The sequence below is a fragment of the Medicago sativa genome, chromosome 8 (genome assembly GCF_051527215.1).
Source record: "Medicago sativa cultivar Bolivia chromosome 8, Bolivia_mono, whole genome shotgun sequence".
Taxonomy (NCBI): Eukaryota; Viridiplantae; Streptophyta; class Magnoliopsida; order Fabales; family Fabaceae; genus Medicago; species Medicago sativa.
The window spans coordinates 21227686-21299774 of record NC_140756.1 but is presented as its reverse complement, the minus strand read 5'-3'; the positions used below and the strand labels follow the sequence as shown (position 1 = coordinate 21299774).

The following is a 72089-nucleotide window of genomic DNA, read 5'->3' as shown; positions in this document are numbered from 1 at the left end:
TCCATGGAAACTAATTAATTATATTATTCTCACACTTTTTTATGTGTTTTATTCATGATGTGATATATGTTATTATATGTTATTACTTTGATATATATATATATATATATATATATATATATATATATATATATATTTATATTTATATTTCAATCACTTTCTTCCCATTCAATTGATTTTTCTCTCTCATATGCATGAGCCACAAAACAAACCCATGACCACATGTTTAAAGGGACCCAAAACTCTTACCACTTGGACTAATTCATTATTGATTTTGTTACACGTTTAATTCTTGCATTGGACATTCATCTGATCATTTATATTTATTTTTATGATATTATTATAATTTTAAATTTAAATAAATTCAATCTAATATACTGACACGTGTATTCGTGTACACAAACTTATAAAACTTATTTAATATCTAACCGGGCAACGCCGGGTCTCTAAACTAGTAGTGTATATATAAACAAAGTTTTTTTATGCCACGTGTTATTTCCACATTCATTCTCAATATTTTTATTATTTTTTCTATTTTTAAAAACCAATATTTTAGATTTAATTTTTAATATTTTATGTAGCAAAAATATCTCAACAAACTATATATAATACTTTCAATACTATCCATTAAATACTATCCTTCAAAAAATATTATCCATTAAATCTTTTTTTTTCTTATTTTTTGGAAATGAAGTTTTAATTAGTTACTATCTAATCTTTTAGCACCATATTATTCAATTAGTTTTTTTCATTGTGGAAAAAAGGCTTCGGTTTGTTTTTTTTTTCAACTATAAATGAGATTTTGTTAATCACCATAATCACATATTTTGAGCAGAAACCTAAACTCAAACCTGTTTTTGATCTAAGCTTTTTCTTTCTTCAGGTTTGACAAACACCTATACTATTTTTTCTTCTACTTATACTTAGATTTTTATCTTTATATATATATATATATAAGATGAAACTAACACCTACGAGTGAGTTTACTGATTGTTTTTCTTTTTCTTCAGGTCCTTAACTATATATTGTTTCTAGCATCCATTACAAACACATACGAGTTTCAGGTCCTTGAACTAACACCGATACTATTGTTTCTGTTTCAGGTCCTTGAACTAACACCTATACTATTGTTTTTTTTTCTTCGATTCATCAGGACCGCTCTTCTCTCCATTCTTATTCATAATTGAGTTTGTGGCATCCATTCTTATTTTGTTTTATTATTATTATTATTATTATTATTATTATTATTATTATTATTATTATTATTATTATTATTATTATTATTATTATTATTATTATTATTATTTCACCAGTTCCGTAGTTTAGCAATAGGTATTTTTTGCTTATGTTGATCTTTTATGTTGTTTTGTGCGTGAACCCAGTATAGCAGACAATCATAATTGGTGTGTGCTATTATAGCAATAGGTATTGGCATCCATTCATAATTGGTGCATGCCATTATAGCGGACACCGTGAACCCAATAATCTATAGGAACACATAGTCGTTTCTAAATAACAAACCAATCACAGTCGTCTAAATAACAAACCAATCACAGTCGTTTGTATTTCTAAATAATTATCAATCAATCAATCAATCAATCAATCAATCAATAGTATATATATAAAATAAGGTTTTTTATGCCACATGTCGTTTCCACGTTTATTCTCAATATTTTTTTATTTTTTTATTTTTTAAAACTAATATTTTATCTGGCATAAATATCTCAACAAACTTCATATATTACCTTGATCTTATCAACTAAATATTTTATTTAAGTTTTTAATTTATTTTTATATGTCGCATAAATATCTCAATAAACTTCTCACTATATTTTAAAATTGTCTAACGATCAATAACATCAATCAATAGTCTATCTTTTTTCTCTATTTTTTTGTTTTATGCTCAATTTTTTTTATTCTCTATTTATGTTTATGAAAGTTAATGACCAACAAAAAAACACAATTTTGTCTCATCCTAACCATTTGAGACATATTTTTTAATTTGTTCTAATCCAAATTAAACTTGGATTTGTTATTGTTTTTTGGGAAATTAGAGGGTTTTGATTTCTAAGATATGATTGAATAAATTTGGTTTGTGGATGATCTGTAATTGAATGTTGTATCCAAATTTATTATTGATTATTGTTCCTTCAATTTACATTTTTTGTTGGAGATGATGGAGATTTCGTTGATGACTCCAACAAAAGTTAAGGTTAGCAAATATATACCCGATGATATTGCCTTCCATGTTCTGTCAAAACTTCCCATCAAATCTTTGAAACAATTTGGATGCGCACGTAAGTCATGGTCTCTCTTATTTGACAACCATCATTTCATGACTATGCACCACAATAATTTCTTATCAAAGGACCATTCTTATTATCATGATATGTCTCTTCTCCTAAATCTGACAAGACGTCAAGAACATGTTTTGTATTTACTTTTTGGTGAAAGGTTTGAGAATAGAGTTAAATTAGATTGGCCGAAAGTGGATGGGAATGACAAACAACCTGTTCAAGAGGACAATGATGACCCACCATATGACTTCGACGAGGATGCCTCTAGTTTTGAAATTTTGGGTTCAACGAGTGTTAATGGCACTCTTTGTCTGCATTCTTACTACTATGGAATTGAGATACTTACCTTATGGAATCCAACTACCAACGAACTGAAGACAATTCCTTCCAGTCCTGTTTTCTCTGTAGATCATCGGTCGTATGTTAATGACATTCAATATCTTGTTGGTTATGACGGCGTTAAAGATGACTTTAAGGTGATTCGATTCACAACTTGTAGACCATTTGATGATCCTAACTCAAGTGTTTCATTCTAGGTTATATATAGCCTACGCAAAAACTCTTGGAGAAAAATTGATATGGATCATATGCCTCCAACTTATACAGGGACTGAAGAAGTGTACATGGATGGGATGTCTCATTGGTTGGATCAAAGAAGTCCACATATAATTTTGTTGTCATTTGACTTCAGCAATGAATCTTTCATTACAACAGCCATACCCTCATACATAGATGATGGTTCTTATAATTTTTTGGTATGGAGAAACTTAATGATATTGAATGGGTCTATTGCTTTCATCTCAAATTATGAAGAGACATCTACGTATCACATTTCAATTTTGGGTGAACCCGGTGTAATAGAATCATGGACTAAACTCTTTATTGTTGAAACCTTCACTTGCCTCGAGTATCCTATTGGAGCGGGGAAGAATGGCGATATACTATTTAGAAAAAAAGACGGCGAACTATGTTGGTTTAACTTAAGTACCAGGATGATTGAGGAGATTGGTGTTAGAGCATAGAGTTGTTCAATACTATTCCATATAGAAAGTATTCTTCCAATTGGATGAAGATATTGTTAATTTCTTTTCATCCATTTCTCCCAAGAGATATATGACATGACTTTTAGGATTCTACTTTGTACTTAAAGTGGCTTGTCAAATGCTCATGCTGAAATAAAAAACTGTTTGATCATATGAATTTTGCTTTCTCAATTTCATTTATTTTGATGGTTCTTCCTATCTATAAACCAATCTATTTATGTGGTCATAAATTTTTCATATAGTGTAACTGTTCTGTTGTTGATTTTATGCTTATTATAAGTTATAACCATTTATTTCAGAACTCAGAAAACAACGTTTTTACCCTCGAATTTGCTCCTAACTTGGCTATAAACCTCCGTTCTTGACCTCGTTTGATCCTAAATTGATAGGGAACATTACCTAGGGTTACCCTAACAACTAAACACTAACTTTTCCATTACCTCACCGGATTACCTACTCTTTCAAGATTAAAATCTTCAATTCAAAAACCCTAAATTGTTCTCATAAATTCCATTCATTCAACAACATCATTACCTTTGTTCATCACCATAATTCCATCATAAATCGCATTACAATAACACATCATACTAAATAGATCATCATAGATTAAACAACCTAAAGTGGTAGGAATCTCCCCCTTACCTCGAATCTTCGAAGTCACAGCTTTTTCAGCTTTCTTCTCCAGAACTAGGGTTTCTCTGCCTCCGCTCCTCTCTTCTATTCTTCTTCACGTTCAGCAAAAAATGAGACCTCTGATTGTTAATTCTCTATTTATACTTGGGCTAGCCTCCTACTATTATTCTTTCTATTTTATTTTCCATTATTTTTACTTCTCCCTCCCCCACTTAATTGAAATTTCTATTCTACACCTCCCGCCTCTATACTACTTTATTTATTTTTCGCTTTCATCATAATAATCCTCCTAGCACGTCATTAATCATCATAAAATTTCATATAGTGTAACTGTTCTGTTGTTGATTTTATGCTTATTATAAGTTAGCTTATTTTAAACAAATGAATAATAGAATATATTTATTTTTTAAAATTTTGGTTGTTACAACTAATTTTAATATATTTAGTATTATTTAGTTATGAAAAAAAAAATTTAGCCCCACTGATATTTTATGTCCAGATCCGCCCCTATATATATATATATATATATATATATATATATATATATATATATATATATATATATATATATATATATATTATTGAGTCAGCATATGAATCAGCCGAGTCAAACTATATGCAGTTCAAGTTTAGCTCATTTATTTAACAAACTTAATTTTCAGCTCGAGTTCAGCTCACTTGATTCACGAACCAAGTTCAACGAGTTAATTGTTGAATCAAATTCCAAACTATTATCGAATTGGTTCGGTTCATTGTCAGCGGTAAATGTTACCGAGGTTCATATTTTATTGGTGGCACTATTTAATGTGGAATAGGTGACAAATAGGTGACACATATCTCATGTATATATTTCAACATACATATCATATTTTTCATGACAAATTTTGCTTCAATAGCAATATCAGATTTATTTAACACTCAAACCCAAAATAATGGTTTGATTTTAACATACTTCTATGTAATATAGTTGTGTGAATGACTTTCACACGTCTTCAAATTATGGATCTTTTATCTTCCTTACTTCAACACTTGTCTTCAAATTATTCATCTACATTGTTTTTAAGTATAACAAAATTTCAAAAATTAAAATTCTAAGATGTTCTCTCTTTTCCTATGATCAACTTGTTTATTTCTGTTTTACTTTGTGGAAAATTCCCTTTTACTGCTATTAATTTATTTGTGAAAACATTTTCTATTTCACTCAAATGTCTGTTTAGTTTGAGAAAATGTTTCATGTTTTCCTTTTCTATTTTCACTTTGACTTGCAAAATTGCCACGTTATATTTACACATGTTTTCTGTTTGTATAGGAAATAGTGGCAACATTTTGTGTTTTCACTTTTACTGCACAAACATATGACATATTTTAAGTTGCCAATCAATTAGAATATGTAAGATCATCAAAACATTTGATTTTAATAGTAAGTTACACATGATTGGTTGTGATTTGTGGACAATATAAAACTTTTTACACTAATATATTATGAAAAGTAAACACCGTTGCAAAACCCTAGTTCTATAACTCCACTGCAAAACCCTAGTTTTATTTGGATTGCTAAATTTGATTGGTCGTGACTATCAGGTGATAATCGGGAGCTTTATGTGGGGTGGACCAAAAACCAAGAACAAGAAGAATGAAAATTCAGAAGATCAAGAAGTTGGTGTGGAGGAAAATCATCATCATGGAGTTCATAATCCAGTTGCAATGAATAGCATTTCACCAAATCAATATCTGACTCCAACATCTCTCAATTCATGGCCTGCATCACGTCCATTGGATATGCGTAATTCCCATATGGACATGATTTAATGCGCGGGTGAAAATTTATTTTATTACCATACACCAGTATTGGGTATACATATATTTAAGATTCATGGTCACTCATCTAATTTTCGCGTAGTAATGACTCAATGTGAAGTTCAAACTATAGAGTAGAATTCTTTCTTGACTTTTGGAATTTGATTAATGTCAGCTGTGGTTGATTGACTTTAGAGGTTGTACTCATATTTTTGTAGCTGTGGGGAATTTTCATTTTAAGATTTTGCCTTGTGGTTCAAGGGTATGTTGCGACTCGTAATAAAATGCCGTAGTTTTAATCAATGAGATTAGCAGAAGGGGCTGATCTTCGACAACATGGTGACTCAGGGCTTGAAGTTCTTGGAGAGGTTCCCTCTTACAAGATTATTTACATTAGGAGATCTTGTGATTTTTGTCATTAGATTGTTTCATGGAATGCAATGATATGATGCAAATTATGATTTATTTCTGATTCTAGGGAAAACCTAGGCCGGGTTTTGTTTCAAATTTGTTTTTTGCGTCTGTAAATAAAATGATAAATACCACCATAAACTCATACACACAAAGTGGAATATCCTGAGTTTGAGCGCAGAACGCCACAAAAAGTTTCCAGACTAACATTGTTAGCATTGCCAATTGAGCTAGACTATAATTTTTTTTTTTAATGAGGAATCAAACGATGTACTTCAAATTTATAACATTCGCACACTCAGTGTGTCGACTACTTGAGCTAGACTCAGGTGGTAAAATGAATTGCAGTTACATATTAGAAAGTTTGTTATTTATTTTTTTTTGAAGAGATTAAAATGTAATATACTACTACCAACTGCAAGTCAACCCAACACAGATGTGCCAGAGAAGCTAGCCAAAAATACAACAGAAGTTCAAAAGTTTGTAGCTCTAACTAGTCGATACCCAAGCACATACTACCAATTATGAATACTATAATGCAAAACATTAAATTTTGCTTTAATCCACCAACTACAAAGAAGTTTAATATCCTCCACCAGCTGAAGAGGATATTTTTCTTTACCATTAAAGAACCTGTCATTTTTTTCATTCCAAGTGATCCAAACACTGGCAAACCATATCAGATGCATGAAAGAAACCCATGATTTAGCATAACCTGAAGAAGTACCAAACTGAAAAAAAATGATCCAATAAATTGGATGGATCTGCCATGTACACATAAAGCCAATTCCTAAGGAGCTGCCAAATCTATCCAAAGAGATTGCAAGTTAGAAATAAATTGGATGGAACCGACAACTCTACCACGCTTCAGGCGCGCAGTTGAGATTCATTTGCAATATTAGATTATCCAACATGGACATCTATTTTGATATGAACAATAATAACTGACATTTTGTTTGCTTAACTTTGCAAATAAAATTATATATTGAACTTCTGGTTCACACTGATTTATATGAGGATCAATATGATATAATATTAAGATATTTAAAATGATTCATTTGAACTTCTGGTTCATATATTCAGTTGCTCTCTCCCTAGTATTAGAAAAAATGGTTTAACTATTTATTCAAGATAATTTATAATAGATGGAGATTATATCAATTATAGTTTCTCAATATTCTTTTACGACTCATCTAAGTGCATTATATTGGAGCAATTGAAACATTAATGTCTAATGAGTCGATGTCTCAAAAATATATTGGTAACTTGTTCTCTTGATGTGAATCGATGTCTCAAAATTAAAGATTTCATTTTCCCAAGTAGAAAATTGGAAGATCTAATCACATAAATATTGATCGTACATTCAACATTAGACGTCTAATGAATGGATCTTCAAGTTCATTTTTATATGAGCATATGCTACTTGAATGTTCAATATCAATTCTCATGTACGTTTAATCCTTATTAAATTAGGAAAATGAGATGTTAGTCGGATACTCTCTTAAACATCTTTTGGTTGAGTTAACAATAAACATACATGTCACCATAATTGATGAATCAATTGAAGTTATAATATATATACCTGGTCCACATGATCATTACATGTGTATTGATTCACAAATATCTCCAAATATGAAACTTATTTCTTCAAATTATCAACTTTCTTTGGGAATTAGTAATGTACTAAAGTTATTAGATTTGAAGAAACTTTTACTCTTCAATAATACACAAAAGTGATTAATGGAAGTAAATTTAGTACTGACTTTTTTCTTGAAATTCAAAGCAGAAAGTGTTATTTACAACTTAAAATTTGAAGTTGTAAATAACACTATAAATCATCCAATTAAAATTTGCCAACTGTGTCTTGAAAAATTCTTGAAGCTATTTTTCTTGAGAAGTAGCATTTTCCTTAGCTAAATTTATTAGCAATCAATATTTTGTAATTTAACCAATGAATAATTACCAGCGAATTTGACCACATTTAGCCCTCAAATTGAATTAAGTGAGTATTATACATGGTCACTAATCACTAGCGCTAACAAAATTCAACATATATATAAACTGCATTAGTGATAAAGTTAAACTCCCAAGATAGAATTGTAGATGTTCTCTCTTTTCCTATGATCAACTTGTTTAAACTAATTAACTAACCGTTATTTTGGTTAAACTAACTAACCGTTATTTTGTTACAAACGGTTACACAGATGTGTGTGTATATATATATTCAAACACACCCTATACACATTGCATGCACCCTCAAATTAGTTTCATTATTCCATTACTTCCAAACACATTCTATAATCTCTTTTCTTTTCTCTCTTCTCTACTCTCTCTTCTCTTTTCTCTCTTGTCCACAGTATGGATTCATTCATTCCCTCTTACCAGAATGATCAATCTAAGAATCAAGAACTGCATAACAATAATGATAGCAACGATCCCTCTTACCATAGTGACCAGTCAAAGTTGAAACAAGAAGAGCTGCAAATTAACAATGGTAGCAATGAGGAACTCAGTAGTGATGGCAGGACACCAAATTTGTATGACAATAAAGGAGTTCAAGAAAAGAATGGAGACGACGAAAAAGAAGAAGATGATGATGTCGTCTTGGTGCAGGACAAAGATGCTGACTGCAAGAATGGAATGAAACAGAAGTCTTGTGAAGACAAAGAAGATGAAGATGATGCAGTTAAGCCATTTTGGGAATTTCAATGGGACTGGGATGAAGGCTCGGACCTGGAGGAGTACTCACCCAAAGAGCTGTACGATGACGAGGCTTTCGATGAAGAATCCAAAGAGGTGGACTATGGTGAAGAACCACCTGACACAGAGGAAGACGACTCTGATGATGAAGAGATGGTGAAACCAAAGAGCTTCAAACGGAGGAAGATCACTTGGTGGAAAAAGAAATATGAGTGATCGATCATGTTTTCATTGTTGGAGAAATAATCTTTGCTACTGGTTCTTTGTTTCCTTAATTTGCAATAGGTTGTTAGTTTTATTCTTTATGGAAGTTTCTTTTTTGACAATTAATCTTTCTCACAGTTATCGATGTTTTATTATTTTCGTCTAACTTGATTACGCATTGCATTCTTTATCAATTTTTCATTTCCTCTTTCTCTAGGGTTTTTTATTAGGCGATTAGTTTTCAAATTCTTATCATGATTTTTCTGTGTTGATTTGTGAGGTTGTTATTTGAATCCTGCTTATGTTGAGAAATCATAAGATGTGAACGAACTTTAGAGATAATGATCCAGATTTTGCGTAGTTTAGGATTCTACTGAGCATTCAAATCGGTAAGGCAGAGCAAAATCGTAGAATTTTAGGATTCTAATCGGGATTTGGTGATATTTATAGTCTTGAATATTTCACTTATGATGATGGTATATATGGAAACTGGTAGTTCGTTTGATTAGGTTTGTTTATATCTTTTAGTTTTCATTTCCTCTTTCTCTAATATGTCTCGCTCATTCTCACATTATTCTGAAGATGCAAACAACTTGGTAGAGCTAGATGAAAATAACATATGACATCTTTCAATTTCTTTTTACGGATGACGTAGAATGATGAAGATGAAAATATATGGGTTTGGGAAAAATAATAAGGGGATGCACATGTGTTGTTTTTTAATCACAGTCATCTTCCAATTTCTCATTTTCTTTTTGTTAATGCATCTTACAATACGTATCTCAATTTGACACCATGCATACAAGAGTATTGTTACACCAAAAGTTTTATAAGACATATGGCTGCACTTAGCCATCAAGGCAACACAACAATTTTTTCCAAAGGGAAGATTTAAGATATAGGTCACACTAAATTCACCACGTGCATTAGGATCATAGCAAGATTTGGACATTAAAAGATTGAGAATTAACTCCGCTATATTTCTATTCAAATAAGGTAGACACCCAACAATTTTAGTCTTATGATTATTTTTATTTTTTTTTGAGGGAAGTCTTATGATTATTTATGATTATTGTGGATAGACTACTTGTATTCATAATATGTATTTGATAAATCAATATGGTGTAAATTATAAATTATTGAAATGTTTATACTAACATGAGAAAATAGGCATTGTGCGATAAGCATTATTATAATGGCTTAATTGCTATTTTCGTCGTTTAAGTTTTTATTTAGTATGACTTGGTCTCTTGAGTAAAAAAAAAGTTTGTTTGAGTACTTTAATTTCATTTTTGTTACACCTTTTGGTCTCTTCCGTTAAGCTTCCGTCAAGGGATTAACCGCAAATGTCTTAGATGGACTAACATTATAGATGATCTACCGTAAACCTCATTAATTTTTTAATCTTAACCGTTTAATCTATTTGTTAAAACATAAACCATTGGAATTTGCAGGTCTATTGTAAGTAATAGTACACTGTCACCACCTGATTTATTTTTCCCTTTCTTCATCTTCTTTTCTCCTCACCTTCACCATCTTCATCACTATTTATTAAAAATTCCAGAAAAATTCATCATCTCCATTTATCACCTTCAACATTAAATCCAGAAAAATAAAACAAAAAGCTCAACAAACCCAAAAATCTATATCAAACTCAATATTCAATTTTCCTCAAATTCAAAACCCTAAAACCAATGATCCAATTTCAAAATAAATCTTCATCTCTTATTCTCTCGAAATCAAACCAGAAGAAGAAATAATGAGTTTTATTTGTTGATAGTAATTTTGTTTAACTTTACACGTGACACTAGAGATAGGAAGTTGCGAGTTATGACTTATGGATAAACGTTCTCACCATGCTTCTAAAGTTATTCAATCGGTTTAAGAGATTAAAAGGTTATAACTTAGGAAAGGATTTTGAGTCAAGAGATTGATCAAAACCACTTAGTTAATCCGTCGTAAAGCTAGGTTAATTTCTTTGAGAGAGAAGAGAGCCAAATTACTCATAGTGAGCAATAGAGGATTTGAAAGGCTTGATCATCTATTTTAATCCAATTATCAAACCATTTTATTTACTTTGTATTAAGTTTTATGCATCCAAATCCAACTGCCTAGGGCAACCCATAAGTTTACTACATCCTTTACTTTAACGAACTTGTTTAGTAGAAATTTACAACGGTCCTCGTGGATTCGATCTTTATTATTACTTCGATGCATTTTTAGTACACTTGCTAAAAGTCTATCAAACAATGTGAGCTTGAAAAAGAATTTTCACTTTAAACTTCACATCTTTAGTTGGTTTGACATCGCCGGTTGGTACGCCGAAAGCTTCAATTTTGGCTGGTTTCAGTTCAACGCCATCATCTGCCACATTTTGAACCATATCCCTCTATGTCTATTGAATAAAAAAATAACAAGGAAAAAATAAATAAATAACTTGTGCAGCAACCAAAGCAAGGAAAAAAAGTGGCACAAAATTTCAAATTATGAGCATCACAGTAGCGTGACTTAAGTCACGCTAGTGTTAACTTCCTGCGTGACTTAACTCACGCAACCCATACAACTAGCGTGACTTAACTCACGCTAAGCCCTATCACCTAGTTCGAAAAATGACGAACCACCCAAAATAACCAACAAAAACGAATGAGTTTTAAGGATACATTACCTGTTCTTTGATGCTTGATGAGCGTAGAGACTTGCTTCCTGACGATTTGCAATAACTTGAAATGAAGATTTTGACCCAAAAATTCGCACTTTTCGGGTTTTTGGAGGTGGAGGGAAAGAAAAAATGGAGCTGTGTGGTTGTCTGCTGGGTTTTGTTCGAAAATAGTACTCAGCATGACTTAACTCACACAGCTTGATTTAACTCACGCAGGGGAAAAACGGTCAATTCAGTTGGGAGCGAGCAATTTATGTTGGGTAAAGAGCAGAATTCCTAAGATTTTTGCTCCGATCTGTTTATGAATCTTAACAAACCCATTCACTTTCTCTATATATTTTCCCTTTCAATGTGTTTTTTTTTTTTTGGATCCGTAAATGTGTTTATTATATTGGATATGATGGGTTTAAATACGAAAATGAGTTTTTGTGAAGGATTGGTGATGATGATAATGATAAAAGGTTTAGATTGGATTTGAAAATGAGTTTTTTTTTTTTCCAGAAAATAGTGATGGAAGAGATGATGATGAAGGTTCCTAAGTTTATTTGTTGTTCATGATGAACATCAAGAAAAAGATAAATCAAGAAGAAAGATGATGAAGAATCAAAATTAAAGTCAATGCCAAAATGACATGTGTACTTACTTTAACGTTTTTTATTTAATTTAATAGAAAGGACCAAAACATGTCACGGAGATAAAAACAAAGTACTCAAACAGACTTTTTTTTTACTTAAGGACCAAAGTGATACTAAATAAAAGCTTAAGGGACGAAAAGAGCAATTAAGCCTAATATAATTAATTTCAATAGTGTTTGACCTAATCCAGGTGGGTCAAAAACGAGATTTTGTTTCAGATCAAAAGAGGATAGCAAGATTGCAAAACCTAAAATCGCAACCAAAATCAAATGATTCTACTTAATTGATTTTGAAGAATCGAAAGGTGATAGAAGATCGCAAAATCAAACTTTACAACCAAAATAACCGAAATTGAAGGATTCTACTCAACTAATATTAAAATATATACTATAAATGGCATAAAGTATTTAAAAGTTTGAAATCAAAGCAAACAAAAAACAATCAAATCTTAAACATAAGCAACTCAATGTCTCAAATAAACATAAAACAAACTAGTGAAAAAGCTTAAACCTAAACTGACTCAAAGTCTCAAATCTTAAATAAAAAACAACCAAGTCCGCAAAATACTCAAGCAGCAGATTTTGCGTAGTTTAGGATTCTAATGAGTATTCAAATCGATAAGGCAGAGCAAAATCGTATAATTTTAGGATTCTAATCGGGATTTTAACAACAATGAACCTAATACTTTTTAACAAACATATTAATTCCAACTGAACTTTCTGTGCACGTTAAAAAGAAAGAATCCAACATCTATATCACGGTTTTATCAATTGTATCACACAATTGGTCGATACCAAAACTGGTTACAGGTTCAATAGCCGCTGAGAGGGCGAGTTTGGCCATTTCTTCGGGAAAGACTCTCTTAACGGCAGCCTTCATCTCCTTGGCAGTCATCATTGTTAACTTCTTACTTGAAGTAACGTTGGAGGATTCGTGAATAAGCTTCATCATCACATTACTTATCATAATATTCATCATATCCATGGCCCCGGCGGAGATAGCAATGTCCGGGTGCACCTGCTTCAGAACTTTGTAGATGTATTCATTGAATATGAATATCTTCTTCTCAGCTGCCACGGTCGAATTGTTATTTTTCTTGGTTGCCATTAGGAATTGATGAATCGGTAGATGCAGGCGAGAGGAATAGGGTTTCAGACTGAGCTTCAACTCAAACTGCCCTATTTATATATGTTGGTTTCTATAAAAAAAAAAACAATAAAAAGTTTGTTTTAGGTCATGATCTTTTACGTGGATCGATAAGGTGGAGAAATACAACAAAAAGGACGATATATACGCAGTTTTTCCGTTCACTAGTTCAACTTCAGGGAAATTTTATTGAGGTACACTTGAAAACTTGTGTGTACGGTGCATCAAATCTTTAAAGTAATAATTAAATAAATTCATTTTTGAAAAAAAAAAACAAATATTTTCTATCATTTATAATTATCTATAAATACTATGTATACTATATATAAAATGGGAAATGCTAACCGGCCGGTGCCTCCAGGGCACTGATTAAGGATACTAAAAAAGGAAATTATATAGTAATTATTGCATTCAAAATTGTGTAATTAATCAATAAATAAGTCAACAAAGTTTCCTTTTATGGTAATAAATTCTTTCTTTTGTATGCTTAACCGGTGCCCTAGAGGCACCGATTAGCATGACCCAATATATAAAGAAAACTACATCTTTCAACTCTTTGGGGTTGTATTTTTCTTTTCAAAAATGCCCTCAATTATATATATATATATATATATATATATATATATATATATATATAAAGAAAATTATCTCTTTCAACACTTTTAGGTTGAATTTTTCCTTCCAAAAATTCCCTTAATTTTCAATATCAATAACAAATGTAACAAATAGATAAAATTAAAATTAAATATTAAAATAACAAATAGAAAGACGGACACGTAGTATATATAAAGTTTTTTATACTACTTGCCACTTACACGTTTATTCTCAACATTTTTATTACTCCCTCTGTTCCTTTTTAAGTGTCTTTTAAGAAAATTAACACCAAATAAACGATGTGTATTTTTGCACATTTTCTTTCTATTATACCCTTAATTTAATCCACCAATAATTTTTTTTACACACACTTTATATTTTCAATAAATTTAATATGTTATATTTCTCTCGTAACAAACAATTGTCAATTATTATTTTTTTTCTCCAACAAACTCTGATTTTTTTTACACACTTTCTCATATCTTTTTTTTTCAAGAAGAGGAGAAAGAGCTACCCTTAATATATTAAAAAGGAAAAGGTAATGGAAAGACAAAAGGATGGGGGACTAGACCAAAACTCACCAAGTGACAAATCTAAAGCAAGGAAGCCCAAGTTTGTTTATAGCAAAATTCTCTCTAATACTATGATGAATATCATTATGCCATACCAAATTTACCAAAGAAAGCCCTAGGTTTGCTAGCTTATCTGCACAATAATTACCTTATGTGTGTGTGTGACACAAAGAAATCCATATTTTGAGTGAGGAAGAGATAGTGATTCCATCGTTGTCTTAGTTGCCAAGGCACAATGTAATTGGATTGAAAGGCTAAAACCACCAGTTTGGAGTCAGTTTCCAACCAAAGTTTCCTCCTGTTATTCCTTGAAGCTATCTCTATAGTTGTCATTGCTCCCACTAGTTCAACTTTGAGAGCATTCCCATTTTCCACCTTCAAAGCAAAACTACCCAAATGGTCAGCATTGCATGTTGGATTAACTATTTAATTAATCAATTATGGATTGACAATAATGTGTGATTGGGCTACTCTTTCGAAATGGACCATAATGGGTTGAACCATTTAGCTAAGTCCAATGAGAGGTCTCTGCCTTCAGCCGTTTAGCTATTTAAACGTCATCCCATCAGACGGTTAAACTATTCTGATGAGGGTAGTCATCCCTCTCATCCTTCTGACAGCCATCTTTGGTGAATCCTAAATCTTAAAGGTACACAATCTTATTCCTTCTTTCTTGTCTTGATATGCTGTAATTTTGTATCTAATGATCCATAACTAAATTCTAAAACATTTATCAATTGGTATCAGAGCCAACTAGATACAATTTATGGCTATTGTTTTGATTTAATATTGAGTTGCTGTCAATCTATCATCGAACGAAATTTTGGTTGAATCGTATGAACCTATTCTTTTATATCTGGGTATCAGAGCCAACTAGATACAATTTATGGCTATTGTTTTGATTTAATATTGAGTTGCTGTCAATCTATCATCGAACGAAATTTTGGTTGAATCGTATGAACCTATTCTTTTATATCTGATTAGTGGTTCATTATAATCATTCTTTGATAGCTATTCCTTGAACCAATAGAAACATGAATTATTCTCTGTTAGAAATACATGACATTAAACGTTATTCTTAAGTGCGTGCTTCTAATTATTTTGAATCCTCTCAAGTCTAAAGAAAGCATGTTGCCGGATTCGTAGAAATCTAACCTTTTATGTTTTTCGAGTTCTCAAAGCCACAATTTTTAAAATAAAAAGTTTTCTCACTGTTGGCTTAAATATTTCATGAAATTAAATGACGGTTTCTCTTAATAGATCGATTCTAAACCAAACCCATGTACTATCGTTGTGTTTCGATGCCTGTAACGAGAGAATGAATCGGGTTTCATTCCGGGTCCCGTTTTCCTTTTTTCCGAGGGAAGAAGAAATAAAAAAATAAAAAAAAGTATTGTTGAATTTTTTTTTCTTTCTAAAATTCTAAATGTTTTGTACGCCTCTTTGTTGTTTATCCGTTAAATAATACCAAAAACAACTTATTGAAAATTGAGGGAATTTTAAAACAATTATCATCCTTACAACTGAATACTTATATAAATCATATTGATTTATAATCAAAATCTCATATATGTTTATTTATAATGACTTATTCTCTATTCATGATTACTTTGAGATGACTATATTATAAGATATTCCTGTTAAGTCATCAAAAGTCATTGGCTCCAAGTATAAGGATGAATGTCACACACTGCGAGGTAAGTCGTGATTTAATTATTTTATCCTCTTGTGACTTATCGTATATTTTTGCACATATAAAAACATTTATTCATTCTTCTCTTTTGCTGTGCAATCATGATATCCTATATAGAAGTGAAATCCTTTTTCTAGAATATTCTAAATAGAACTCTATAATTCTTATATATTTTCTATAATGCTTCATTTTGTATTTATGTTTTTTCTAATGTATATTGGGAGTATTGAAAAAAAAATTATTCTAAGAGTTCTATTCTGGATAAATTAGAAAACTATTTGACACACTTGTATTCCAAATAATAACTTTTGTTATTATACTACTTCATATAAAAGAAATTCTAAAGTCATATTTATGATGTGTTAGTTTAAAATATTGTTAAGCATGTCTTTCTATTATTTGAATTTGAATATGACTGAAGTTGAGTAAATTAAGTACAATTGTTTATGCATGATATTATTTTATCATATTCTCTTAAGCATAAACTTTATTGATTTGTGTAATTGTAATCTCACCTATCGTGGATACAATTATGCAAATTTTGTTAAATAGATTAGCATTATATTGGTGACAGTCATACCCTATCGGTGTGTTGTTATTAATATAATTGCTATTATTCAATGTACCTTAATTTCTATACTTATGTCAAATATAACTAGAGTACCCTATCAATATTTTTTTGAGACATAAGAATAGTACATTGTGATGATATAGTTCTTACTTATTATCCTTAAGATCCTTGAAGGGGATTAAAATAAGTAAGTTACTTTGTTAAAAGTCATGTAGAAAATTGTATAAATTTGCAATCCAATATTATTATATTTTGAATTAAATTTCTACCTAAATGTGTTTTTTTATATATATAAATATAAATATTTTGGATTGCTACTTTCCCTTTGTTATGTGAGTGACGGACATACCCTATCGGTGGACGTTACTTAACATATCGTTTTGTGATAGAGAAATAGTTGAATATTTTATTTAAAATATATTTTAAACTTTTTAATTCAACTATCATTGTCTATTCTCTATCAAGTGGGAGAATCCTTGCTATGTATTGTGTAACGTGATGGACATATCCTATCGGTATGACATTACTTAACATAATCATGATTTCATAGGTAAGAAAAATACATTATTAGTTTAACTACCATTCTCCACCAAGTGGAGAAAATATAATTCTTCAACAAGCAAGGAAAATTATACATGTCAATTAACTATATCTCATAAACAAATATATTTATTTGTTTCATAACTTTAGATATAAAATTGTAGAGACTTATACTGAGGATATTAATTATAGTCTTTTCTCATAAATTATTATTCTCATAAATTATTACACACTTCCATATCCTTTTATATTATTGTAAACTCATTTTGTAAAAGCAATATGTCAAAATCCTAAAATTCTTAACTTTGTTAAGAAAAATTTATTTATACCACTATTCTAAATAATTATAAATGGTATATTTAGACATATCTTATATTATTGCTATTCTTTAATACTTATGGAAGTTTATGACTATTTTCTCTTATATCCTCAATAATAATAAAGTATAAGTCTTGTGTATTTCCGCTGCGTGTAACCTAATCTTTTCTCAAATGTATGTAAGTATAATTGTAGCATTTGAGTTTTAAGTGAGCTACTAAAATTGAGAATAGAGTCTCATATCCTTTTTTATAATACTAGAGACTTATCTCACTCATATGATGATAAACCTTTTATACAATCATCATACTCTGTCATATAAAGGCTACTATATTTATAAAATTCTTTGAAATTTTAATTGTGAAAAGGATATCTTGTGTTATAAAATTCTTAAATGAAAATTTACATTCTCCTTAATTCTAAATGCAGAATATGTGATTAACTACGAAACCCAATTCTTAATAATATTTGCCATTAATAAATTATATATACATAGGGCTTCATACTATCATTGAGTTACCACTTGTGTTAATAATTCTGCTATACTCATGTGCAAAATATGTGGTTGAGTTTATGAAAGTTTATCATTTAAAATTATATAACCACTTATTCTGATAATCTTGCACTCAAGTATCCCACTGTTAAATATTACATTATTATAATATTTTATATCAGTGATCACTAATGAGAATCCAACTTACTCTTGTTTATATATATGTGGGATTAGTGGGAGTGTGTACACAACACTATATATTATGAGCTCAAATGAGAAATCTCACTCTTGTTTATATATATATGAGATCAAGAGAAATGTGTACACAATATTATTCTCGTCATTGCCATATACTCTAGTGCACACTATAAATATGGCATAGTTTAAGAGACTTTAAACTTTAGTCTCATTCTATTATATTGAGATATATATTAAAATTCTTTTAATCTCAATAAGCATCATAATTGAATGCTTAAGTCAATTTTGTTGGAATATGCACAATAACCTCTTAGCATGCAAATATATATTGTGCTTATCTTTTACCAACATTCCACATTTTATGAGGTCATAAATAATAAGTACAATGTATAATATCAATACTCGTATCGAGTATGATATTGTGTTCTTGTAGTACTTATAATCTGAGATAATCATAAATGTTTGTTCACTATTGACATCTTAGTGGCCACATTAATCCACATTTTATTTTCTTTAAACTAAGTGTCTATGTTAATCCATTTTTGGAGATTCTTGAATTTCCTATTTCTTTATGGATTTTCATTGTCACATTTTTTCTAAAACTTGGATTAATTGAATGTCAAAGAACATTTATCGATTTTGATTAAATGTAATTACACTCTCTTAATAGGCTATCCCTATAAGTAATTACTATTCTTATACCTATGTGGATATATGACTTTTATAAAATTGAAAACTAATTGGCAGAACCACTAACCACAGACTTATATATACGAGTATTGTAACTCATAATGATTTAAATAAGTCTATGATATTTTTGGTTAGTGAGAATTTGTTATAGCATTTTTAAAATGCTTGGGCCATTCTTTAATGGCACATTCTTTTTATTCAAATGTGTCATATAAATTCATCATTTGTTAGAAAAGTGAGTCTCTGATCTGTATGTTTTGTTTTCCCTATCGGATTCAATTTCTGCAACATTAAAGTTTACGTCTCTTCTGAATAATTATTGCTTTGACCATTTATATAATTTTAAGATTTAAATTCTCTATGACAAGTGAAACTTTATATTCTTTTAGTAATTGAATATTGTCATCCAAGTGGGAGATTGTTGGATTAACTATTTAATTAATCATATGGATTGACAATAATCAATTATTATAAGTTAATGTCATAATATAAATTATGATCTATTGTGTTAAGCACTAATTAGTTGATGAATATGTGTGATTGGGCTACTCTTTCTAAATTAACCGTGATGGGTTGGACCATTTAGCTAAGCCCAATGAGAGGTCTCTACCCTCAGCCGTTTAGCTATTTAAACGTCATCCCATCAGATGGTTAAACTATTCTGAACATTCTGGTGCTAACGGAATGAGGGTAGTCATCCCTCTCATCCTTCTGACAGCCATCTTTCGTGAATCCTAAATCTTAAAGGTACACAATCTCTTATTTCTTCTTTCTTGTCTTGATATGCTGTAATTTTGTATCTAATGATCCATGGCTAAATTCTAAAACTTTTATCATTGCAATCTCTAAAAATTTCCCAACTTCCAACCAAGCCATTGATGCTAGATGCAGCACCATCCGTATTACATTTGACCCAATCAAAAGTTGGTGGCAGCCAGATCACCTCTATAATGTTTGGTGCCCTTGGAGGATGGATATCAACATTAAAAATTTTCAAGAAAACAAAGTCAGATATATAGGGAGATGAGACTTTGCTAGTGAAGTTACCAGAAAGATTCACATCTGCCATAATTCCAGCAATTAAGGATCTCTAGTGAATTTTAGGGTTATTGAATCTAATGTGGTTTCTTACAAACCAAATTGCATTCACTATTTGAATAACAATTGAAAATAATACCACCTTGCATTGTGGAGAACATTGCTTGTTCATTAAGTCAATTTAGTCATCAGACGAGGATATGCTCACATTGAAACTTGTCACAGAAATGAACCATCACCAAATACAAGAAGCAATCAAAGAACAAGTGTTGAGATGTCTCAGATTCCTTGAAGCACAAGTTACAGACAGATGGTAAGCAAAGACCACTAGAGATCAAATTCTCATCAACTCCCTGCAAAAACAGCAACAAATCATAATCGCCCTTTCAAGCTAAACTAGATCCAATTGAACACGACGTCGCAACCCAATCTGAATCAACACACGCCGGAACATGGAACTTCATTACAACCACCAAGTAAGACTTTTCCCTTATCTCTAACGCAATTGATGCAAATGTGTATACTTTGAATCCTACAAATCTCAACATATTTGGGTTAGAATCAGGAATCCAAGGCAAGATGAGCACAACACCGGTCAGAAACCGAGAAAATGTCATGAAACGAAATTGTTAGGATTATTTTTTGCAATTTTGAATGGACTTCGATTTTGTAGTTCAAATATTTATCTTGCATTTTTATATGTAGTAGTGACAAATATTTATCTTGTGTTTTTATTTTATATTTTCATGTGCTTTTATTATGTATCATGACAAATATTTGTTCCTTTTTGTATAATTATCATTGACAAATATTTCTACCGTGAATTTTTGTATAAGCTTATTTATACCTTTAGTCCCTTCAAATAGGAGTCATTTGAATTTTAGTCCCTAAATTTATTAATCCTTTCAAACTTTTCCTGAAAATATCAGTCGCTTGACTTATAGTCCCTGAAGCCATTTAATGACAACCATGTCACTTATTAGAAGACTTGGCAGAGCTGATTCGTTAAGTGGATTGTTGACTCATCAAAAAATAGTGTGAACGGACCAAAATGCCTCTAAGGGCCTAGATAAAACATGAAGTGACTATTATTTAATATGTTTTTAAATGTTGCGTGCATCACTCGTACAATGTATGTACTAACATCGTTATTATTTGTTTGTCTTGCCTAGATGATGGATGTGGTGGTGATGGAAGAGATCGATGATGTTGGTGGTGGTGGAAGAGTAGAAAGAAAAAGGAAAGGGTATAATAGTCATTTCACATTTGTTTACGCCCTCAGGGGCGAGGGCATTTTGGTCCGTTCACACCATCTTTTGATGAGTCAGCAAGCCACTTAACCAATCAGCTCTGCCAGGTCAGCTAATACGTGAATGTCATTAAATGGTTTTAGGGACTAAAAGTCAAGTGATTAATATTTACACGACAACTTTGGAAGAAATAGTGAATTCATGGACCAAAATTCAAATGACCCATATTTGTAGGGACTAAAGGTACAAATAAATCTTTTTCATATTTGTTATGTATTGAATTTTATAGGCGTAACAAAACCAAATGATTTTTTTTTAGCAAAGGCAAAGTTAATTCATTTCATTAGAAATTAACGAATACAAAGTAGTTGTTACATGATGAAAGATATGGGGGCTAGGGTGAGATAGTGATGCTCTAGCAATACTATGAGCAACTCTATTTGCTTGCCTCTTAACATACGACATTACAAAGTCGGGTCTATTAAGTAGTAAACTTCTACATTGAGTTACAAGATCACCGAACTCGTTGATGGGAATAGTGGTGGTGGCAATAACATCAGATAAGATTTTTGAATCGGTCTCAAACATGACGTCACGCATTCCATGTGAGATAGCCACTTTGATAGCATCTAAAGACTCGACCTCTAAAACAGTGGCTGATGAGTAGTAGAAGTCTGATTTCCCAAGTAAAAATACACCCATAGAGTCACGGAAACACATACCATACCCCATAACAGAATTATCGTTGAAAGCGGCTGCATCTACATTACATTTGATCATGCCAACCGGTGGTTTGATCCAAGCATGCTCTGAATTTGTGTTGTGGATCGGTGCCTTTGCCGTTGCATACAACTCCATTCATTTAGCGTGTCCTTTGCGCGAGTGACTATATATAAGGGAGAGGTATCCGTAGACTCCCATAGCTTGGCATTATGACTTTTCCACATGCTCCAAAGGGTCATTGCAACAAGAGCTTGTTGCTGTGTGGATAACCTGTCAATTAAATCAAATAACATAGATGCAAAGTTGTTAGCATTAAGGAGCAGATCTTGGATGATGTGGCGGACACCAATCAACGTCCAACAGCTGATCGCTTTCGGACATACAAAGAAAACATGCATCTGTGCTTCTGCCTAATGACACTAGGTCATATAGCATATTTTGTTATTGATTTCTATGTAATTTTAGTAGAGTTCAGGTGATTATGCATGAGTTTTTGAGCTACAGATGGTGTATTTCACATGTACAAGCAAAGGAGACATCGTACTACGATTTATGGGCATCATACTACGATTTTGGATGTTTTGGAGTCATTTTGTTACTGGAAAAATCGTACTACGATGTAAAAAGTCAATGAGCCAACGTATTACGACGCTTTTCATCGTACTGTGATGTAAAAAGTCATCGTACTACGATGCTTTCCATCGTACTGCGATGTTAAAAGTCACTGAGCCATCGTATTACGACGCTTTTCATCGTACTGCGATGTAAAAAGTCATCATACTATGATGCTTTCCATCGTACTACGATGTAAAAAGTCACAGCATTATTTACATAAAAGCCCAGCTGCACATCAGAAAACGAGGAAGCGAAATTTTGGGGAAAGAAACTGACTTTTGGAGCAGGAACCATGGAGAGAAGGTTGGAGACCATCAAAACTCACATCCGGTAACCAATTTCATGTAATGAATCCTTCTTTCATATTAGTTATTTATGCTTTAGCCATGAATAGCTAGATCCTTTGTGATTAGGTCAAGAGATGATTATGTTCTAGCTCATGTTTATATAACCTGTAAATCTTAATTGTTATGAATGTTATTCTAGTTTATTAAGTATAAATTGTTCTTAATGCTTTTATGATTCTGACCCAATATAATTGATTCTAGAGTTTATATGACTACTGACACTAGCGTGTAACTCTGACATATTTATACTGTTCAATCTAACGGACAATCTAGGGATGGAGCGTTGTTAGGTTGTGATAATTGAATTAACGGACTTAAAACCTTTGATGATTATAGGTTCACCTAAGGGATTAGGGAATTATAATTATAAAAGAGGGCTTAGGATCAAGGGATTGACCTAAGCTATTTTGTTAATTTGTCTTGAACTGAATATTATTCGTAAAATTAAGAAACAGGTTGCTAAAATGAGTGATGAACAGATGAATTGATTGGCCTAGTCATCTCTCCATATTATTTCTTAAACCAATTTTTCCTTAACCATTTTATTTACATTTGCAAACCAAATCTATTGCCTCAGTGCACCCCCCATTTTACATACATCCTTAATAATAACGTTACTACCGAGTAGAAGTTTTTCTCTGTGGATACGAATCTTATAAATTTTATTACTTCGATGCATTTTTAGTACACTTGCTAAAAGTCTATCACTGCCAATTGATCGCAGGATAAACATGAGTCATCACAAAAAATTCCATGGGAAATGAGGTTTGCTCGAGTAGGCAAGCATTGTTGTGCTGAACGCCATAAAAAGGCACGAACACGCGGTGGAATTTGCATTTTCCAAATAGAATTCCAGCGGTTTTCACTTCTAGTAGGAAAGGATGCAGTGATAAGGTCAGAATAGATGCGATAAGCTGATTTAACGGTGTATGTACCATCAGCAGTAGCCTTCCATATACGTCTGTCAGTATAATCTCGAGTGAAGAGAGGCATGGAAAGGATTGATGCAGCATCCAAAGGGTTGAACAGCGACTGTACCAAAGGAATGTTCCAAGAATTCCAACCCGGATTCAACAAGTAATTAACTGTAATATCCTCATGGTGCACCAACGGCGGAGTGGTCGGTTTGAGATTAGGAAGGGTGCGAATCCAAGGCATACGCCACAAATTAATTTGAGAACCATCACCTATCTTCCATCTATGACCCAAGGTAAGTAAAGATTGTGTACTCCATAGACTCCTCCATGTATAACTTGGATTATGGCCTAGGCTGGCATCCAAAAAATCCATTCTCAGGAAGTATTTAGCTTTGAGGATCCTTGAAAGTAAAGAGGTTGAGTCGGATAAGAGTTTCCAACTTTGCTTACCAAGCATAGAGAGATTAAAAGCTTCTAGGTTCCGGAAGCCTAGGCCCCCTAAGCTTTTGTGACGAGTAACCTTTTCCCATCGCAACCAGTTAATGCCTCGCCGCCCATTCTTTTTCGATCCCCAATAGAAAGAGTTCATCATCCTTTCTAACCAAATGATTATTGCTTTTGTAAACGGGCAATGCATTTTTAAGTTGATTAATCATTGATTTAGATAAATACAATTGTGTATGATTTGTACGTTTCAAAGGATTCGTAAGTGATTTTTTTCTAGAAAAACAATTTGAGTAAAATTGAAATGCAAAAAAATTAATTAGTGCATTATAATTGTTCTCATTTTTTTTCCTCAAAAAACTAATTGTTCTCATTTTTATAAGATATTAAAAAACACTAATTTTAACTAATTATTTCATCACAAAAAAATTTCCCGTGTATAATTTTTATGATAAACTTAAATTAGTATGATATATATAGAGAGAGAGAGTCAGGATCCGTTGACACTGGTGTCAACGAATTCGTTGACATCAAATCCTAACCATTTATTTATTTTAATCCAATGATCCAAATTTATTCACTTATAATCTCACGTGACTGAATCCACTTGCATCTTCTCCTTGATTCAAACATCTTCTCTTTGCATCTTACGGAATCCAATTGTTCTTCTCGCTCTCCATTGTCACGGATTCATGGTTAATTCTTTTGTCCCGTCCAAATAAAATCAAACGGTGCTAATTAATTAATTAATTAAGCTTTTGATTGACAACCCCCTTTGGCTCTTTTATTTTTTTCTATTTCTCCATTACCCTTTTCGATAATGCTTTTGAGCATGAATATTTTTCTATTAATGTAAGATGGAAAGAAAATAGTTGCCGCATATTGAATGTTAAATTAAATATTCACACATCTCAATAATAATTTTATAAGCAGAAATAATGCAGTGCCCTGATTTTGAATGAGGATCGTCATCATCATGATTGATTACAAAAAGTGAAAAACCTTCTTATCCTTATAGAGATCTCATGGGTTACACAAATAAAAGAAAGCAAGGTGCATCAAGAGTGCTGAGACCGTGCAGAAGAGAGCGAGAACGATAAATTGGGGAAAATGCAGTGACCTAGATGGTGTGATCAAACTCACGTGATGTTTTTAAGTAAATAAATCTGGATCATTAGATGAAAATAAATAAATGGTTAAGATTTGGTGTCAACGAATCCGTTGACACCTGGTGTCAACGGATCCTGACTCATCTCTATTATATATATTTGCCTTATTTTTTTTTTTGAAAAGTACACTTGGCACTCCTTCTTGCTTCATCTCATTAATTGCTTGATCAAAGATTCAAATCACCATATATTTACTCACATTCTATTTATGTCATTTGCATCACTCACACAAATTTAATTTATTAAAAAGCAAAATGGAAATTATAAACATTTTAATAGCCTTATCATGAATATGTTTTGTATTATCAACCAATAAAAATTGACCATGATTCATGATTTAAATTATCAGCCAATCATGATTCATGATTAAAATTACCAATCAATCAAATTTGAGCATACATGTCATCCTTTTAACTTTTACTTAGGTTTTTTCCCCCTCTATATAGTTAATATATCTGTCATCATTTTCATCTTCATCGTAGCACACACCTTCTCTCTCTCTCTCTCTCTCTCTCTCTCTCTCTCTCTCTCTCTCTCTCTCTCTCTCTCTCTCTCTCATATGTTTATAATTTTATTTGTTTTCGTCTCCTTTATTTTTCGTTTTTTTTATTACAACAATTCTTTTTAAATACGAAGAGACAACTCTCTAAATTTTTGTAACGTCTTCCATAGTTTATGCAGCATGAAAGGAATGATATGGTACATAATATGTTTATACACATTTTTAGTTTTTTTTTTGTTACACATTAAAATTAAATAAAAATATATTTGGTCAAAAAATAGTGCGCGTACGTAGATGTCAAATATATGGTTATCAATAAAATAAAATTGTCAAAAAAAAAAGTTATCAATAAAATAAAATCATTTGGTTTGAATTACTACGATTTTGTTTCTAAGATCAAATGCACCAATTGATGATTACTAATGTACAATTTTTTTTTCCGTTACAGTATGCATGAATCAAGCACTTGATTATTTTGGTTACTTTATGTCTTTGGCTATAAATATCCGTTTTGACTCTCACACTTTTCACACCACTCTCTATTCACAATTCATATTATTGAAAGTTTTCTATGAACCTCTATTTTCTCTCTTTGTTACAATGTCAATTTTTTACATATTTCTCTTATTAATGGACATGACCCATGTATTGTAACAACTTATTTGATTTCTTTGATATATGTAAGAGAAACACGAGTTTTGGTAATTCATATTATTGAAAGTCTTTTCTGATTATGTTTTTCTTTTTTTTTAACAAATACAATGTAGTTTTTTTTCTTCGGTATAAAGTTGTGTTGTTGAATATTTTATAACTTTTTTTTGTTTGTTTTGACTTTTTAACTTGCAGAAATTATTCATGAATAGACAATATTCATGAAGATTGAATTGTGGAAAGGAAAAAAAAAGTATAGTTGAGATCCAAAGAGAACAAAAGACATACGTGCTTCTTTATTCTTTTAATTGAAACTTTTTCTTTGGCATTGAAAGAGATAATTATGATAGTAGCTATACTACCATTTCAGTTGTAAGATAGATGTCAATTATAATTATAATAGGTGATGACGTTATAAATTGAAGCAATGTTCTATATTTTTAGGAAATTGTCTTAAGGATGTATCTAGCAAGGGCAGGAACAAGACGATAGAAGACAATACTACTATTGTAATTGATCACACATTAATATGACAATTGATTCTTGCACTTAAATTCATGATCAGAATAAAACCTACTTACTACGTTGACTACCTTGCCTTAACTATATTAGAGTAAATAATTGTAATTACTGTTTATTAGGGTATTAAATTATTTTGATATTGATTGATTTACATTTATTAATGTATATCTTTTCATTAATGTGCACTATTTTTTGTAGAGACGGAAATTTGAATTAATGATGTAATTGTATTATTATTTTTTTTAAGCAAAGAAAATATATTAAATAAAAGCAAGTATAAAAGCTGAGAGTATATAAACTTGACTTAGCAACCACGAAAACAACCTTAAAAGGATATTAAAACATATGATAAACAACAAATTGTATTGCTATCAATATTGATTAAACTCATAAAAATAAGTAATGTAGAATAAATTGATTTTGATATATCATGAACTAAATTAAAAACTAATTATTAACATGATCGTAAAATAAATCAAAATTAATCAATTTAAGAGTAGTACTCATCACTTTGAAAAAAATGTAGCACAATTGCCAAAAACAAATGTAACACTCATCTGGCATTTTGGAGTATCCTCTTTGATGGATAATTTTGAAGTATTTGTATAAACGATTTTTGAATCATGAGACATGTTATGATCCCGGTGAGCAATTGAGAACCAAACTCATCTACATTTTTTATCTTTAAAGAAAATGTATTGTTTAAATTTAAAAATTTAAATTTCAATATTGGTCATTGAAAAGCCTAAATTTTTTTATCCAAAATGAAAGCCTTAATTTTGATATTCTAAAAAAAAAAAGATTACTCAAGAACATAGAAAAGTCATATAATTATAGAAATGTAATAACAACAAGAGTATAAGGAAGAGTTGAATGATACCCAAAATTAAATTTAAGCAATAAATCCATTAATTTTTCAAATTCCAATTTTAGTTTTTTTTTCTAAAAAATTGTCTTAAAAAAAATTAAAGTACATCGTGTCTTTTAGTAGGATTTGGATTCTCTACATTGAAAATTCTCTCAAATTTTCTCCAGTGTAATCTCAACAATTAAACACGAGAAAGAAGTTGAGAATTAAATTATAAAAAAATAATGTTTGTATTTTAATCGTGTAGATTGGAAATGGATAAAAATTGAGAAAATTTTCAATGGAGATAATCCAATTCCCTTTTAGTAGCATAGTGCACATAAAAGTCTTTTATAATAAAAATAATAATAATAATACATTTATGGTTAATTTTATAAAGAAAAATATAAATGGAATAACACCTTAATGATCTTTGCGCCGTAATGATTTTTGAGGTTTAACATTTAATGTCGTTATTTAAATAAAATCAAAAACCACAATGAATTTATTTCTACCAAAACCATACAAGACATTAGTTATATTGGTTTCCTCAATTATATGTTGCTCAAAATATACTTTTGAATTTAATGTTGAACTTTAACTCATACTTGACACGTCAACATCTTTCCCTTCAGTGTGAGACTCTTTGTGTTCGTGCTATAAAGATATAAACAAATAAGATCAGAGAGAGACACAACATGCTAAAAAAGGTGGGTTAGTTGTGTTTTCATGCAAGAAGATTTTTGTTCCTTTCTTTTATGAGAAGAGGGAAATAAACTTAGAAAATATAACAAAATGACAAATGAATTTACAGCTAAGAAAAATAAAAAAGGAAAAAAAAGAAGTGTGTGATATGTTTTTAAGAGTATAGGAAATAGCGTGAGTTGCTGGTAATTTTATGAATTTGTCGAATAAGCTCGAGATTTACGAGTAATTATTTTAACAAAAAAATAATTAGACTCATTTAGAAAATGCGACATCATTTTGAAATATCTAATGAGCATGTATTTCGTCAAATCAACATCATATATATGCCTCTTTCCATTTTCACGTTCACCAAAGACAAAATGTGAAAGAATTTGAACTAATGGAGGTTAAATAGAAAAAAAAAAATAGCATAAAAATGAATGACATTGAAAGACTTGATTTTAAGATAAATGAATTAAACAAATGATATACAATCTCACTAAGAAGTCATAATGTTGGGGCTTCATGGGGGAGCCTCGATCATCATATTAGGCTAAGAGCAATCACACAAGTGAGATTAATGCCTAAAATGTCTTATAAACATGTATTTGTGAATTCAGCACAACACAACTACATTTTGCCATTGTCAGATCCCACTACATATTAATAGTGAAGAAATTTGAAATAATATAGGTTGAATAAAAAAAATAGCATCAAAATCAATGACATTCAAAAGCTAAAATTAAGGCGATCAAATAGAGCATGTTCTAAAAGGTGGGCTGGTGGTGGTTTAAAGGAGGGAGGTTTATGTTCATTCTTTTCAAATTAAATGAAAATAAACAAATATGAAAAAATAATTTAAACATGAGAGAAGATAAGGGAAATAAAATTAGTATTGTGTGTTTTGTTTGTAAGGGTATAGGGAATAATGTGAGTTGCCAATAATCTTATAGGTCTGTCGAAGGAGTACGAGATTTTTAGGTAATTATTTTACCAAAAAATTAGATCTAATTAAAAAAGCCTCACATTATTTTGAATGTCTAATAAGCATATATTTTGTCAACTCAGCATAACATGTCTGCAATTTTCCACTCTCATTTGCCACCAAAGACAAAAATTGAATGAATTTGAAATAATAGAGGTTGAATAAAAAAATTCACATGAAAGAGGAAGACATCAAAAAACTAAATTAAAAAATAAAATAAACAAATGACATCCAAAAATACAAAATAAAATACAGTTCATCGTAATGCTGAGACTTTCAAGGGATGCTACATTGAAATTGATCATTACATTAGACTAAGAAAACCCACTTAAGTGAGTTTGATACCATATATTCATCCTAAACGTTAAGACATTAGGTATATAGATCACATCACTTATGTGTCGCTCAACATACACTCTTACCTCCAATATGAAACTTTAACTCAGACTTGACACATTAACTTCTATCCCTCAAGTATGAGACTATCCACTTCAGGGATCTACCACTAGGAACCTCTTTTGCTTCCTCATAGTCAAATTGGGATATGATGCCATCGTTGAACCTTATGGGGTAGTCAACACTGGTGTGCATTTATCCATTGAACAAAGATCAACCACACAAATGAAAATGATACTAGACTATGCTTGGCGCAGATGTTCATACTAAAGAATAAACATTTAACTTACCAAAAATTGAGGCTCGATTAACAAAAAAAATACACAACATTTAAAAGTGTCTAATAAACATGTATTTTGTTAACTCAACAAATCACATAAGAGTTTATCCATGATTAAATCCATCAAAAACCAAAAGTGAAGGGATTTAAATTACTAGAGATTAATTAAAAAATATTGCATGAAAGTGAACAACATCTTAAACCTTAAATTTAATATAAAACTTAAACATCTACTCTTATATTGGTCATCTTTTTTTCTTTTTTTTTAGCAGAAAGAGGTAGCAGGATGACTGCTAACCTTTAAACTTCATTAAGGAAAGAGAAAAAAAATACAAAAATAGACTTGATGCATCACCTATGAAACTTTATTGGTCATCTCACTTATATGTTTGTCAACATTTACTCTTGCATCAACTATGGAACTTTAAGTCAAAATTGACACATTAACATATTTCCCTTATGTGTGAGACTTGATGCATTTGTGATTTGGTGACATAGGCACAACACGGTAAAAAAGGTGGATTGATGGTGGTTTATGTTCCCATATTTAATGAAAAGAGAGAAAGGAAATTAGAAAATGAAAGAATATGAAAAAGCAATTTGAACATGAGAGAAATTATAAGGAAAAAAAGAGTTTGTATTTTGTCTGTGGAGGTGTTAGGAATAGAGTGAGTTATTGGTAATTTTATGGGTTAGTTGAAGAAATTGGAGATTTATGAGTAGTTTTTACCAAAAAAATAGATTCAATTAAAAAAGTCCCACATCATTTTAAAATGTATCTTTGTCAACTCAACATAAAACATTTGTATTTTTCATTGTCAGATTCCACGAAAGACTAAAAGTGAAGGTACAATAACAACCAACAACAACCAAGTCTTCTCCCAACTAAGTGGAGTTGTCTATAGAGATTAATTTTTTTTTTTTTATGTTTGTTGTAGATGCTGACACAACCTTCTTTTATTTTATTTGGGATTGGGACCAAGGCTACCATAAACAAGATTAAAGTTCAAAAGTGGATGTATTTGAAAGAACATAAGTTGAATAAAAGCAATTGCATGAAAGTGAGCGTCATCCAAAAACTTTTATTTAATATAAAAAATTAAGCAAAGAACATCCAAAAACTAAGATAACAATTTATCATAATGTATGGAGCTCTGAGGGAGCCTGTAATGACTTGGATCATCACATTTGGCTAAGAGAAACCCCATAAGTGAGATTAACACCACATCTTCATCCAAAACCTTGAGACATTAGGTATATTTGTCATTTAACTTATTTGTTGCTCAATATATACTCTTGCATCCAATGTAGAAGTTTTACTTACAAATGACACATTACCATCCCTCCCTTAAGTGTGAGATTTTTTGTGTCTATGATATGGTGAGATAGCAAAATAAGTTAAGAGGAACATCATGGTAAAAAAAATGTGAGTTGGTGGCTATTTCATAGAGGGGTGTCTTTGTTCCTTTCTTTAATGTGGAGATAGAAAGTAAATTAGAAAAAGAAATAAGAAAAAGAAATTTGAACAAGGGAGGAATGATAAGAAGTAAACTAAGGAGAGTGTGTTTTATCTATGACAATATAATTAAGAGATTCAATTGTTGGTAATTTTATGAATTTATTTAAGGAATTGGAAATTACTGGGTAATTATGCTACCAAAATAATATATTCATTAAAAATGTCGCATCAATTTAAAATTTCTAATAAACATGTATTTTGTCAACGTAGCAGAACACATCTACATTTTTCCTTTATCAAATCATATCAAAGACCAAAAGTGAAGGAATTTAAAATAATAGAGGTTGAATAAAAAATTGCTTGAAAGCGAATGACATCCTGAAACTAAAATTTATGATAAAAATTAAACAAATGACACCCAAAAACTAACAAAACAAATCATTATAATGTTATGACTTCCATTGGAACCTACATTGGGTTGTATCATCATATTAGTCAAAGAGCAACAACACAAGTGAGATCCATATCACTTCTTCACCCAAAGTCCTAAAGCATTAGGTATATGGATAATCTCCCTCATATGTTTCTCAACGTTTACTCTTGCATCCAATGTCAAATTTTAACTCATAATTGACAGATTAACATATCTCCATTAATAGACTCTCCGTGTCTGTGATAGACCACCAAGAAGCACTCCATCCGCCGTCCACTATGTTGAACCGAGATATGATACCACCTCTGGGCTTTATAGGGGAGTCAACATGGATGTGATTCAACACATTACAGAAAGAGAAACCACACAAGTGAGAACAATACCACATCTTCTTCGAAAAATTGAAGACTAAAATATGAGTTTTATTAATTTATTTGTTGTTCAACCTCCATTTTTTTATTCAATATTGAACTTTATTCGACACTTGATACATCAGAGCATTTTCTCCCTCAAATATGACGAAATTCTAGCCCCTGCTTGACACGGGTGTCCATTTGGGGCGTTTGACACTTGATAATGCATCGTTATTGTTTTCAGGCGTTTGACCGAACCATGCGCGATATAATGTCTTATGATGGTGTCGATAATACAGACAAACCATTTGGGCGTCTTTCTGTGGTTTTGGACGGTGATTTCAGACAAATTTTGCTAGTGATAAGAAAATGATGCAGAAAAGACATACTTGCTTCATCCATCAACTCATCAAAGTTGTGGAGTCACTGTAAGGTTCTCACACTTACAACAGATATGCGTTTACGTGCTTCAACCGTTCGTGTCGAGCAAGATGAGATAAGAAAGTTTGTCGGTTGGATGCTTTAAATTGGAGATGGAATAGGATCCACCAACGAGAGTGGATAAATTAACGTACCCATTCCTGATGAGTTGTTGATAAAAGATTCCTCTGATTTGTTGCGTTCTCTGGTTGATTTTGTATATCCGAATTTTTTCGCAAAACATGAAGATCTCGGATTTTTTTCCAAGCGCAGGGGGTACTTGCTCCCAAGCTGGACGCAGTTGATCACATAAAAAAATTCCTTCTATCATTGGTTTCAGGAGACAAAAAGGAATATACCAGTTCTGATTCGGTTTGCAAATCAGACGAGAATAGTGAGGTACAAAGCGAATGGTTTACCACCAAATTCTTAAACAATATCAAGTTTTTTGGTATTCCAAACCACAAGTTGAGATTTAAAGTTGGATGTCGAGTTATATTGATGAGGAACATTGACCAAGCAACTGAATTGTGCATTGTGACTAGGTTGATTGTAGACAATCTTGGGAAGAAATTTATCGGTGTAACTGTTATTACCAAAAAAATGCTGTGAAAAAGTAATTATTCCAATACTGAACTTAGTTCCAGGTGATCTTGAATTGCCTTTCAAATTTACTACGAGACAGTTCCTGTTGGCTGTGTGTTTTGCAATGACAATAAATAAAAGTCAGGGTTAGTCGTTGTCTCATGTTGAAATCTATCTTTCCAAACCGGTTTTTACTCATGGACAATTGTATGTCGCTGTGTCGACAGTCACTTCCAAAAAGGGATTGAAAATGCTTATACTGGATGAAGAAAATCGCGTGTGTACTTAGACCACTAATGTTGTGTACCGTGATGTTTTTTGGAATGTTTAACCTGTCGTTCTTGATGATGCTGGTGGGTATGCGTTTTTTTTCTCTTTTAAACTTCGTTGTAATATATATTTTTTATTTGAATTGGTTGTTTCTACTTGCAACCATTCTAATAGTTGCGTAAAGAAAGAGTAATGGATTGGTCATGTAGATAAACTACAATTCTGGAACTAACAATTAAGATCACACTTCTTATTTCATTGTATAAAATCCAATGATATTTATTGTTGTGCAAAGAACAGGCCGAGTGATCAATTTGTTATAGGGACTAATATGTTATATGGAGTAATATTTTTGATCATTTTTGACAATATGTTTGGTCTCATGTACCTTCAGGTGCTGTCTGCTTTAGGTGAGGTGATGTCATTCAGATGTACACAAGCTGATGTTAATGGAATTTCTATGGCATTCAAATATCATTGACCAATTGCAATAGGTGCAATGCCTTCTCTTCGACTTCAAAATTTGCCTGATACATTAAGGTGTTTATCTACTGAGACTTCGGTTTTTCTATTATCTGGTAGAGCAACTTCAATATTCTCATACTCAGTTTAATTTTATTTTTAATATCAGTATCCTTCTGATCATTCTCATTTTTTCTAATGTAAGCCGTACTCTTTCAGTGACCATATTATCAACTATATACTCTGCTTCATTTTTTATACAATCTGCTATATATCCATCTTTTTTTTTCTTTGTTCTTTGGATCGCCTATGTCTATGTGCATGCACATGACAATTTTGTAGTCCTTTTTCAAGCCTTTTCTGTTGTGTTTTTATAATATGCTTAGTTGAAAAATGCGATGTTGTTGTTTTTTATACTTATTTGTTACACGATTGAATAATTACAAATTCGTGTTGGATGTTAAGATGAATCAAGTGTATGCACGATATTAACTTTGTATATATAAGGGTATCCGCTATAGAAATCATGGAATTTGAAAGAAACTATATATAAGGGCATCTGATAGAAACGATTCGTTGGGTAGGGCCAATTAATTGTATATGCAGCGGTAGGCCTCGAGACTCCAACACCCCCAGTTATATGCAGAACATAAAAAAAAGACTCATTTCTCCGTAATAAATTTTAGCCATCCATGTCAAATATTCCGGCATTAAATACTAATATTTCGACGTTGCATCCATTAAATCATTTCTGTTTAACGATACGAAAATCCAAATAACTATATACGCGTTGATATTTGTATATATAAGCAATCGAAAATACGAGAACAATGCGTTCTATTTATATATTGTGTATAAAATAATGAATTTGCTATTTAATTAGATTTTATATAAAAAAAAATAGTCGTAATTCTAGCCCGTGCTTGGCACGGGTTTCCAAGCTAGTGTGTATATATATATATATATATATATATATATATATATATATATATATATATATATATATATATATATATATTCTTATTTCTATTAAAAAAAATGTTTAAATTTCTAAGTTGCTTTCCAATTGATTATTATGCTAGTGTTACTAGGGCTGAAAATGAGTCGATTTGAATCGAACTCGTTTGAGCTCGACTTGATTCGATAAGAATTGACTCGGTTAGAGTTTGATATAAACTATTTTTTAAGTTGAGTTCAGTTCATTAAAAGTTCACGAACAACTCGGTTCGGCTCATTAGGTTCAATTTTTATTTTATTTTTTGTCAAAAAGTATATCTTGACCTTTTAATTTATTTTAAATAAAAATTGAACTAATATTAAAATGTGTTTCTCTTTATAATTACTAGTCCTCAGCCCTCACTAGCGTGTATAAATTCACCGATGTGGGACAAATTTGAGTATACATGGTTAAAACTTTTTTTTAACAAAATTAAACGATATTTATTCATTCAAATTATAATAGAGTACATCGATATAATACAAATCCAAATTCTCTAAAAACAATTAGGATGAATCTGTGAACAAACTCACAACATTCATGCTAATAGCATAAAACGACAAAGTAGTTATGCCTACAAATACGACTAATATGACTATATTCATGTCTCCGGAATACTCATGTCTCCGGATCTGCAACGTTGACGATGTCAAAGACATTGTCATTGATCGGATCTACACTTGCTCAAAGCTAATCTTTCAACCTGAATAAAATAAGCACCGCACTAAGACGGGAAATCAAAAACACACCGCACAAAGACGGGAAATCAAAACAAACAGAGTCGTTCAGAGACGACGAAATCACAAAAACAAACGAAAGAAAACAGAAAGTATGTGAAATCACTTATTCAATTAGGATAGAATGAAAAACAGTTCGGAGGGGTGATTTTTGAGTCAAAATTGACCCTAAATCACCCCTCTGAAAAGAAGAAGAAGAAGAAGAAGAAGAAGAAGAAGAAGAAGAAGAAGAAGAAGAAGAAGAAGAAGAAGAAGAAGAAGAAGAAGAAGAAGAAGAAGAAGAAAGGGGTGACGACTAAGGTTTGAGAAGGAGAGAAGAGAGAGGAAGAAATGGGAGTTTTTTTTATTCATACATGGTTAAAACTTATAAATCTAAGTCATCACTGGTCTATTATTAGCTTCTTTTTGTTTCTCTCTTTTCTTATAATTATTGTTAATTGTTAATTAAATTAGTAATATTTCCTCTAAAAACAAGTACTTAAATATAAGAGGAAGTTTGTAATAAATTAGATACTTTGTCTTTTAATATTTAAGTTTGTACTTCTTAATTTTTACTAAACTAATATATATAAATATGTGTGTGTGTCTATATATATATATATATATATATATATATATATATATATATATATATATATATATATATATATATATATATATATTATTGAGTCAGCTTATGAATCAGCCGAGTCAAATTATATGCAGTTCAAGTTTAGCTCATTTATTTAACAAATTTAATTTTCAGCTCACTTGATTCATGGACCAAGTTCAATGAGTTAATTGTTGAATCGAATTTCAAACTATTGTCGAATTGGTTCGGTTCATTGTCGGCTCTAAGTGTTACCGAGGTTCATATTTTATTGGTGGCACTATTTAATGTGGAATAGGTGACATATATCTCATGTATATATTTCGACATACATATCATATTTTTCATGACAAATTTTGCTTCAATAGCAATATCAGATTTATTTAACACTCAAACCCAAAATAATGGTTTGATTTTAACATACTTCTATGTAATATAGTTGTGTGAATGACTTTCACACGTCTTCAAATTATGGATCTTTTATCTTCCTTACTTCAACACTTGTCTTCAAATTATTCATCTACATTGTTTTTAAGTATAACAAAATTTCAAAAATAAAATTGTAAGATGTTCTCTCTTTTCCTATGATCAACTTGTTTAAACTAATTAACTAACCGTTATTTTGGTTAAACTAACTAACCGTTATTTTGTTACAAACGGTTACACAGATGTGTGTGTATATATATATTCAAACACACCCTATACACATTGCATGCACCCTCAAATTAGTTTCATTATTCCATTACTTCCAAACACATTCTATAATCTCTTTTCTTTTCTCTCTTCTCTACTCTCTCTTCTCTTTTCTCTCTTGTCCACAGTATGGATTCATTCATTCCCTCTTACCAGAATGATCAATCTAAGAATCAAGAACTGCATAACAATAATGATAGCAACGATCCCTCTTACCATAGTGACCAGTCAAAGTTGAAACAAGAAGAGCTGCAAATTAACAATGGTAGCAATGAGGAACTCAGTAGTGATGGCAGGACACCAAATTTGTATGACAATAAAGGAGTTCAAGAGAAGAATGGAGACGACGAAAAAGAAGAAGATGATGATGTCGTCTTGGTGCAGGACAAAGATGCTGACTGCAAGAATGGAATGAAACAGAAGTCTTGTGAAGACAAAGAAGATGAAGATGATGCAGTTAAGCCATTTTGGGAATTTCAGTGGGACTGGGATGAAGGCTCGGACCTGGAGGAGTACTCACCCAAAGAGCTGTACGATGACGAGGCTTTCGATGAAGAATCCAAAGAGGTGGACTATGGTGAAGAACCACCTGACACAGAGGAAGACGACTCTGATGATGAAGAGATGGTGAAACCAAAGAGCTTCAAACGGAGGAAGATCACTTGGTGGAAAAAGAAATATGAGTGATCGATCATGTTTTCATTGTTGGAGAAATAATCTTTGCTACTGGTTCTTTGTTTCCTTAATTTGCAATAAGTTGTTAGTTTTATTCTTTATGGAAGTTTCTTTTTTGACAATTAATCTTTCTCACAGTTATCGATGTTTTATTATTTTCGTCTAACTTGATTACGCATTGCATTCTTTATCAATTTTTCATTTCCTCTTTCTCTAGGGTTTCTTATTAGGCGATTAGTTTTCAAATTCTTATCATGATTTTTCTGTGTTGATTTGTGAGGTTGTTATTTTAATCCTGCTTGGATGTGGAGAAATCATAAGATGTGAAGGAACTTTAGAGATAATGATCTCTTTCCCAATCAAAAACTCTGCTGGGATATTGAGTCAAATGATGGCTCTTTTCGTTTGGTTCATGAGCGTTGAGTTAGATCTGTGTTTTGTTATTTTAAAACCATGATTAGTTGATCAAAGTTGTTTGTTTGTAAATTATTCACCGTTTGTAATTAACAGTTGATACTGGAGCATGAAATATTTGCATAATGTTGGTAGCAACCTTGGTTTGGTGACATTTATAGTCTTGAATATTTCACTTACGTTGATGGTCATGGTATGGAAACTGGTCATTCGTTTGATTAGGTTCGTTTGATTAGGTTTGTTTGTCGCTTTAAGTTTTCACTTATGATGATGGTCATGGTATTGAAACCAAAGCAAACAAAAAACAATCAAATTTTAAACATAAACAACTCAATGTCTCAAATAAACATAAAACAAACTAGTGAAAAAGCTTAAACCTAAATGTCTCAAATAAACATAAAACAAACTAGTGAAAAAGCTTAAACCTAAACTAACTCAAAGTCTCAAATCTTAATTAAAAAACAACCAAGTCCGCAAAATACTCAAAACCTAGATGCTGCAAGCCTACATCACATCACGAACTTCAATTATAAGGCAGAGCAAAATTGTAAAATCTTTTAAACATATACGATTTCGAGTAGATTTTGCGTTGTTTAGGATTCTACTGAGCATTCAAATCGATAAGGCGGAGCAAAATAGTAGAATTTTAGGATTCTAATCGGGATTTTAACAACAATGAACCTAATACTTTTCAACAAACATATTAGTTCCAACTGAACTTTCTGTGCACATTATAGAGAAGAAAGAATCCAACATCTATATCACGGTTTTATCAATTGTATCAGACAATTGGTCGATACCAAAACTGGTTACAGGTTCGATTGCCGCTGAGAGGGCGAGTTTGGCCATTTCTTCGGGAAAGACTCTCTTAACGGCAGCCTTCATATCCTTGGCAGTCATCATTGTTAACTTCTTACTTGAAGTAGCGTTGGAGGATTCGTGAATAAGCTTCATCATCACATTACTTATCATAATATTCATCATATCCATGGCCCCGGCGGAGATAGCAACGTCCGGGTGCACCTGCTTCAGAACATTGTAGATGTATTCATTGAACATGAATATCTTCTTCTCAGCTGCCACTGTCGAATTCTTAGTTTTCTTTGTTGCCATTAGGAATTGATGAATCGGTAGTTGCAGGCGAGAGGAATAGGGTTTCAGACCGAGCATCAACTCAAACTTCCCTATTTAGATACATGTCACCATAATTGATGCATCAATTGAAGTTATAATATATACACACACACACATGGTCCACATGATCTTTACGTGTGTATTGATTCACAAATATCTCCAAATATGAAACTCATTTCTTCAACTTATCAACTTTCTTTTAGAAATAGTAATGTACAAAAGTTATTATTTTTGAAGAAACTTATACTATTCAACAATACACAAAAGTTATTAGACTTGAAGAAACCTCTACCTCTTCAATACATATCCAATAAATAAATAATCAACTATTTTTTCCGCATCAGAATATATTCAAGTAGCAATGATGGATAAATTCTTGTGAATCTGTGGTATTAAGAAGTATAACTTGGGCTGAAAGTTTCTTGTCTAATTCAACCTATGTGATTGATTTATGTCTGTCGTTTATTTTTTGCTAAAATAGTACATTTTTAGTTCCTGTAATCTATGTTTTGGTTCCAATTTGGTAGATTAGCTTTTAAAAGCTTTAATTGGGTCATTTATCCAATATTTTAGTTTCAATTTTATCCCTTATCTTTTCAAAGCTTCAACTGGGATTTGGACCAATTACCTTTTAATATGATTTGCAATAGTCCCTTATTTTATATAATTTACACCTATGTGGACCCCTTTTCTATGTAGCACTAGCACCTTAGATTGAATGTGTGTCCAGTGCTCGATATGTGTACGTGGCTACATTCAATTATTTCATTTTATCAAATTATTACCAGTGTCAACGTGTCAGTTTTAGTGGTTGCTTATTTTTTATTTTATACCAATACGGTCCTTTCTAATACAATTTGAACGAAAAGGTCCACATTGAAACCAAAAATTCGAAAATTTTAAAAGTTACATGGCAAAAGAAATAAAATATGGGACCAAAAATATATTTAAGCATTTAGTTTTGTTAATAGTGCTTCTTTTTTTAATGGAAGTACTTTTTTAGAAAGGGAATTCATTCGAGACATAAAATCATGCTTTAGAAAATCTTCGATGTTTCTTTTAGACGATCCATTTGAATTTTTGTCACATGTTCTATCGTTCGTGTAATCATATGTAAGATACACTCTTTTGAAAATTGACCCTTTTCTTCTGTGTAGGACATTGCAACAAAAATTCTGGCATTTTCTCAGCAGGGAACTAGAACTATATTTGTTATGTCGGCCAATGGTGTTGTCTCTACCGTGACGCTTTGTCAGGCTTCGACATCTGGGGGTTCTGTCACATATGAGGTTTGGAGCTTTCTCAATTCTACGTACATCTATGTCTCTATTTGTTTCTAGTTTCATAAAGAATTATGATTGTTTAAATACATATACGCATATATGTTCTTGTATAGAAGTGTTATACGTGCACATAATCACATAGCAACCCTTTTTGGAAATGTTAATGGATGCATTAGCAATTCTTTGGAAGAATTGTTTAGCTTAGGAATTCAATCAATTTTTATAGGCAAATGTTATTGGTAGCATTTCCTTATATGATCGCCATGTTATGATGTTAATAATCTGTTATTTTTCTTTCTTATCCTTCAAAAAGTCTCTTTAGCGCATTAAGTTTGTTTATTCTTTTGTATATATGATTATATTTAATAATTTGTGGTCTTTCGCGGTTTCGCCTCAATAGGGGCGTTTTGAGATACTTAGCCCGACGGGCTCTTACTTGGTTGCTGATAACGATCGCTCGCGTAATCGAACGGGTTCATTTTTCTCTTGCCAGTCCTGATGGCCGTGTCATTGGTGGAGGCGTTGGTGGATTGCTCATTGCTGCAAGTCCTGTTCAGGTAACTGCAATTCTACTGATGTTAGGATAGCATTGAAAATCCCCTTTCTCGCCTCAAAATCAGAAACTTAGGAAACATTTTATGTTTACTTTGTGAAAACATTTTCTATGTTCACTGAAGTGTTTGTTTATTTCTGTTTTACTTTGTGGAAAATTCCCTTTTACTGCTATTAATTTACTTTCTGAAAACATTTTCTATTTCACTCAAGTGTCTGTTTAGTTTGAGAAAATGTTTCATGTTTTCCTTTTCTATTTTCACTTTGACTTGCAAAATTGCCATGTTATTTACACATGTTTTCTGTTTGTATAGGAAATAGTGGCAACATTTTGTGTTTTCACTTTCACTGCACAAACATATGACATATTTTAAGTTGCCAATCAATTAGAATAGTAAGATCATCAAAACATTTGATTTTAATAGTAAGTTACACATGATTGGTTGTGATTTGTGGACAATATAAAACTTTTTACACTAATATATTATCAAAAGTAAACACCGTTGCAAAACCCTAGTTCTATAACTCCACTGCAAAACCCTAGTTTTATTTGGATTGCTAAATTTGATTGGTCGTGACTATCAGGTGATAATCGGGAGCTTTATGTGGGGTGGACCAAAAACCAAGAACAAGAAGAATGAAGATTCAGAAGATCAAGAAGTTGGTGTGGAGGAAAATCATCATCATGGAGTTCATAATCCAGTTGCAATGAATAGCATTTCACCAAATCAAAATCTGACTCCAACATCTCTCAATTCATGGCCTGCATCGCGTCCATTGGATATGCGTAATTCCCATATGGACATTGATTTAATGCGCGGGTGAAAATTTATTTTATTACCATACACCAGTATTGGGTATACATATATTTAAGATTCATGGTCACTCATCTAATTTTCGCGTAGTAATGACTCAATGTGAAGTTCAAACTATATAGTAGAATTCTTTCTTGACTTTTGGAATTTGATTAATGTCAGCTGTGGTTGATTGACTTTAGAGGTTGTACTCATATTTTTGTAGCTGTGAGGAATTTTCATTTTAAGATTTTGCCTTGTGGTTCAAGGGTATGTTGCGACTCTTAATAAAATGCCGTAGTTTTAATCAATGAGATTAGCAGAAGGGGCTGATCTTCGACAACATGGTGACTCAGGGCTTGAAGTTCTTGGAGAGGTTCCCTCTTACAAGATTATTTACATTAGGAGATCTTGTGATTTTTGTCATTAGATTGTTTCATGGAATGCAATGATATGATGCAAATTATGATTTATTTCTGATTCTAGGGAAAACCTAGGCCGGGTTTTGTTTCAAATTTGTTTTTTGCGTCTGTAAATAAAATGATAAATACCACCATAAACTCATACACACAAAGTGGAATATCCTGAGTTTGAGCGCAGAACGCCACAAAAAGTATCCAGACTAACATTGTTAGCATTGCCAATTGAGCTAGACTATAATTTTTTTTTTTAATGAGGAATCAAACGATGTACTTCAAATTTATAACATTCGCACACTCAGTGTGTCGACTACTTGAGCTAGACTCAGGTGGTAAAATGAATTGCAGTTACATATTAGAAAGTTTGTTATTTATTTTTTTTGAAGAGATTAAAATGTAATATACTACTACCAACTGCAAGTCAACCCAACACAGATGTGCCAGAGAAGCTAGCCAAAAATACAACAGAAGTTCAAAAGTTTGTAGCTCTAACTAGTCGATACCCAAGCACATACTACCAATTATGAATACTATAATGCAAAACATTAAATTTTGCTTTAATCCACCAACTACAAAGAAGTTTAATATCCTCCACCAGCTGAAGAGGATATTTTTCTTTACCATTAAAGAACCTGTCATTTTTTTCATTCCAAGTGATCCAAACACTGGCAAACCATATCAGATGCATGAAAGAAACCCATGATTTAGCATAACCTGAAGAAGTACCAAACTGAAAAAAAATGATCCAATAAATTGGATGGATCTGCCATGTACACATAAAGCCAATTCCTACGGAGCTGCCAAATCTATCCAAAGAGATTGCAAGTTAGAAATAAATTGGATGGAACCGACAACTCTACCACGCTTCAGGCGCGCAGTTGAGATTCATTTGCAATATTAGATTATCCAACATGGACATCTATTTTGATATGAACAATAATAACTGATATTTTGTTTGCTTAACTTTGCAAATAAAATTATATATTGAACTTCTGGTTCACACTGATTTATATGAGGATCAATATGATATAATATTAAGATATTTAAAATGATTCATTTGAACTTCTGGTTCATATATTCAGTTGCTCTCTCCCTAGTATTAGAAAAAATGGTTTAACTATTTATTCAAGATAATTTATAATAGATGGAGATTCATATCAATTATAGTTTCTCAATATTCTTTTACGACTCATCTAAGTGCATTATATTGGAGCAATTGAAACATTAATGTCTAATGAGTCGATGTCTCAAAAATATATTGGTAACTTGTTCTCTTGATGTGAATCGATGTCTCAAAATTAAAGATTTCATTTTCCCAAGTAGAAAATTGGAAGATCTAATCACATAAATATTGATCGTACATTCAACATTAGACGTCTAATGAATGGATCTTCAAGTTCATTTTTATATGAGCATATGCTACTTGAATGTTCAATATCAATTCTCATGTACGTTTAATCCTTATTAAATTAGGAAAATGAGATGTTAGTCGGATACTCTCTTAAACATCTTTTGGTTGAGTTAACAATAAACATACATGTCACCATAATTGATGAATCAATTGAAGTTATAATATATATATACCTGGTCCACATGATCATTACATGTGTATTGATTCACAAATATCTCCAAATATGAAACTTATTTCTTCAAATTATCAACTTTCTTTGGGAATTAGTAATGTACAAAAGTTATTAGATTTGAAGAAACTTTTACTCTTCAATAATACACAAAAGTGATTAATGGAAGTCAATTTAGTACTGACTTTTTTCTTGAAATTCAAAGCAGAAAGTGTTTTTTACAACTTAATTAGCTAAATTTATTAGCAATCAATATTTTGTAATTTAACCAATGAATAATTACCAGCGATTTTGACCAAATTTAGCCCTCAAATTGAATTAAGTGAGTAATATACATGGTCACTACTCACTAGCGCTAACAAAATTCAACATATATATAAACTGCATTAGTGATAAAGTTAAACTCCCAAGATAGAATTGTAGATGTTCTCTCTTTTCCTATGATCAACTTGTTTAAACTAACTAACTAACCGTTATTTTGGTTAAACTAACTAACCGTTATTTTGTTACAAACGGTTACACAGATGTGTGTGTATATATATATTCAAACACACCCTATACACATTGCATGCACCCTCAAATTAGTTTCATTATTCCATTACTTCCAAACACATTCTATAATCTCTTTTCTTTTCTCTCTTCTCTACTCTCTCTTCTCTTTTCTCTCTTGTCCACAGTATGGATTCATTCATTCCCTCTTACCAGAATGATCAATCTAAGAATCAAGAACTGCATAACAATAATGATAGCAACGATCCCTCTTACCATAGTGACCAGTCAAAGTTGAAACAAGAAGAGCTGCAAATTAACAATGGTAGCAATGAGGAACTCAGTAGTGATGGCAGGACACCAAATTTGTATGACAATAAAGGAGTTCAAGAAAAGAATGGAGACGACGAAAAAGAAGAAGATGATGATGTCGTCTTGGTGCAGGACAAAGATGCTGACTGCAAGAATGGAATGAAACAGAAGTCTTGTGAAGACAAAGAAGATGAAGATGATGCAGTTAAGCCATTTTGGGAATTTCAATGGGACTGGGATGAAGGCTCGGACCTGGAGGAGTACTCACCCAAAGAGCTGTACGATGACGAGGCTTTCGATGAAGAATCCAAAGAGGTGGACTATGGTGAAGAACCACCTGACACAGAGGAAGACGACTCTGATGATGAAGAGATGGTGAAACCAAAGAGCTTCAAACGGAGGAAGATCACTTGGTGGAAAAAGAAATATGAGTGATCGATCATGTTTTCATTGTTGGAGAAATAATCTTTGCTACTGGTTCTTTGTTTCCTTAATTTGCAATAAGTTGTTAATTTTCTTCTTTATGGAAGTTTCTTTTTTGACTTAATCTTTCTCACAGTTATCAATGTTTTATTATTTTCGTCTAACTTGATTACGCATTGCATTCTTTATCAATTTTTCATTTCCTCTTTCTCTGTGTTAATTTTCGTCTAGCTTTCAAATTCTTATCATGATTTTTCTGTGTTAATTTGTGAGGTTGTTATTTGAGTCAAATGATGGCTCTTTTCGTTTGGTTCATGAGCGATGAGTTAGATCTGTGTTTCAAATTCTTATCATGAGTTTTCTGTGTTGATTTGTGAGGTTGTTGTTTGAATCCTGGTTGGATGTTGAGAAATCATAAGATGTGAAGGAACTTTAGAGATAATGATCCAGATTTTGCGTAGTTTAGGATTCCACTGAGCATTCAAATCGGTAAGACAGAGCAAAATCGTAGAATTTTAGGATTCTAATCGGGATTTGGTGATATTTATAGTCTTGAATATTTCACTTATGATGATGGTATATATGGAAACTGGTCGCTCGTTTGATTAGGTTTGTTTATCGCTTTTAGTTTTCATTTCCTCTTTCTCTGATATGTCTCGCTCATTCTCACATTATTCTGAAGATGCAAACAGGGATGGTTAATTCTCTATGCAATGCATTATTGTTGATAATTATTTTATTTTGTTACACAAAGGTCATTATCAGATTTAGTATGTAGCCTGTCCTTGATAACCTCCGATTTGAGATTGAAGTGTGCTATGTGATGACTAATTACTACCTAGTATTTAACAGTGTTAAAGTAACCTTCCATGTCCACTTTCTATTATTACCTAGTATATATTTACGGTGCCTTAATTTGTAATTGGTTCTTTTTACCCTCTTGTATATTCTGTGGAGTGAGGATAATATATATGTTATTTCAAAAAATAAAATAAAAAATATAAATGTGGCACATTCTCTTCTAATATTCCTGTGTTAGATTTTAATGCATTTGCTGGTTTGACTTCAGTCCCACAATCTCGGCTATCAGATATTATTCTTTTCTCCTACTTTATATATACTATTTTGTTTCTTAGATATGTTCAAGAACAAAACATACCATGATGAACAAAGAATGAGAGACATAGGAATTTTGAGTGTTTTGTATTTTGAGTGTTTTGTGTTTTGTGTTTTGTATATATACTACTTTATATATGTATGGATGTATGTATGCATGCAGAGAGATAGCCGTTTGCTACTGTAGAAGATTTTCGTTCTCATTCATATATCATCATCGACCAAAAGTAATCAACCATCATACATTTATATATATGGAAATATTTGCAGTTCCAGTACCACCCCATTTTGGCTCAGTCGTTGATTTGATTCCCACCTCTCTCTTCCACATGCATATTAGTTCCTGGACCTTGCTCCACTTTCTATTTAGTTCTTTTCCATCTATTATCCTGAGCTTTATTATTACTCTAATTGCAATTGAGATTAACTTTCATTTCATGCACTTATTGGTAGGCGATTTGGGTATCAGCTCAATAGGGATTTCCATGATCCTATGCCTCCCTAAGCAACTTTGGGAATCATAGCTACATAGTTTTGTGTATGTTGGGGACTTAGCTTCGCCAACAAGATACACTTTTTCCACCAAAAGTGGAAATTTTTTTCTAAAGAATGAAAAAGGTGGGTGTAGTATCAAAAATAATGAAAATATTTTCTATCGTTGTAGAGGCATAGGCATGGGCGGATCTGGAATGAAATTATCAATGTGGCTAATTATTTGAGAAAAGAAAATTACGTTAAAAATAACAAATATTGTTCATATTTTAGTGGAATTTAACCTTTTTTTAATTGTAACTTAAATAACATGATAAAAATATAAAATATTTTAAATGAATGGTCAATTCAAAATAAAAAATCTCACCAAAAAAGGGTATCTCTTTATATATATATTTATTGAGAAAAACGCACACTTTACCATTAGATTAAGGCATCATGTGTGATTATATTTTCAAATTGAACATATATGATATAAAATTTGGACTTGAATATATGGACTGAGCCTTGAAGGGATCCTCCCCTGGGCATAGGTCAATGGTGTCGTACATGTCGTACAAAAACACGTCTTGTTGATTTTATCAACAATCATTTAAAAATAATGATCAAAATATTGAGACTCTTTTTTCGATAATTAAAAGTTCATTGATAACGGACCAAATCCAACATCAAAATGAGCGAACTCTACCCACCTTTTATAAAGGATTGCAGAGCGCCCATGGAATCATTTGCTCGCAAGTTGGACAAAACACCAAGTATCCTTGGAGTATATATGTTTGTGTGTGTGTGTGTGTGTTAATTTACACCCACATAAAAATACTAAGGAGTAAATTAACAACTTACATCTATATAAAATTATTAAGGAGTAAGTTAGCAACCTACACCCACTTTTATAAGTTTTATTAAATTATTTATACCCACATTATTAGTTATTTACATCCATTTTTATCATTCTAAAATGACCTTAACAAACAAATGATCGTCGGTTGTTTTCTTCCGAGATTTCGTTTCCACCAGAATTAAAAAAAAAAAAAAAAAACTTCAATTCCTAAATTTAAAAAAATTACCTGAAATGTTATGAATAATATTAATATGATGTGGATGTCCATTTAATTTCCCTAAGGTTTTCTATGTTCCTTAACTCCTATGAGTGAATGACTACATTCATTGTTATTGCCATTTAGTCTTATGGCTCTCCTCTTCATGTACTTGTAACTTACCACATTTCTGTCATATAAATAAGACTTATATTTCAATGTAAATAACACACTTGTGAGAAGAATAATACACAAAGCTCTCATCTTCTTCATCTTTGATCTTGTCTTTTTAGTTTATTTCATAACACGCTATCAGCACAGAAGCTCTAACTTCTGGTTCATATATTCAAAGTCTCTCCCCCTAATATTGGAAAAAATAGTTTATCAATCGATAATCAACCTACTGAGATATAGATTGATCTTCAATTATTTATTCAAGATTATAATAGATAGATATTCATATCAATTATAGTTTCCCGATATTCTTTTACGACCAATCTTAGTGCATTATATTGGAGCAATTGAAACATTGGCATACATCCAAAAATGCTTATATGAGAAATATTAGGTTTATAAACCAAAAATCAAAGTGTGAACTAGGGGATGACTTACATGTGGTAACTTATTCTCTTGATGCGAATCCATGTCTCAAAATGAAAGATTTCATCTTCCCAAGTAGAAAATTGGAAGATCTGATCACGTAAGTATTAATCATACATTCAGCATTAGACGTCTAATGAATGGATCTTCAAGTCCATTTTTATATGAGCATATGTTACTTGAATGTTCAATATCATTTCTCATGTACGTCTAATCCTTATTAAATTAGGAAAATGAGATGTTAGTCAGATACTCTCACAAACTTCTTCTGGTTGTGAGTTTACAATAAACATACATGTCACCATAATTGATGCATCAATTGAAGTAATAATATATATATATATATATATATATATATATATATATATATATACCTGGTCCACATGATCATTATGTGTGTATTGATTCACACATATCTCCAAATATGAACTCATTTCTTCAACTTATCAACTTTCTCCAAGCAAAATCCTTTTTAACGCCGGCTGCACCTGAGCTTTTTTGGCCGGATTTGATATGGCGGGGTTGTATTCCTCCATCGCATTCCTTTATTTTTTGGCGTTTGATATATGGCAAGATGCCCACTGATGAGAATCTTCGTGCTAGGGGTTGTATCACTGTATCTATTTGCAATTTATGTATGCAGACTGAGGAAACTTCTGCTCATTTGTTTCTTCATTGTTCCTTTGCGGTTGCCCTTTGGTCTTGGCTTGGAGGAAAGTTGAATTGTGTGCTTGATCTCACTTCCGTTATCTCTCTCTTGGATTGTGTCCCGTTGAGGTGCTCCACGCAGGTAACTGACATTTTTGTGGCGGCAATTGTTCATACTCTTCATATTATTTGGCTGTCGAGAAATTCTCTCCGCTTCTCTCCGAATGCCGTATCTTTGCATGCTGCCAAGGTGAGAATCCAGGCTGCCGTGGCTCTTAGTGGCAACTTGTCAGCGGGTCATTGTTTGTTATTGGATGCTCCGATCCTTGATGCTTTTTCTATTCCTCCTCATCATCGCCGATTCAAGGATATTATTCCGGTGTTTTGGAAAGCGCCTTCACATCCGTGGAAGAAGGTAAATACGGATGGTTCAGTGGTTAATAATCATGCTGCTTGTGGTGGAATTTTTCGTGATCATTTAGGTACATTCCTTGGTGCATTTTCTTGTAATCTTGGTCTTGCAACAGTTTTTTCTTCGGAGGTACAAGGTATCATTTTTGCTATGGAGTATGCGGCTATCCATGGCTGGACCAACATATGGTTGGAAAGTGACTCTACTAGTGCCATTGCTATCTTTCACTCACCCTCCTTGGTTCCTATTATGCTTCGGAATCGATGGCATAATGCTTCTCGCCTAGGAGTTCAGGTTATCTCTTCTCATATTTACCGTGAAGGTAATGTTTGTGCTGATAGGTTAGCAAATATTGGTCACTCCATTACTGGTGCGGTTTGGCATGCTACGCTACCGCCTGATTTAGCTTATGATTTTTTTCGGGATAGATGTGGTCTTCCTAACTACAGATTTCCCTAGACTGTAGTAGCTTTTATTTGTTTGTTTCGGAGGGTTTTGGCCTAGTCCCCCCTCTTTGTGTATATATTTTTTCTCCTTTTTTTTTAATAAAATTTGAGTGTGGCGGTATAGGATGGAGGTTTCCCGGGGTGCCAACCTAGTTGGGATTTCGGTGTTTCCTCTTGATGCTTGTCCACGCTCCCGGTTTATCCAAAAAAAAATTAGTAATGTACAAAAGTTATTAGATTTGAAGAAACTTATACTCTTCAATAATACACAAAAGTTATTAGACTTGAAGAAACCTCAGACTCTTCAATACATATCCAATAAATAAATAATCAACTATTTTTTTTCCGCATCATAATATATTCAAGATGACCCAACTGGTCTAGCCAACAAAAAAAAATATGATATTGTAAACTTCTGGTTTACAACAATATGTGTTTCAATTGCAGAAATATAAGTGTAGTATAATCCAAAAGAAAAGACATGTAACTTTTTCATTTTTTATAGAGATATCCAATATCTCCTTCATTTCTTATTTCAATATGATATCATTTTGAAGGATATCCTTGAAACATAATAAATTTCATATGACATCTAGAGGAATATAATGCATTCGCAATGTTCAATTTTATTCCTCCATATAACAATATATTGGCTTTTCTAGAGCCTTTAATAATTTTTATTTTTTTCTGGTACAACCTTCAATAATTTTAATATTGCCAAATATAGTACTAATAAAATTAATTTCTTTGTGTCACTCAACTAAACATTTTTGTAGCCTTTTTACAAAAGAAATATTTGATTTACAAACAACATCCAACAAAATATACATAAATTATTATACTCCTTAGTAAGTCCAAGTTTTATGAGCAATACTTGCACGAAACCTCGAAAAGTATATAGACATGATTATTAGAAGGAATCAATCATACAAATCTGATTTATAGTTATTCTGTAAACTAACATGATTGTCATTTCAAAATAATATAGTTCGTAAATCTTAATCGTTTCAAAAGTATAAATAATATCAAATTCATAAACATAATACCAACTATTTCATTAGAAAAGCAATTATGTGGAGCATTCTACCCAAAAAATAAATAATTATGTGGAGCATTCTACCGTTTGGATTAGATTATTTTAGAGCTTATAAAAACAGCTTATGCAAATAAATAAGTTTTTATGTATTATTTGTAAGATTTTAAGGTAGTTTATGAAAAAAAAATCGTTTATGAAGATACACTTTTCGTTAGTGAGAGTTTATAAATTAAATTAAAAGCTTATTTATTCACATAAGCTATTTTTCATAAGCTCAAACCAAACAGGGCGTCCTTCATTTCTTTCAAGCTTGTTTAGAAGCACTTGGTCTTCTGTGACCCAACTTTGAATCAAGAAAATATTATCCTTAAAAGCAACAATCACCAAAATTATAGCGGAAGAACATGTTTACTAGTGTGGAGATTTTTTTTAAAAAAGAAAAATGGGAAAGTGAGAGAGATGAACTATTACTCCATCCGTTGAAATTAGGTGTTTTTTTTTAGTTTTACACGGGTGTTAAAAATATATATTTACTTTAATCGTAAAATATGGTTTATTTATTAAAACATCATTATTAATTCTAGTTAGTAAAATATTTAGATTATTAAAATACAATAAATAAGAGTATGTTAATAAAAAAGATAAATAAATGTTATATTGATTTTATAAAATAAACAAATCATTTAGACAAAGAAAAATAGTAAAAAAAAAACATAAAATACGACAAAGGGAGTAGTTTAATCAAAGAGAGAAATTATTATGTGAACTTTGCCCCATAATTCAGCGTAACAAAGTCAATGTCATATCACTAATATGAAACTACATTGACATATTAATCATATTACAACAATGATACATGGACATCTTTAATTTTCATACATTATTCAAAATTTCAGTTTATCTCTATCTCTCTTTTTATTATCACATCATTAATATTTAACATCTAACATGACATCTTCTATATTTCTTTCTCTCTCAATAGTAAGTTGGGTGTATGATTTTCATGATATTAATGTGGAAAATGAAAGCTCTACTTGTAGAACTCTTTCAAGACATTTTTATACAGAATTTGTGCCTTTATTTTAAATGAGAAATTTGTTTCTTTTATTCTTTATATTATTACACAAACATATATATAATTAATTCTCATTTATTTGCATCAAGTATCTGACCAGAAAATGTGCATTTCACCCCTCTTTTCTTCAGGCACACCCAAAGCCTTCCAAACAGCAGCAGAACCATCAACAATATTGCTCTTACACCCTCTCCTAGAATCACATTCATCAACAACCTTGGCATTGACCTTTTTACCATTACCAAAGATAGTAATCTCTTTCAAACACCTCTTTTTGTGGTTTAACAAAGCAGTTGATAATGCTACAACAAGTGTTTTGTCAGAGTGAAACTTGTTGTCACATTCTGCTGGTCCTCCACCATCTCCACCTTTTTCAAAGTTGTTCAATGTTAGGGTTGCTTTATTACGATGTCCTGGTTTAAACCTTTTTTCTGTTATTTTTCCTCTTGGTTTTCTGCTTGAAGCTTCAATGGTTAGGCAAAGAGTTGATACAAGGATTAGAAGAAAGATCATGGTTTGAGTGGAATTTGAACAAATTTTGACACCCTTCATTTTATTTTGATTTTTTTTTCTCAATGATGGTGTGAAGTTGAGTTTAGTTATCAAGGTATTTATAGAGATATCAAGTTCAAAAAGACAAAATTCTTGTGTCAAATAATCTGGACACTTAATTTAATAAGTTTGTTTTTTCATCAAGACCAATGGTTAGTTTAAATTGGTGGATTGGACTTGTGTGACATTATGTCACGGTGACATTAAATCTGGGCCACACAAAGGTGGTGTGTTGTGTGGCCCAGATGTGTTGTATGTGTTGTGTGGCCCAGATATTGTGTGGCAATGTATGTTGTGTGACCCAGATTTAATGTCACCGTGACATAATGTCACACAAGTGCTGTCCGGTGGAACATACGGGTTTGTCACCAAGCTATCAATGAAAAACATTATTTATTTTAGAATAGGTTAAAACCTTATGGTACAATCTTGATCTTACCTCCATATAAAAAAAAATAAAAAAAAATAAAAATTTGTTGTTGACAGAATCAACATGTGTACAATGTACACATAGAGATCATATATTATGTTTTAATGCACTAAAACCACTTGAGTTGGTCCGGTGATATTGACTTGAGACTTGGAACTTGGGACCGCTGTTTTAATATTCGTTTTTACCAAATAAATAACCGAGTTTTCTTAATCTATTTTTATATTTAAAAAGTTACCTTTTATAAAAAAAACGAAATTTCGGTAAAACTTTTTCTTTCAATTATTTATCATTTATTTAAACTATTTAACTTATAGTTTTATTATTTTTACCAAATAATCACTAAACAGAATAACTTTTTAAGTTTCGTTATTTTTTAACAAATTTAGTGGAATTAAAAAACCAAAAAAGTACAGGAACCAGAAATAAAATAGAATATGATATATATATATATATATATATATATATATGTGTGTGTGTGTGTGTGTGTGTGTGTGTGTGTGTGTGTGTGTGTGTGTGTGTGAGAGATTTGAGTATTATGATATATATTTACATACACCAAACATATATGTAAATCGTTGTTATATTATGAGATTAATAAAGTACTATGTCCTCGTGAATTTAGCTCATTATGGATAATGTATAGTATATGCAAGATCTGAGGTTCGAATTCCGACCACCACAAAAAAAAAATGTCAACAAGTCTCAGCCTAAAAATATTAAAATGATTAGATCGGAATTTAAACTCAAACTCCTTCACTTATATGTATAAATTTTTAATGATTTTTATCATTTCGTCTGTCAATGAAGAAAAACACTACAGAAACATCTAATCACATCTCATATAAGGACATATAGTAATATGATTAGATATTTGCATATATTTTTTTGGGTTTTGTTAACGAGTGTCTTCGGACATTCTTTAAGGATTTCAAATCAAAAATATATTATTTAGAAAAGGAAAATAATTCAACTTTTAATGCATTAAATTCATAATTTTTTTATAAAAATTTACTATTTAAGACTTTAAAGAGTATCCCGAAAGCACCGACGCCTTAAAATTAATTTTTAATATTATGTACATGCAGGCCAAATGATCTTTTTCTTGAGAACATAAATTCCATATGAGGTGTATCCCTATACTCAGAAGTGCATCCAAGTACGGCAAGGCATTACTTTTTTTAGTCGCATAAAGACAGTAAGTCCCTTTTCATGAAAGATTTCTTGTTGTTTTTAACTGTAGCTCTACCAATGAATTAGAGACATTAAAAATATTATTGTGCATATATCATAAGATCCCATGAAGCATGGTGAGTTAACTTCTGCCACTCTTCCTCTCATTATTCTAATTCCAGTAAATCATCTAAACAATGATATTGCTGGCATGACCAAATTTCAAGCCGACATGTTAATTATTTGTTTATATATATAACCATTTTTCGTCGTAATAGTATAGTAAACATTGATATGTACGTGATCATATATGCTGATACTGAACATGATATATTTTAACTTTCACGGTAAAAAAATGGACCAATTTGTCATAAAATGGTGCATTGCATCAGCATGTTACTGTACATAATTATATGACAAAATCACAAGTCACGATCATTTGAGCACAGCTACTCCTATTTCACACTGCAATATTGGTGCCATTGCCAGTACTATGAATATTTGTTATTTTCAAAGTTTGTAGCACACAGCAATCATTTGATGTTGATACTATTCATTTTTATTTGTTTGTTTCCTTAGCAATGCTTCCTCAACAATATTTAGTGAATCCCTATATTTTGTTATTTGTTATGAAACATAGCATCCATTGATGAAGGAGAGAAAAACTTATGAAATTTTTTCTATTGATGAAAATGAAAATATTACAATATGAAAAATTGGTTACAATGTGACACCTTAAGCCTATTTATAGGCACTAACTAACTAGTCACTATATGACTAACATATATCTCTAATAAACGTGTCCGTAAGACTTATGTTAAGGATTCCATAAATAAAAATATGGAAAATGCTAACAAGTGTCCCTAGGACATAGGGACATTTGATAAGAAGTCCAAAAAAGAAAAATTGTCTAAAAAATGGTGCATTCAAAACTTTAAAAATTGAGGAGAATAGTAAGCTGAGAGACCATAAGGACGCCCATTGGGCATAACAAAACGAGCATCAGTAGCCACAGTAGATAGTGGGATAGACGGAATTGCTTCAGTAGAAACTGGGACAGATGTGGCTGGTTGTTCTTGTGCAGCCAGCAAAGCAGACATAGTGTCATGAGCCTTAGCCAAGTCTTCTTTCATAGCAGCCAATTCGGCACGGAGCCGAGCGTTTTCTTCTTCAAAGTTAGCCATAACCCTTCTCTTGTGAAATCTTGTTTGGTGAATTCTATCTGGTTGATACACTTTGCGAGCACGAGCCACTTTTCAGACTGCGGCGGACAAAACCAGGAGGCAATGAGCACGAGAAGCTTTTTGTGACCACTGAATGATGCATATGATGCATGATATGCAAATGCGAAAAGACTCTTTTTTGTCAGAGGACTTCTTCAAAGTGGTTGTGAACATCACAGAGAAACACGGTTTTATTTGAAAATCTTGAGCAAAACTAAAAGTTTAGTTGAGATGGTATCACTTGGCGTTCACATCCGTGATGTTCAAAAGATGACTTGTCTAAGTCCTCCGATAAATGCATGGAAAAAAGTTTATGCATGTATGCATGTATGCATGATCACATTCAAGTTCGGAGAAAACATGGTGGGTTGAAGTTCAAAGTCGAGGAGTCATGGGTGGACACGGTGTCCGGTGAATCTAGGGTTTTAGGAAATAGTAACCGGGTTCTAAAAAGGTTCCCAAATTGCAACCTCTCCGACGTATATCACGGTGTCACGAGACAACACTCGCTCCATGATTATCCGTGGAAGGTCTAACTTGAGTGTAGTATCGCGTGACGACCAAAGCTCGAGACAACACTCGGTTTAGCCTCCGCACTACATCCTAGAAAATGGCCATGGATGGGTTCGGTTATCTACGGTTCATAGCGTCATAGAACAATTAGAAGTAAAGTGCCTAAACGCGACAACACGCGCCGACAACATCACCCCCAAAATGCCTCAGCTATGTGGGATTGATCGCATAATCCAAAACACGAGGCAACCCCCGGAATGAATTGTCGATTATATCCCTCCTAAATCCTAAGTTCACTCAGCCCGGGTGCAGGACTTTTGATATTCTCACCCCACACGTTTGCAAGAAATTAAACATTTATTCATATAAGAAAACAAGTAAAAGAAGCAAGTAAAAAGAGCGCAAGCGTGGAAATAAAGACTAGGCGTAACTCTCGAATACTCCCCAGTGAAGTCGCCAGCTGTTTTATCTTGGTTTTCGGGTGTCAAACATTGATTACGTTTGAACCTTTTAAACCGGTGATATCTTATTTTTTCTTGGGAAGGGAAAAAGTAAGCAAAACCCTTGAGAATCGAGGTCCGGGAGTTGTTTTCGCTACGGGAAGGTGTTAGGCACCCATAACGACTATAGTAACCTATAGGAACCGTCTTTAATTTCTACGCGCGCTCTATTTTTAAATGCTATTTTGAAAGTATTTATTAAAACCTAATGGTATTCTAAGTGAAGAATTGGAGGGAGAAGAATGTTTTTGAATTTTTATTTTAGTTGAATTGAAGGAATTTTGTTCCTTGCCTACGTACCCGATTAAGGGATCAAATCCACTGTAGTTCTCTTCCAAAAATGTTTTTGTTTTTGTTGGTTGATTTTAAGTTTGAAAATTGGAATTTTTAAGAATGAGAGAGAGAGGCCTTAAAGGCATGAGATTATGAAATTGTGAGGTGGAATTAGTCATTTGCAAGATATGGTCTAAACATGATTATTTTTCATTGAATTTTGATTAAGAAAATAAAGGGAAAATTACAATGGGATTTTGATCCCAAGGTTTATTATGAAAAAGAGTTTGAATGACGTTGTTCACATTTTTTTGGAAATTGATTTTTCTAGGTTTAAGGCCTAAACATACATCTAGACATACAATCCTAAACATACATCTAAACATGCATATTCTAGCTATATACCTAAAGTGGTGTGTGTGCATGTGTCGGTGCTTGTGTCGGTGTACATTATTAGAGTCCATTGTCCTTATTACATCATACCCTAGATACATTCTATGGCCTCTTTGCCAAGAAATTAAAGGCATGAAAGTAAAATTTTACAAGGATTCCTAAATCTTTACATTCTAATTTTTGTATGGAATTGAAACTTAAGATGCAAGAAATAAAAGTGGAGAAAGAGATGAGATGTGGAATGAAATGGGAATGCTTATGGAGAGTATGAGACATGAAATGAAATGGTTAGTAACACATGACAATATCAAAGGAAATAAAGCAAGAGAAATACTAGAACATAAAGGATAGAAAATAAACCAAAATAAAGGCAAAAAGAGTGCAAACATGACTAAAATTTGTTCATAGAATGCAAGAACCATATGACCTATAATTCTCACATTCCAATACATTTTAAAGGTTTAGAATCAAATCTTGGAATGGGAATTAAGGCAACATGATTTAATTGGCATTTTAAAACAAATTTTAAGCATATTTGCATTATTTAACTACTCAACTAACTTGTAAGCTAAGTAACCAACCAAAATTCACCATTATGCAACAATATTAAACACAAACAGTAGCTAAAACCCTATGAAATCAAGTGGTATAGGTCACAAGTGCTCATCAAGCAATTGGGATTGAAATCAAGCAAAGTTTCATTCATTTTTAGCACAAAATATCACAAAATGGTAAGAAAATTAGCCCCATTATTTTTACCAATCCTTAATATGCAAAATTATCACAAGAACACCACAAAATTATCAAGAACTACTCATGAATTTTTTGGAAATTTTTAAAAGGGTTTTTGGACACGAGAACACACGAAACTTCACAATTTTCAACAAAGAGCAAACAATTAATCAAGAAAATACCACACATTTTTTTTATCAAAATTTGATACATATAAACATCAAATGAAAGTCCAAGAATGCATAGGAAAATTTTTAGGATTTTTCATGAAACGATTAAATGGACAGGGGTGCAAATAGCGAAAATCAACAAAAGCAGCAGATACAAGGGGGGTGCAAACAATAAAACTGCAAAGAAATTACACAAAAGGCAAATATATGGGCCTAAGGAATGGGGGTGGGTCGGTTAGACCCATGGGTTTATGGGTCAAGAATGGATCAAAACCCTTTCTTCCTCCTAAATCACACGCAGGCACAGACTCCCTCTTTTCTCTCCAACATTTTCAAACTTCTTCTCCTTCTCAAAACAATCAGCCATGCCAACCAAGACATACACATGAAGCCATATTTTCGAAACTACTCTACACACATACCAGACAAACACGGCCAGGCTTACAAGCAACCATACACATACAGTTTTACGGCAAGAATCCGATCGGAATGCACATGAAGGGGAACGAACGCACATAGATTCACACACCAGCGATGGTGAATCAAGATTTCAGCGCATTAAACACGTAGGAAACAACTCTTAGGCTAGAAGAAAATTCAGTGCAGCAAGTCGAACCAGGCGAAGGAAAAAGGCGATACCTGAGTTAAAATTGGAGGAACAATGGGCTTTCGACGGGAATCAGCAACAAGAATTCGCTTTTCCTCTTCGTTCTTGCTGTTCCTTCCTTGATCACGTTCTGAAAGCTTCGTCGTTACCGGAAATTGCCGCTGTTCGCCACCTGAAGCTTCGGTTCCGGTGAACCTCTGTTTCACGATCTGGATTTCGCGTGAGTCACGAATCTTCTTGCTTCATGTTCGAATCCGTTCTGCCGTTCCTTTCCTTTGATCTACTCCGGTTCCAATTTGCTCTTTGTTCTTTCACGGTGATTCGAATTCACCTTCTTCGAAAACGGTTTGCGTATTGTGTACCACTGTTATTGTGGAATTCGAACCCTGTGTGATCGTTTCAGAGACTATGTGCTATCGAATGTGTAGATACCGGATTTGATCCAAACTGTTGCTATTGTTCACAGTGGTTAGGTTCGATGGATTTGTGTGAGTGAAGTTGTGGTGGTTTTTGGTGGTTAGGGTGGTTAAAGGTGGTGGAAGAGGTTGTTATGGTGGTTGAAGTGGTGGAGGGAAGTGGTTATGGTGGTTGAAGTGGTGGAAAGTTGGTTAGAGGAGTTAGTTATGGAGGAGAAGAAGGTTGGTTACGTGAGAGAAGGAGGAGGAAGAAATGGGAGGAAAAAAAAAAGTTTGTGATTTTTTTTGGAATTTGCAAAAAAAATGATTGGTGGTGAAAAATTGACTAAGACTTTGACTTATATAGGTGATGTGGTAAGCTTGGACCAATGAAATAATGCCATGTGGCACTTGACTTGTAACAAACTTTTAAGGACCAATAGCATTTGGACACATGGCACTTGGACTCTAACAAACTTAAAAGGGATTAAAATGTAAATAACAAAAGTACAAGGACCGAAATGAAAATTAAAACTAAAACTGAATTGAAAAAGTAAATTGAAAATTAACGTAAAATGAGACGATTAAAAACAACAAAGCAGATTAAAACGAATCAGAAATATCATGTGAAATGACCAAAATGCCCCTAGGGGCTTAAAACGACTAAAAATGACTCAGATGAAATTTCAAAATGGATTTTTGACAGGAAATTAAAGCAAGAACTTATACAAGACTCAGGGACAATTTTTAGAATTTAAACAGGGTTTTAACACATGAAAAGACTAAAATGCCCCTAGGGGCAAAATTGACTTGAAATGACTCAAAATGCAATTTTTAAAATGATTTTTAACAGAGAATTGAAACAAAAGTTTATTTAAACCAACTTTGAAAGACTCAGAGGCAATTTTTAAGATTTGAACAGAGATTTGAGACTTGAAAAGACTAAAATGCCCCTAGGGGCAAAACTGACCCAAAATGACTTCAAATGCAATTTTTAAAATGGATTATGACATAGGATTGAAATGAAGACTTATTCACACTATTTAAACAAATTTTTAAAAGATTGAAAGAAATTTTAACACAGGAAATGACTAAAATGCCCCTAGGGGCTATACTGACTAAAAAATAACTTAACTGATATTTTTGAAATGAATTTTGACATGAGATTGAAACAAAGGCTTATACAAACCAATTTAAAAGACTCAAACAATTTTCAAGGATTAAAATGAGTTGAATGCAGGAAATGACTAAAATACCCTTCTATGTGAATTTTGCAAATAACATTGAAATAAAATGTAGAGAAAGATGCAATTGATCAGAGACAGTTCAGATGATTTATAATGCAAGAAAAGAAAAATTGATTAGTATTTTTAGGTCCAAAATTAGGGCATAACACTATTCATTAGAAAATATAATTCATTTTTGTTTAGGGTCCAAGACTCAAACTAATACTAATTCTTTACTACTCATTTTAAGGTAAAAATAAAATAAAAAATCTGCCTCTCAAATTTTGAAAAGCCCTCTAATTTATAAACATTATTTTTTGTTCGATGAATTCTCTATATAAACATATATTATTAACTTACGGAGACTTGTTTATAGTAAAAAAAAAAACTAAGAAATTATATTAATAAAAAACTTCTATAAAATAGAAATAATTCCATATAATTCGTAAGACTTAATAATATATGACACTATTCATTAGAAAATATAATTCATTTTTGTTTAGGGTCCAAGACTCAAACTAATACTAATTCTTTACTACTCATTTTAAGGTAAAAATAAAATAAAAAATCTGCCTCTCAAATTTTGAAAAGCCCTCTAATTTATAAACATTATTTTTTGTTCGATGAATTCTCTATATAAACATATATTATTAACTTACGGAGACTTGTTTATAGTAAAAAAAAAAAACTAAGAAATTATATTAATAAAAAACTTCTATAAAATAGAAATAATTCCATATAATTCGTAAGACTTTTTATGGTGTTTTATGGTGTTTTTTATGGTGTTTTTTTACTTATGTTAAGGATTCCATAAATAAAAATATGGAAAATGCTAACAAGTGTCCCTAGGACATAGGGACATTTGATAAGAAGTCCAAAAAAGAAAAATTGTCTAAAAAATGGTGCATTCAAAACTTTAAAAATTGAGGAGAATAGTAAGCTGAGAGACCATAAGGACGCCCATTGGGCATAACAAAACGAGCATCAGTAGCCACAGTAGATAGTGGGATAGACGGAATTGCTTCAGTAGAAACTGGGACAGATGTGGCTGGTTGTTCTTGTGCAGCCAGCAAAGCAGACATAGTGTCATGAGCCTTAGCCAAGTCTTCTTTCATAGCAGCCAATTCGGCACGGAGCCGAGCGTTTTCTTCTTCAAAGTTAGCCATAACCCTTCTCTTGTGAAATCTTGTTTGGTGAATTCTATCTGGTTGATACACTTTGCGAGCACGAGCCACTTTTCAGACTGCGGCGGACAAAACCAGGAGGCAATGAGCACGAGAGAAGCTTTTTGTGACCACTGAATGATGCATATGATGCATGATATGCAAATGCGAAAAGACTCTTTTTTGTCAGAGGACTTCTTCAAAGTGGTTGTGAACATCACAGAGAAACACGGTTTTATTTGAAAATCTTGAGCAAAACTAAAAGTTTAGTTGAGATGGTATCACTTGGCGTTCACATCCGTGATGTTCAAAAAATGACTTGTCTAAGTCCTCCGATAAATGCATGGAAAAAAGTTTATGCATGTATGCATGTATGCATGATCACATTCAAGTTCGGAGAAAACATGGTGGGTTGAAGTTCAAAGTCGAGGAGTCATGGGTGGACACGGTGTCCGGTGAATCTAGGGTTTTAGGAAATAGTAACCGGGTTCTAAAAAGGTTCCCAAATTGCAACCTCTCCGACGTATATCACGGTGTCACGAGACAACACTCGCTCCATGATTATCCGTGGAAGGTCTAACTTGAGTGTAGTATCGCGTAACGACCAAAGCTCGAGACAACACTCGGTTTAGCCTCCGCACTACATCCTAGAAAATGGCCATGGATGGGTTCGGTTATCTACGGTTCATAGCGTCATAGAACAATTAGAAGTAAAGTGCCTAAACGCGACAACACGCGCCGACAACATCACCCCCAAAATGCCTCAGCTATGTGGGATTGATCGCATAATCCAAAACACGAGGCAACCCCCGGAATGAATTGTCGATTATATCCCTCCTAAATCCTAAGTTCACTCAGCCCGGGTGCAGGACTTTTGATATTCTCACCCCACACGTTTGCAAGAAATTAAACATTTATTCATATAAGAAAACAAGTAAAAGAAGCAAGTAAAAAGAGCGCAAGCGTGGAAATAAAGACTAGGCGTAACTCTCGAATACTCCCAGTGAAGTCGCCAGCTGTTTTATCTTGGTTTTCGGGTGTCAAACATTGATTACGTTTGAACCTTTTAAACCGGTGATATCTTATTTTTTCTTGGGAAGGGAAAAAGTAAGCAAAACCCTTGAGAATCGAGGTCCGGGAGTTGTTTTCGCTATGGGAAGGTGTTAGGCACCCATAACGACTATAGTAACCTATAGGAACCGTCTTTAATTTCTACGCGCGCTCTATTTTTAAATGCTATTTTGAAAGTATTTATTAAAACCTAATGGTATTCTAAGTGAAGAATTGGAGGGAGAAGAATGTTTTTGAATTTTTATTTTAGTTGAATTGAAGGAATTTTGTTCCTTGCCTACGTACCCGATTAAGGGATCAAATCCACCGTAGTTCTCTTCCAAAAATGTTTTTGTTTTTGTTGGTTGATTTTAAGTTTGAAAATTGGAATTTTTAAGAATGAGAGAGAGAGGCCTTAAAGGCATGAGATTATGAAATTGTGAGGTGGAATTAGTCATTTGCAAGATATGGTCTAAACATGATTATTTTTCATTGAATTTTGATTAAGAAAATAAAGGGAAAATTACAATGGGATTTTGATCCCAAGGTTTATTATGAAAAAGAGTTTGAATGACGTTGTTCACATTTTTTTGGAAATTGATTTTTCTAGGTTTAAGGCCTAAACATACATCTAGACATACAATCCTAAACATACATCTAAACATGCATATTCTAGCTATATACCTAAAGTGGTGTGTGTGCATGTGTCGGTGCTTGTGTCGGTGTACATTATTAGAGTCCATTGTCCTTATTACATCATACCCTAGATACATTCTATGGCCTCTTTGCCAAGAAATTAAAGGCATGAAAGTAAAATTTTACAAGGATTCCTAAATCTTTACATTCTAATTTTTGTATGGAATTGAAACTTAAGATGCAAGAAATAAAAGTGGAGAAAGAGATGAGATGTGGAATGAAATGGGAATGCTTATGGAGAGTATGAGACATGAAATGAAATGGTTAGTAACACATGACAATATCAAAGGAAATAAAGCAAGAGAAATACTAGAACATAAAGGATAGAAAATAAACCAAAATAAAGGCAAAAAGAGTGCAAACATGACTAAAATTTGTTCATAGAATGCAAGAACCATATGACCTATAATTCTCACATTCCAATACATTTTAAAGGTTTAGAATCAAATCTTGGAATGGGAATTAAGGCAACATGATTTAATTGGCATTTTAAAACAAATTTTAAGCATATTTGCATTATTTAACTACTCAACTAACTTGTAAGCTAAGTGATAGATCTCTGGCAAGTGCACCAAATACTATCGAAGTAGTAAAAATATCGATCCCACGAGGACTGTGTTAATCTCAATTCAGCAATAAGGTTAATATTTAGGATGCGTAAAAGTTATTTTGTTTGCCACTAGGCAGTAGATTTGATTTGCGTAAAAAGTAAATAAACATAAAATAAAGATTTGGTTAGAAAATAAGAGAGAAAGATGAGATCAAATCCGTCGAATCCTCTAAGTTACCCTAATTGGTCTACTGCACCTATTTGTTATGGATCCTTTTCTAATTTACGATGATTAACAAAATAGCCCTAATCAATCCCTTGAGTTAGGACCCTCTTCTTAAACTACAGCCCCTAATTCCTTAGGTGGTCTATTAATTCTTGAAGGTTTTACCGAACGTTAACCTATTATCACTAATAAACGATTATCTATTCCTAGACTAACCCTGTTTATTAGAACAATTCAATTAGGTCTAAGTTGAAAGCCATGGTCAGTGGTCATTCATTCTCACGAAATCAAGTTATATGTGATCAAGATATAAAAAGCATTAAGAACAATTGAATTGAATAAACTAGAATTGAATTCATAAACAAAATAGAGTTTCACAGCAACATGTGTCAATTAGGGTTACAAAGATTCATCTCGGATCTAATCTCTAAGAGATTTAGCTACTCATAATCGAGTTTACAAATAGCATAATCAATGAAATAATTAAAACATACATGAATTGGTAAAAGGATGAAGAAATCGTCCTTCTAGCCGTCTCCGATGTCTCAAAATCGCACTTTGCTCTCCAAAATCGTAACCCTTGTTCTTCAGATTGAGTGCAGTATTTATAGAAGTCATGGGCCTGACCCATCAAAATCGCGCCGCGCCTTGTTAATTGGCGTGCCGCGATTTCCCCTTTACAGGAAGTGTGTATTTTTGCTTCAAAAATCGCAGCACGGCTTGAAATTGGCGTGGCGCGATTCCCTTCGAACAGACTTCAAATTTTAAGCTTTTTGCACTCCAGAACAGTAAAAATTGCATGAGAACTCTATCAAAATGTCACAATAAGTCCCTAATATTACGTAATGACAGAATGTCATCACAACCCCAAACTTAAACCATTCCTTGTCCTCAAGGAATTTGCTTGCAACAGTGACAAACGACAGTAAAATAACAGTTACCTGACAAAACGATAGTACCCAAAAGTTCATTCTCCTTCTAGCTAAAGATGAGCTAGTTTGACTTGTTCGCATCCACCAGTTCACGACTCCACGCATCAATATGAAATAGGGTTCTACCAGTCGACATGCAGGTCTACATATTACCATACGCTTGAAAAGTTTCTAAACATCAATCAAAGTCAATATCATTACACACTTTTGAGGTCTTTAGGGTTATAACGGGGCTTAGGTGAAAGGTGGGATATATTTGGATAAGTAGGCTACACAAAATTTGAGTTAGGCATTCCTACGGAAGTTAAAGCACAAAGTTCAATCCTTCATTCATTCACCTTATGGAAATACAATCAATGCAAAGGTACTAGAGAACATTTTTTAACATTTAGGGACAATCGAGTTTGAAGTTACTCGGATTTTCAATGTTTTGTCCCTTTTCAGCATTCAATTTCATTCATTTTTTTTTCGATACACCATTTTTGTGTATATTTTGCATGACAATTTCATAATTCTTTTATTTTTGTTCTCTTATTCTCTAGTACCCCCACCCCAAACTTAGTTGGTTGCAAATTCCAATAGCAACCCCAAACTTAATCTTTAGCAACATACTACAATGCCTTAACTCAGAAAATACATTAAGGGACAAATCCTAAAAGTCTCTAGGCTTGTAATGTAGTTTGTCACTGAACAAAAAGTTCTAATCCTACCGGCTCACAATTGGTTAAGAAAGGATAAATTTAACAAATTGAAACAGGGTAGGCTTCAAAAAGGCTCACAGGACCAAGCACTTTTGCCTCAGTGTGTAATTGACAAAGACCAATCAATAATAGAGAAACAATGCAAGTTCTAGAAATGTAGTTGCATGGAAAACAAATCTAAATATAAGTAAATTGAAAAACAAAATTTGGCAATGAACCTTATGGCTGAGATTTCTGGGAGTATGTGACTACCTAGCAACGCCGTACACTTCGCCTTTGAATCAAGTCACCCCTCCTTTAGAACTTTTGGAATACCGTTTCATCAAACAACTGTTACTAAACTGGAATAGGTCACATGAAACAAAACAAATTCATTAATAAAAAACAAGTGCAGGAGCAATTACAATAGGGAAATAGTTCAATGGACTTCGACATTAAAAAGAAAATAAAGAAAATACATCAAAAGAAAAATAACTGAAAATAAAATACAAAGCAGAAAATGCTAATCCATCAGTAGATCAGCCCATGTTCACATCATCATGGTAACATCTCAGCATAGGTAAGCATCCGGGACTTTTTCCAAGTAGACCCAGGCCTACACATCGTGGTAATGATGTCTTCAAATGTATCCTCTGTCATACCAAATCTCTCCCTCCTCAGTTTCTCAACCCAACACTCCTCCGGTGGTTGAACATTCAGCCATGCATTAAGAGCTTCAGGGCTGAAATCAATGTTCTTGCCTCGTACAAAAGATTGAAAGGGTGTATCGGAAACCCGTGCATTTGCAAAGAATTCAACGATCACGGTTTTGTTGTTCGCTTCTTCGATCACCTCATTCAACTTCGTCCACCCTCTCCTTCGTAATTCAGCCTCAAAGAACGGATACTTAACAAGCCTTGTGAAGTCAAACTTTCTCTCCCCCACAACTTCAAAACTTTTCATGGATTGGGGGAACTCTTGGGCTTGGTCATTGATGAAATGAATGACGTTTTCGGGTGGTTCGGATGCGGCACGAGGGTGTTTGGCTTTGCTTGTGGATGGCTTGGGGTTGGTGGCTTTCTTTGAGTGGGTGTTTCGTGGGTTGGAGGCCATTTGTGGTTAAGGAAGATGGTGCATGGGGAATTTGTGGAGTTTTGGAAAATTGGTGAATTGTGGAGGTTTAGGTTGATGAATGGATGATGAATTTGCGGTTTGATGATGTTTAGGAAGTGATTAAGATGATGATAATGAAGGAATTTCGTGGTTAGGTTTGTAGGGAAATTTTGACAGAGTAACGGTAGGAAAATGGGAATGGGAAGGATGGTGAAAAAGGCTGGTTTTTGAAACATCTGTGCAGCTTCCAAGCAAAATCGCGCTGCGGCCAAACACAAGGCGCGGCGCGATTTCATTAAAACAGGGGAAGTGCTTTTCTGTTCCTCGAAATCGCGGCACGCCAAATTACACAGAGCGGCGCGATTTTGATGAAACAGGGAGTGTGTTTTGCTTCCTCAGGCCAAAATTTTTTTTTTTTTGTTTTCTTGAACAATGCCTGAGTTCATTGAATTTTTGAAAAACTTTTGAGGAGAGAATTATGCAAGACATCAGTACCTTGCATGATTTTCTTGGCAAGAGGTATATTTTGAACAAATTTTTAAACTTTCCTGCCTTGTAATAAAAAGAAAAGAAAAATATTTTTGTGTTTTTGTATTTTTGAAAGCAATAAAATCATACCTGAAAATTAAATAGTGGGTTGCCTCCCACCCAGCGCTTTCTTTTACGTCATTGAGCTTGACGCTTCAACCACTGTTAGGGTGGCAAATATGTCAGAAAGAACACATCATCCTTCTTCTTCCTCTTGTTTGGTAGGAATTCCATGAATTTGTAGCAAAGAAGTAGATGCTCCCATGCTCTCACTGATAAACCTTTAGAGTTTAAGCTCTCCCACCGTAAAGAAGGACATGCATCCATTTGCACACGAGTGATTTCCTCAACCTCCGTTGGTTCAGACTTCGGGAAAATGTCAACACTCCTTACTTTGGGATTTTCTTCCACAACAACCTTGTGACATTCAGTCTCCATCTGAACTAGCTTCCTTTGAGACTCATGTGCTTTCTCAACAAGATCACCACACTGAACATCAAACTTCTCAAATGAAACTTGATTTGACACCAAGAAATCATCTAAAATATTCTGAAGTTGAGTATTGTAATCGATGTTGATCACCTCTTTCTTCCCTTCACCATCACTACCTGGTTGATTCGCCTCATAATGACCACAACTCGAGATTTTGTTGTCCAAAATTTTGATCTTAAAAGATAGCATATATTTTTCATACTGCAACTTAGCAATCTCTTCTGTGTCATAGAGGAGTACCCTGTCTATCATAGCTGCAAAACTTGGATAAACTTTTCAGTAGCACAGTACAATGAGAAGAAAACAAAGAGCATAATATTTTTTTTCTTTTTTTATAAATATATATACAAAAATATAAATGACAGAAATCCTAAATAAAAACAAAATTGAAAAATTGAAATGACTCAACAGTCCCCGGCAACGGCGCCAAAAACTTGATAGATCTCTGGCAAGTGCACCAAATACTATCGAAGTAGTAAAAATATCGATCCCACGAGGACTGTGTTAATCTCAATTCAGCAATAAGGTTAATATTTAGGATGCGTAAAAGTTATTTTGTTTGCCACTAGGCAGTAGATTTGATTTGCGTAAAAAGTAAATAAACATAAAATAAAGATTTGGTTAGAAAATAAGAGAGAAAGATGAGATCAAATCCGTCGAATCCTCTAAGTTACCCTAATTGGTCTACTGCACCTATTTGTTATGGATCCTTTTCTAATTTACGATGATTAACAAAATAGCCCTAATCAATCCCTTGAGTTAGGACCCTCTTCTTAAACTACAGCCCCTAATTCCTTAGGTGGTCTATTAATTCTTGAAGGTTTTACCGAACGTTAACCTATTATCACTAATAAACGATTATCTATTCCTAGACTAACCCTGTTTATTAGAACAATTCAATTAGGTCTAAGTTGAAAGCCATGGTCAGTGGTCATTCATTCTCACGAAATCAAGTTATATGTGATCAAGATATAAAAAGCATTAAGAACAATTGAATTGAATAAACTAGAATTGAATTCATAAACAAAATAGAGTTTCACAGCAACATGTGTCAATTAGGGTTACAAAGATTCATCTCGGATCTAATCTCTAAGAGATTTAGCTACTCATAATCGAGTTTACAAATAGCATAATCAATGAAATAATTAAAACATACATGAATTGGTAAAAGGATGAAGAAATCGTCCTTCTAGCCGTCTCCGATGTCTCAAAATCGCACTTTGCTCTCCAAAATCGTAACCCTTGTTCTTCAGATTGAGTGCAGTATTTATAGAAGTCATGGGCCTGACCCATCAAAATCGCGCCGCGCCTTGTTAATTGGCGTGCCGCGATTTCCCCTTTACAGGAAGTGTGTATTTTTGCTTCAAAAATCGCAGCACGGCTTGAAATTGGCGTGGCGCGATTCCCTTCGAACAGACTTCAAATTTTAAGCTTTTTGCACTCCAGAACAGTAAAAATTGCATGAGAACTCTATCAAAAAGTCACAATAAGTCCCTAATATTACGTAATGACAGAATGTCATCACTAAGTAACCAACCAAAATTCACCATTATGCAACAATATTAAACACAAACAGTAGCTAAAACCCTATGAAATCAAGTGGTATAGGTCACAAGTGCTCATCAAGCAATTGGGATTGAAATCAAGCAAAGTTTCATTCATTTTTAGCACAAAATATCACAAAATGGTAAGAAAATTAGCCCCATTATTTTTACCAATCCTTAATATGCAAAATTATCACAAGAACACCACAAAATTATCAAGAACTACTCATGAATTTTTTGGAAATTTTTAAAAGGGTTTTTGGACACGAGAACACACGAAACTTCACAATTTTCAACAAAGAGCAAACAATTAATCAAGAAAATACCACACATTTTTTTTATCAAAATTTGATACATATAAACATCAAATGAAAGTCCAAGAATGCATAGGAAAATTTTTAGGATTTTTCATGAAACGATTAAATGGACAGGGGTGCAAATAGCGAAAATCAACAAAAGCAGCAGATACAAGGGGGGTGCAAACAATAAAACTGCAAAGAAATTACACAAAAGGCAAATATATGGGCCTAAGGAATGGGGGTGGGTCGGTTAGACCCATGGGTTTATGGGTCAAGAATGGATCAAAACCCTTTCTTCCTCCTAAATCACACGCAGGCACAGACTCCCTCTTTTCTCTCCAACATTTTCAAACTTCTTCTCCTTCTCAAAACAATCAGCCATGCCAACCAAGACATACACATGAAGCCATATTTTCGAAACTACTCTACACACATACCAGACAAACACGGCCAGGCTTACAAGCAACCATACACATACAGTTTTACGGCAAGAATCCGATCGGAATGCACATGAAGGGGAACGAACGCACATAGATTCACACACCAGCGATGGTGAATCAAGATTTCAGCGCATTAAACACGTAGGAAACAACTCTTAGGCTAGAAGAAAATTCAGTGCAGCAAGTCGAACCAGGCGAAGGAAAAAGGCGATACCTGAGTTAAAATTGGAGGAACAATGGGCTTTCGACGGGAATCAGCAACAAGAATTCGCTTTTCCTCTTCGTTCTTGCTGTTCCTTCCTTGATCACGTTCTGAAAGCTTCGTCGTTACCGGAAATTGCCGCTGTTCGCCACCTGAAGCTTCGGTTCCGGTGAACCTCTGTTTCACGATCTGGATTTCGCGTGAGTCACGAATCTTCTTGCTTCATGTTCGAATCCGTTCTGCCGTTCCTTTCCTTTGATCTACTCCGGTTCCAATTTGCTCTTTGTTCTTTCACGGTGATTCGAATTCACCTTCTTCGAAAACGGTTTGCGTATTGTGTACCACTGTTATTGTGGAATTCGAACCCTGTGTGATCGTTTCAGAGACTATGTGCTATCGAATGTGTAGATACCGGATTTGATCCAAACTGTTGCTATTGTTCACAGTGGTTAGGTTCGATGGATTTGTGTGAGTGAAGTTGTGGTGGTTTTTGGTGGTTAGGGTGGTTAAAGGTGGTGGAAGAGGTTGTTATGGTGGTTGAAGTGGTGGAGGGAAGTGGTTATGGTGGTTGAAGTGGTGGAAAGTTGGTTAGAGGAGTTAGTTATGGAGGAGAAGAAGGTTGGTTACGTGAGAGAAGGAGGAGGAAGAAATGGGAGGAAAAAAAAAAGTTTGTGATTTTTTTTGGAATTTGCAAAAAAAATGATTGGTGGTGAAAAATTGACTAAGACTTTGACTTATATAGGTGATGTGGTAAGCTTGGACCAATGAAATAATGCCATGTGGCACTTGACTTGTAACAAACTTTTAAGGACCAATAGCATTTGGACACATGGCACTTGGACTCTAACAAACTTAAAAGGGATTAAAATGTAAATAACAAAAGTACAAGGACCGAAATGAAAATTAAAACTAAAACTGAATTGAAAAAGTAAATTGAAAATTAACGTAAAATGAGACGATTAAAAACAACAAAGCAGATTAAAACGAATCAGAAATATCATGTGAAATGACCAAAATGCCCCTAGGGGCTTAAAACGACTAAAAATGACTCAGATGAAATTTCAAAATGGATTTTTGACAGGAAATTAAAGCAAGAACTTATACAAGACTCAGGGACAATTTTTAGAATTTAAACAGGGTTTTAACACATGAAAAGACTAAAATGCCCCTAGGGGCAAAATTGACTTGAAATGACTCAAAATGCAATTTTTAAAATGATTTTTAACAGAGAATTGAAACAAAAGTTTATTTAAACCAACTTTGAAAGACTCAGAGGCAATTTTTAAGATTTGAACAGAGATTTGAGACTTGAAAAGACTAAAATGCCCCTAGGGGCAAAACTGACCCAAAATGACTTCAAATGCAATTTTTAAAATGGATTATGACATAGGATTGAAATGAAGACTTATTCACACTATTTAAACAAATTTTTAAAAGATTGAAAGAAATTTTAACACAGGAAATGACTAAAATGCCCCTAGGGGC

The 72089-nt window shown here is 32.6% G+C and overlaps 4 protein-coding genes and 2 pseudogenes across 5 annotated transcripts; 3 read left to right on the top strand and 3 right to left on the bottom strand.

Moving 5' to 3' along the window:
• Nucleotides 1–2389: 2389 nt before the first annotated feature.
• Nucleotides 2390–3367, top strand: LOC146897770 (F-box/kelch-repeat protein At3g06240-like; annotated as a pseudogene).
• A 9762-nt stretch (nt 3368–13129) lies between these two features.
• Nucleotides 13130–13486, bottom strand: LOC146897769 (histone H2B-like). Its single transcript, XM_085736464.1, has one exon. The coding sequence runs from the start codon at nt 13484–13486 to the stop codon at nt 13130–13132; it is 357 nt and encodes a 118-aa protein (XP_085592590.1).
• A 25924-nt stretch (nt 13487–39410) lies between these two features.
• LOC146897768 (histone H2B.9-like) lies at nt 39411–39767 on the bottom strand. The gene has a single exon (XM_085736463.1). It carries the CDS (start codon nt 39765–39767, stop codon nt 39411–39413), a length of 357 nt encoding a protein of 118 aa, XP_085592589.1.
• Nucleotides 39768–40951: 1184 nt separating this feature from the next.
• LOC146897767 (AT-hook motif nuclear-localized protein 9-like) lies at nt 40952–42665 on the top strand (annotated as a pseudogene). The gene is made up of 3 exons (XR_015022484.1): nt 40952–41077; nt 41472–41628; nt 42209–42665. The product of XR_015022484.1 is annotated as an AT-hook motif nuclear-localized protein 9-like (transcript).
• Nucleotides 42666–49459: 6794 nt separating this feature from the next.
• LOC146897766 (uncharacterized) lies at nt 49460–50404 on the top strand. The gene has a single exon (XM_085736461.1). The coding sequence runs from the start codon at nt 49460–49462 to the stop codon at nt 50402–50404; it is 945 nt and encodes a 314-aa protein (XP_085592587.1).
• Nucleotides 50405–52563: 2159 nt separating this feature from the next.
• Nucleotides 52564–53067, bottom strand: LOC146897765 (putative ripening-related protein 1). The gene has a single exon (XM_085733230.1). It carries the CDS (start codon nt 53052–53054, stop codon nt 52587–52589), a length of 468 nt encoding a protein of 155 aa, XP_085589356.1. The 5' UTR covers nt 53055–53067; the 3' UTR covers nt 52564–52586.
• Nucleotides 53068–72089: the final 19022 nt, after the last annotated feature.

Bases quoted from the DNA above. Each gene is read 5' to 3' on its own strand.
- LOC146897769 (XM_085736464.1), bottom strand. From the start codon at position 13,486: ATGGCAACCAAGAAAAATAACAATTCGACCGTGGCAGCTGAGAAGAAG.
- LOC146897768 (XM_085736463.1), bottom strand. From the start codon at position 39,767: ATGGCAACAAAGAAAACTAAGAATTCGACAGTGGCAGCTGAGAAGAAG.
- LOC146897766 (XM_085736461.1), top strand. From the start codon at position 49,460: ATGCCCACTGATGAGAATCTTCGTGCTAGGGGTTGTATCACTGTATCT.
- LOC146897765 (XM_085733230.1), bottom strand. From the start codon at position 53,054: ATGAAGGGTGTCAAAATTTGTTCAAATTCCACTCAAACCATGATCTTT.